General features: G+C 45.0%; 2 protein-coding genes across 15 annotated transcripts; one reads left to right on the plus strand and one right to left on the minus strand.

The window, feature by feature from the left end:
• The first annotated feature begins 9,343 nt into the window (after positions 1-9,343).
• On the plus strand, positions 9,344-13,656 carry LOC311136921 (cytochrome P450 2F2-like). Its single transcript, XM_084171237.1, has 9 exons — positions 9,344-9,559; positions 10,387-10,549; positions 10,740-10,892; positions 11,044-11,204; positions 12,140-12,313; positions 12,453-12,591; positions 12,760-12,947; positions 13,152-13,293; positions 13,381-13,656. Exons 1-9 carry the CDS (start codon positions 9,395-9,397, stop codon positions 13,563-13,565), a joined length of 1,470 nt encoding a protein of 489 aa, XP_084027363.1. The 5' UTR covers positions 9,344-9,394; the 3' UTR covers positions 13,566-13,656.
• Positions 13,657-22,731: 9,075 nt separating this feature from the next.
• Positions 22,732-42,751, minus strand: LOC311137276 (CCR4-NOT transcription complex subunit 1-like). 14 transcript variants are annotated; one of them, XM_084171677.1, is made up of 48 exons: positions 42,648-42,751; positions 40,633-40,927; positions 40,202-40,309; positions 39,823-39,915; positions 39,573-39,641; positions 37,769-37,823; positions 37,414-37,617; positions 37,122-37,290; positions 36,862-36,988; positions 36,646-36,756; positions 36,386-36,556; positions 36,130-36,257; positions 35,655-36,015; positions 35,384-35,515; positions 35,134-35,285; positions 34,755-34,926; positions 34,427-34,634; positions 34,219-34,332; positions 33,621-33,745; positions 33,225-33,511; positions 33,011-33,089; positions 32,610-32,840; positions 32,022-32,162; positions 31,701-31,880; positions 31,475-31,591; positions 31,214-31,324; positions 30,324-30,401; positions 30,046-30,223; positions 29,582-29,712; positions 29,195-29,491; positions 28,943-29,083; positions 28,744-28,848; positions 28,491-28,610; positions 28,167-28,361; positions 27,901-28,043; positions 27,685-27,793; positions 27,333-27,502; positions 26,863-27,094; positions 26,225-26,473; positions 25,838-26,001; positions 25,500-25,617; positions 25,295-25,396; positions 25,028-25,201; positions 24,764-24,913; positions 24,306-24,486; positions 24,097-24,229; positions 23,858-23,992; positions 22,732-23,642 (listed from the first exon to the last, which is right to left on the minus strand). In XM_084171677.1, exons 2-48 carry the CDS (start codon positions 40,732-40,734, stop codon positions 23,564-23,566), a joined length of 7,131 nt encoding a protein of 2,376 aa, XP_084027803.1. In that variant the 5' UTR covers positions 40,735-40,927; positions 42,648-42,751; the 3' UTR covers positions 22,732-23,563. The 14 variants fall into 14 exon arrangements, with proteins under 14 accessions (XP_084027803.1, XP_084027813.1, XP_084027815.1 ...); XM_084171687.1 differs by having other exon boundaries at positions 24,701-24,913; XM_084171689.1 differs by having other exon boundaries at positions 29,582-29,733.
• Positions 42,752-55,572: the final 12,821 nt, after the last annotated feature.

Raw genomic sequence — 55,572 nt, forward strand, 5'->3', positions numbered from 1 at the left:
CTTAAAGTAGCTGATCAGTGTTTCCAGATTTGTTTGAAATATTCTGTATAATTAATTACAATATGAGTAAACTTGTTTTCCTTCCCAAAAAAATTGTAATGAAGTATGTTAAAAAGCAACTTTTGTGTGTTTGAAGGGTGTGGCCCCCGTGTAGCTCAGTTGGTAGAGCATGGCGTTTGCAACACCAGGGTTGTGGGTTAGATTCCCGCGGAGGCCAGTATGAAAATGTATGCACTAACTAACTGTAAATCGCTCTGGATAAGAGCATCTGCTAAATGACTAAAATGTTAAATGTGGCTGTACCGTAACAACAAAATGGTTTGGGCAAATACTGGTCATTATAAATATTCATGACAAGTAAACAGCTAATTGGGCAACTTAGCCAATGAGACATCTCGGCCAAAATATGTGAGGTCACCTCATACGAGGAAATCGCAAGCATTTTTTAAACGGTCTGTTTCAGGGTCAGCTCCAGGCATAAGCCACATAAGCGGTTACTTAGGGCCCCTCTCAACTTACTATTGAGAGTAAGAATAGTAGAATACACCAGGTGCAATTTCGAAATTTGGTTGTGCATCAACAGTTTCTCTCGTTATGTCAGTCAATCAATTAGCTGACAATTAGCGATTTCCCTTTTTAGATTGTGTCACGTTGTCACGCCCTGGCTCTGGGGACTCTTATATGTTGAGCCAGGGTGTGGATTGTCTATGTTGTATTTTCTATGTTTTTTGTTCAAGTTCGTGTAGATCTATGTTGGCCAGGGTGGTTCCCAATCAGAGGCAGCTGATTCTCGTTGTCTCTGATTGGGAACCATACTTAGGCAGCCTGTTTTGGCACAGTTAATTGTGGGATCTTGATCTGTAAAGTTTGTGTTTAACCCTAGGACTTCACGTATCGTTTGTTTTGTTCGTGTGTGTACTCATTAAAATAATGTACACTTATCACGCTGCGCCTTGGTCCGCTTATTATGACGATCGTGACAGAAGATCCCACCTCGACTGGATCAAGCAGCGTGACGAGGAGAGAGGATGGACTTGGGAGGAGATGAGTGCGAGTCTGGCAAGAGGGATGGAGGCCTTGAGCACGGGGGAGAGACAAGCCCAATACATTTTTAGGGGGGGGGCTCACACCGTGGACGGCGAGGCAGCGGGAGGCAGCGATAGAGCGGTTCGGCAGGTTAGCAGAGGAGGCCGCCAGGTTACGGGGGCCACTGGTCACGAGGGAGAAGGGTAGTGTAGAGGCACGGCGAGAGGTACTGGGGTGTGTTACCAGTCCTGTCCGGCCTGTTCCTGATTCCCGCACAAGGCCAGTGGTGTGTGTTCCCAGTACGGTCAGGCCCGTTCCTGCTCCCCGTACTAAGCCAGTGGTGCGCGTCGCCAGCCCGGTCCGGCCTGTTCCTGCTCCCCGCACCAAGCCAGTGGTGCGCGTCGCCAGCCCGGTCCGGCCTGTTCCTGCTCCCCACACCAAGCCAGTGGTGCGCATCGTCAGCCCGGTCCGGCCTGTTCCTGCTCCCCGCACCAAGCCAGTGGTGCGCGTCGCCAGCCCGGTCCGGCCTGTTCCCCACACCAAGCCAGTGGTGCGCGTCGCCAGCCCGGTCCGGCCTGTTCCTGCTCCCCGCACCAAGCCTGTGGTGCGCGTCGCCAGCCCGGCCCGGCCCGTGCCTGCTCCCCGCACCAAGCCAGTGGTGCGCGTCGTCAGCCCGGTCCGGCCTTGTCCTGCTCCCCGCACCAAGCCAATGGTGCGCGTCGCCAGCCCGGTCCGGCCTGTTCCTGCTCCCTGCACCAAGCCAATGGTGCGCGTCGCCAGCCCGGTCCGGCCCGTTCCTGCTCCCCTCACTAAGCCAGTGGTGCGCGTCGTCAGCCCGGTCCGGCCTGTTCCTGCTCCCCGCACCAAGACAGTGGTGCGCGTCGTCAGTCCGGCACAGCCCGTGCTTGTTCCACCGGTGCCTGGTCAGGTACCGGTCAGCTGCTCCACACCGGAGCCTGAGCAATCCGCTCCACCGGTGTCCAGTCCAGCTCCGGCCAGCGGGGCCAGACTAGACCAGGGGCGCTACGGAGGGGTAGCGAGAGAGTGGTGGTCACGCCCGGAGCCGGAGAGTGGTGGTCACGCCCACAGTTAATTGTGGGATCTTGATTCGTAAGGTTTGTGTTTAACCCTAGGACTTCACGTATCGTTTATTGTTTTGTTCATGTGTGTACTCATTAAAAGAATGTACGCTTATCACGCTGCGCCTTGGTCCGTTTCTCACGACGATCATGACACACGTTCGTTGAAGGACGGATCAGACCAAGGCGCAGCGTGAACTAAACACACGAACAAAACAACAAAACAACGTAACGCGAAATCCTCAGGCTAAACACAATACAAGCCTATACACAGAACAAGATCCCACAACTAAGGATTGCAAACAGGCTACTTAAGTATGATCCCCAATCAGAGACAACGAGCGACAGCTGCCTCTGATTGGGAATCACACCCGGCCAAACATAGAACCACAATAACTAGAATGTGAACATAAAAATAATAACATAGATCTCCACACCCTGACTCAACATACAAGAGTCCCATAAGTCAGGGCGTGACAGTACCCCCCCCCAAAGGTGCGGACTCCGACCGCACAAACCTGACATAACAGGGTAGGGTCCGGGTGGGCATTCCGCCTCGGAGGCGGATCCGGCTCTGGGCATGACGACCACATTCTCTCAGCCTCCCCGTTGCGCCCCTGGTCTGGTCTGGACCTCGGCGTGCTGCTTCCCCTCTTCTTCCTCCCACGATGCACCAAGCCCTGTCTGGACCCTGGTGTGGGAGACCCCGAACCTGGAGAGGGGCTGACGTCTGGGCCTGGATCGGCAATCCTCCCGCGATGCACCAAGCCCTGTCTGGGCCCTGGTGTGGGAGACCCCGAACCTGGAGAGGGGCTGACGTCTGGGTCTGGACTGGAGCTGCTGACCGGAGCTGGACTGGACCCCGGTGGAGCGGACTGCTCTGGTTCCGGAGTGGATCCGCTGACCGGAGCTGGACTGGGCACCGGTGGAGCGGACTGCTCTAGCTCCAGAGTAGAGCAGCTGACCGGAGCTGGACTGGACCCAGGTGGAGCGGAATGCTCTGGCTCCGGAGTGGAACTGCTGACCGGAGCTGGATCAGGCACTGGTGGAGCGGACTGCTCTGGCTCCGGAGTGGAGCAGCTGACCGGGCACGGGCCGTGCCGGAATGGACACACGCACCACTGGTCTGGTGCGAGGAGCAGGCACGGGCCGGACCGGACTAGGAACACGCACCACTGGCTTGGTGCGGTGAGCAGGCACGGGCCGTACCGGACTGGGAACACGCACCACTGGCTTGGTGCGAGGAACAGGAACGGGCCGGACCGGACTGGGAACACGCACCACTGGTCTGGTGCGAGGAGCAGGAACGGACCGGGCCGGACTGGCGACACGCACCACTGGCCTGGTGCGAGGAACAGGAACGGGCCGGGCCGGACTGGGGACACACACCACTGGCTTGGTGTGGGGAGCAGGTACGGGGCATACCGGGCTGGCGATATGCACCACTGGCTTGGTGCGGGGAGCAGGCACAGGCCGTACCGGACTGGGAACACGCACCACTGGCTTGGTGCGAGGAACAGGAACGGGCCGGGCCGGACTGGCGACACGCACCACTGGCTTGGTGTGAGGAGCAGGAACGGGCCGGGCCGGACTGGGGACACACACCACTGGCTTGGTGCGAGGAGCAGGTACGGGCCGCACAGGACTGGTGAGGTACACTGGTGACACAGTGCGTAGAACCGGAGCAGGATATACTGGACCTTGGAGGCGCACTGGAGACCAGGAGCGTTGAGCCGGCACAACCCGTCCTGGCTGGCTGCCCACTTTCGCACGACAAGTGCGGGGCGCTGGCAACGAACGCACTGGGCTATGCATGCGCACTGGCGATACAGTGCGTATCTCCGCATACATGGGTTCCTCAATTAACCCACGCTCCTTATGTTGCCTAACCAGCATCTACTTCCTCCTTCTCCCTACGAGCCTCCTGCAGTGCCTCCTCTTGAATGGAGCTCTCCCGCTCTATTCTCGCTATCAGCCCCCGTAATGTGGTGGCCTCCTCTCTTACCCTGCAGAACCGATCCTTCTCTCTCTCTCGGCAATCCTCCTCCAGTGAGGACTCCTCCGGGAGCCCCCACGAGTTAGGGAACAGAAACTCATCGTCGTCGTCATCCTACGACTCCTCAGTATAAAACTGTTCCCACTCTGTTCCCATGATCGTAGGGACTCAACCTGGAAACCCACCGGGTGCAGTGGTCGGGGCTCTTCTCTCTCGCTCCCCGACCACCCCTTTAGCACCCCCCAAAAATTATTGGGGCTGCCTCTCGGGCTTCCTCCTCGGCCGGCGCCTTCTGTGTTTCCGTTGCTCCTCTCTTGCCTGGGCATCTACCTTCGCCCATGGTCCTTTCCCCGCAAATATCTCCTCCCAAGACCAAGTTTGCTCCTGGGCACGCTGCTTGGTCCGTGTTTGGTGGGATCTTCTGTCAGACCAAGGCGCAGAGTGAAATGCATACAGTGAGGGAAAAAAGTATTTGATCCCCTGCTGATTTTGTACGTTTTCCCACTGACAAAGAAATGATCAGTCTATAATTTTAATGGTAGGTTTATTTGAACAGTGAGAGACAGAATAACAACAAAAAATCCTGAAAAACGCATGTAAAAAATGTTATAAATTGATTTCCATTTTAATTAGGGAAATAAGTATTTGACCCCCTCTCAATCAGAAAGATTTCTGGCTCCCAGGTGTCTTTTATACAGGTAACGAGCTGACATTAGGAGCACACTCTTAAAGGGAGTGCTCCTAATCTCAGCTTGTTACCTGTATAAAAGACACCTGTCCACAGAAGCAATCAATCAATCAGATTCCAAATTCTCCACCATGGCCAAGACCAAAGAGCTCTCCAAGGATGTCAGGGACAAGATTGTAGACCTACACAAGGCTGAAATGGGCTACAAGACCATCACCAAGCAGCTTGGTGAGAAGGTGACAACAGTTGGTGCGATTATTCGCAAATGGAAGAAACACAAAATAACTGTCAATCTCCCTCGGCCTGGGGCTCCATGCAAGATCTCACCTCGTGGAGTTGCAATGATCATGAGAACGGTGAGGAATCAGCCCAGAACTACAAGGGAGGATCTTGTCAATGATCTCAAGGCAGCTGGGACCATAGTCACCAAGAAAACAATTGGTAACACATTACGCCGTGAAGGACTGAAATCCTGCAGTGCCCGCAAGGTCCCCCTGCTCAAGAAAGCACATATACAGGCCCGTCTGAAGTTTGCCAATGAACATCTGAATGATTCAGAGGAGAACTGGGTGAAAGTGTTGCGGTCAGATGAGACCAAAATCGAGCTCTTTGGCATCAACTCAACTCGCCGTGTTTGGAAGAGGAGGAATGCTGCCAATGACCCCAAGACCACCATCCCCACCGTCAAACATGAAGGTGGAAACATTATGCTTTGGGGGTGTTTTTCTGCTAAGGGGACAGGACAACTTCACCGCATTAAAGGGACGATGGACGGGGCCATGTACCATCAAATATTGGGTGAGAACCTCCTTCCCTCAGCCAGGGCATTGAAAATGGGCCGTGGATGGGTATTCCAGCATGACAATGACCCAAAACACACGGCCAATGCAACCAAGGAGTTGCTCAAGAAGAAGCACATTAAGGTCCTGGAGTGGCCTAGCCAGTCTCCAGACCTTAATCCCATAGAAAATCTGTGGAGGGAGCTGAAGGTTTGAGTTGCCAAACGTCAGCCTCGAAACCTTAATGACTTGGAGAAGATCTGCAAAGAAGAGTGGGACAAAATCCCTTCTGAGATGTGTGCAAACCTGGTGGCCAACTACAAGAAACGTCTGACCTCTGTGATTGCCAACAAGGGTTTTGCCACCAAGTACTAAGTCATGTTTTGCAGAGGGGTCAAATACTTATTTCCCTCATTAAAATACAAATCAATTTATAACATTTTTGACATGCGTTTTTCAGGATTTTTTTGTTGTTATTCTGTCTCTCACTGTTAAAATAAACCTACCATTAAAATTATAGACTGATCATGTCTTTGTCAGTGGGCAAACGTACAAAATCAGCAGGGGATCAAATACTTTTTTCCCTCACTGTACATGTTTATTATATAAACTAAACACACGAACAAAACAACGTAACGTGAAATCCTCAGGCTAAACACAATACAAGCCTATACACGGAACAAGATCCGACAACTAAGGATTGCAAACAGGCTACTTAAGTATGATCCCCAATCAGAGACAACGAGCGACAGCTGCCTCTGATTGGGAATCACACCCGGCCAAACATAGAACCACAATAACTAGAATGTGAACATAGAAATAATAACATAGATCTCCACACCCTGACTCAACATACAAGAGTCCCATAAGTCAGGGCGTGACAGATTGGTAGTTAGTCTATCCAGCTATCTAAACTTTTAGTAATCATTTGTTTTATATGTGTGTTTGACACACAGATGTGTTTTAATTTGTAATTTGTAGGGAAACATTTTCTTAAGTGAGTGTAGTTGTCCAAAAGTATGTGGACGCATGCTCGTCGAACATCTCATTCCAAAATCATGGGCATTAACATGGAGTTGGTCCCCCCTTTGCTGCTATAACAGCCTCCATTCTTCTGGGAAAGCTTTCCACTAGATTTTGGAACATTGCTGCGGGGACTTGCGTCCATTCTGCCACAAGAGCATTAATGACGATGGGCACTGATGTTGGGCAATTAGGCCTGGCTCACAGTCGGTGTTCCAATTCACCCCAAAGGTGTTCAATGGGGTTGAGGTCAGGGCTCTGTGCAGGCCAGTCAAGTTCTTCCACACCGATCTTGACAAACAATTTCTGTATGGACCTCGCTTTGTGCACGGGGCCATTGTCATGCTGAAACAGGAAAGGGCCTTCCCCAAACTGTTGCCACAAAGTACTGCTTGCCGTGCGGTAGCAGAGAGAACAGTCTATGACTACGGTGGCTGGAGTCTTTGACAATTTTTAGGGCCTTCCTCTGACACCGCCTGGTATAGAGGTCCTGGATGGCAGGATGCTCTCGATAGTGCAGCTGTAGAACCTTTTGAGGATCTGAGGACCCATGCCAAATCTTTCAGTCTCCTTAGGGGGAATAGGTTTTGTCGTGCCCTCTTCACGACTGTCTTGATGTGCTTGGACCATGTTAGTTTGTTGGTGATGTGGACACCAAGGAACTTGAAGCTCTCAAACTGCTCCACTACAGCCCTGTCGATGAGAATGGGGGTGTGCTCGGTCCTCTTCTTTTTCCTGTAGTCCACAATCATCTCCTTTGTCTTGATCACGTTGCGGGAGAGGTTGTTGTCCTGGCACCACATGGCCAGGTCTCTGACCTCCTCCCTATAGGCTGTCTCGTCGTTGTCGGTGATCAGGCCTACCACTGTTGTGTCATCGGCAAACTTAATGATGGTGATGGAGTCGTGCCTGGCCATGCAGTCATGAGTGAACAGGGAGTACAGGAGGAGACTGAGCACAACATTAGCTAGCTACAGCAGGTAGCCCCTTTCACTCGCTGTGCTTTGTTTGACTATATAAACTGCTTTGCACGGTAATGGTAGGAGAATCCAATATTGTCCGGTCCAGATTCTTGACCTATTAATCCAGAACAGGCCTACAAAATATTTAAATGAGCATAAAGTCAGAAGCCGTTGCACACGCGAGGTATGGTGGGATGGTTGGTTTAATTGGTTAGTGAAACTGAAGCCAAGGGGCCGTCTGCAAAAGATTAGCTACTTTGAAAAATCTACACTGTAAAATGTAATTGATGTACTTGACAAGAAAGTCAACTGTTTCTATTAAAACATTTTGCAATATTTAATATTACCTCACCACAGCTGATAAATTAGACCATAGTTCTATGCCTTTATGCGCAAATATTGATATATATTATACAAAGGGTGGGGGTCCGCATTCCAGCCGGTGTCTATTCCACAAATTGAAATGCCTATTTACTCTGTTCCATCTCACTGCGCAATCCAATGTTTCATCAGCCCAGCCAGACAATTTATAAACTTGATCTCCATAGTCAAAAGTATCTAGACATTATCTCCAATTTCTTTTAGACTTGGAGTCGCGATAATATGGTGTGTGGTCCTCCCACTATGACTCTGGAAACCATTGTTAGAAATTGCGTAATTCAAATCTGGTATTGGAATAAGAGAAAACATAATCAAGAGATATTCAATCCAAGCTAAATTTATTATATGCAAAATGTATGTATGATAAGTATGAAGGTTCGTATATACGGGTCCACTGAAATACCACGCAGGGCACTCAGTTAACTAATCCATTGTTCTAAGTTCTTCTTAAAATACTCTGACAGAAATCCTCCACTTCTTCTGTTGGCCAACCAGAGCAAAGGACTGAGTGTGGTCCAGACTCCATTTCAGCCAATCCGTTCCATTTGTTACAAGGCATAGTTGCTATGATAATAACCTGCGGAGTCAGCACCGAGAATACACAAAATCCACTGTAGCCAGGTTCAAGGACAGTTTCACAGACAACGAAGAGAGAGTGTTCTTATCAGCCTGTTATGTGAAACAATCCATATCAGTACAGTGCTCCTCATTAATGCATTCCTTCCAAGCTATTCATCACATACAAATCCAATTAAAAAATAAAACCCATCACCATGTGGTTTATTAGGTTAATAAATTATGATAAACTTCACAGGGTGGTGAAAGTGTAAGGTGATCTTGATGCTCCTTTTCCAATAAATATCGATGGTCTTATTCTGGTGACATGATGATTGATGCTTGACTGCCGTTTGACAAATAAAAAGATTCTCGCTATTATCCATAATAATCTCATCATGTAGACTAGCCTACCTGCACTCTATCTGCAAACTGTTGGCTAGAGCGCAGGTGCCAAGACCAGAGTAGGCACATTTGCTATTCAACATAACGGTTTTTGTGACAACTATCGGTAGAGTTGAAAATGTGATGGAAACAGATTGAACTTTAGATTTGTATTCGGTACATGAAAACTTAAGCGAAAAAGTAAATGTTGTGTGCACCACGTCATCACGCACTGATTTTTATCTGCAACAAATCCATTGGGTGGAAACACCACTGGTGGGAAAATGTGCATATTTTAAAATATTTGCATGAAAATCTGTCGACAATTGGATGGAAACCTAGTTAGTGTCAATGACTGTGTGAGAAATAGAGAAGTCTATACAACAAAACTTGTTTTTGGTGCAAATGTATGTGTATACTTCGGACGCCGACGCGCATGCGTGTACGCGCATGTCTATATAGCTTTGGAGAAGAGTAGAGCAAAGTGCGGTCACTGCAGTAGTTGGAACTGAACAACAAGTATGTTGGGCTCGTTCGTTCTGCTGTGGATATGTATCTGTCTCCTCTTATTCTTCTTCCTGAAGTTTAATAGACCCCAAAACTTTCCTCCTGGTCCACAACCCATTCCAATATTTGGGAATCTGCTGCATCTGAGCTTGGGGAATCCTATGAAAGACCTGGAGAAGGTAAGCCTTGTATAAAACTCTATTATGCTATTTTAGCTCTCATGAAGAATCAATAAGCATTACTTGGATGTTTCAGATGAAATCCATAATTCCTTTTTGCAATATGAATATAACATCTATCAAATAGTTTTATCAAAGCAACCTTTGCACATAGGTCTATAATTGCGTAATAAGTGGGGCTGTGTATGCAGTTTATGTTGCCTGTAATCTCAAGGCCATACATTGCTGATTGGATCAGTTTTACTCAATTCAACAATTCCATTAGGAAAATAGCCTTTAAAGGTGCACTATGCAACTGCAACACTATGCACCTTCAATATACTTAAAGTGTTGGTTCACAATTTTTTAAAACCAAATCTCTATTTGTTATGTAAATGGCATGTTATAGAAGGGTCCAGACACTTTTATTTTTTTGCTATTTCACTTGGTTTTGAGAAACTATCCACACCCAAAATAGACTAACTCATTGCTCATTCTGCAGTATGGGGGCTATGGAAAACATTAACAAAGGCTCCAAAATCACCCAAATACGTCCTTTTAGAAACGACAAAGCTCTCAGTATAGTGAAGCAGCTGAGTCGCACAAATGGAATATAACGTTGTGGATAAAGTTCGGAATTACGCAATTCACAGTTCATGTTTTCCCATAGCTCCCATACTGCAGAACGAGCAATGACGAAGGTCTATTGCAGGTGGGGATAGTTTCTCAAAACCAAATGAAATTACTAAAAAAGTGTCTGGACCCTTCTATAACATGCCATTTACATCAAAAATAAAGATTTGGTTTAAAAATAGTGAGCCAATCCTTTAATATGTTCATTTCCGTAGTTGGCAAAGCGCTATGGGAATGTTTTCAGTCTTTATATTGGTGGAAGGCCAGCTGTGATTCTCAATGGGCTTGAAGCTATGAAGGAGGCCCTGGTTACCAGGGCTGCAGATTTTGCAGGAAGACCCCAAGACCTTATGGTCAACCACGTCACAGAAGGAAAAGGTAATAGTATCCAAATATACAGTACAGGACATTATTGATATCAACAAGAAAACACTTCAATCTATTACTGTGAAGAGCTCTGTTCTGAAACAACCTTTTCTTTATATTCCTGTTTTTTCCACTTAAGAACGTAACTATCATTTGATTGATATGTCAATAAATACTGACCAATTGTAATAAACTATCCCAGGTGTCATTCTTATGGACTATGGCTCCAGCTGGAAAGAGCATCGTCGCTTCGCCCTAATGACCCTGAAAAACTTTGGTCTGGGGAAGCAGTCCATGGAGGAGAGGATTCTGGGGGAGATATCACACATCATTGCACCCTTGGCGAAAAGCGTTGGTACGAAAGTGGAACATAGAAAATTGTGTTTTGTTTTGTAGGAACGTAACATAGCCATTTAACAGATGTCCTTATACAGATGACCCTCTTGCTCAACGTTAAAGAGAACAAAGAAATCTCTTATCAAAGTAATATTGTTATTTTTCCACAGGAAAATCCATGAACCCTCAGGTTCTCTTCCACAATGCTGCATCCAATATCATCTGCCTTGTCCTCTTTGGGTCACGTTATGACTATAACGATGAGTTTCTTAAGACCTTCGTGAAGCTCTACACTGAGAACGCAAAGATCGCCAATGGACCCTGGGCTATGGTATTATACATAATTACAGCTTTTTGGTAACTGTATACTTACATAAAACAGCATAGAACAATGTTAATTACATTGCTTCCTGTAAATCACACCTTTTGGTTTGAAAGCAGATATGGATGGTAGATCATTAGGCAGGTTTCCATTGACCCAGATTTATTCTAAAAAAGCAATGTGGCACAAAAAATCATTGTGGCGTGTAATGGAAATGGCAGATATGAGACATTTTCTAAAGATCCACAACATTTTTACCATTCGACAGGTGGATTTTTATTTTGTCTAACTTTATATATTGCGACAAATTATGATGGAAATGGTGTTTTTATAATAAAACTAAAGCTCCACTTCACATTTAATTCTAAATGCCTACGTCTTGCAAAATATTTTTTTTCAAATATACAAATAATGTTTATTTGCAGGACAAGAATTGTCCTGACTTTCAAGAATGCCTGAATTGCTTCGCCTTGCTTTTCTGGTTAGCTGGCAAGATTCACCATCCAATTATTTCAGATCAACAGGAGTGCAAGTTTCACCATGGCACGGACCATGGCGATACGTTGGCACATGATAATTATTATCCATGCTGGCTTTCGTGGGCTAACTGAGACATGAAATAGAAAGGTGGGAGTTCTTACAGGCTGTTGGCAATTTATTAATGCGCAATTTGCCTAAATGGGTAATGGAAACTTCAACCACTAAATTTTTATTAGACACTGTATATATTTGTTGTTGTTGGTGTGACGTCATTACGTCCAGCTGTTTTCATCAACACAAGATAGTTAAATGGAAACGCACCCTAGCAGGCAATTGTCACATCTATTTTTTGTTATGCGAACTTTCCAAATCTCGACAAAAAAATCATTGGACAAGTTAATGGAAGCATAACGAATGGTTGGTTCAATAGTAGTTCTGACTCATTACTTGGTCTTTCTCCACAGCTTTATGACACAGTGCCCATGCTCCGACACCTTCCCTTGCCATTCCAGAAGGCCTTTCAAAATGCAATTTGTTGCAAACAGATGTCTCTTGGACTAGTCACTCAGCATAAGGAAACCAGGATTCCTGGGGAGCCAAGGGACTTCATTGACTGCTACCTGGATGAACTAGAAAAAGTGTGTTCATTTTGTTTATGGGAGTTTAAGTGTTTAGATGAGAGGGTTAGACCACATCATCTATCATTATGACTAGTTAGTACAGTGCCTTCAAAATCATCACAGTTTTAGTCTGACACTGCTGTACTCTCCCCACTAGAGAGGAGATGATGGATCTTCTTTTTCAGAGGCCCAACTCATAATGTACATCCTGGACTTGCACTTTGCTGGAACAGACACCACCTCCAACACACTGCTCACTGCTTTTCTATACCTCATGACCCACCCAGAGATTCAGGGTCTGTTTGCTTTATTTTCTAATGCTGACATTGAAAAAGTATCTTTCTACTACTACAGTTGTAGCAGTTGTAGATTATTCCTCAAGAAAAAAGGTGTCAGGCAATGTTGATAAGCCCTTTTGAATTCAGCCCTTTTTTGCCAACATCCCTTCCCTTTGGTCTTCTCAGAGAGGTGTCAGCAGGAAATTGACACAGTTCTGGAGGGGAAAGAACACGCATCTTTTGAGGACAGACACAGGATGCCTTACACTCAGGCAGTGACCCACGAGAGTCAGCGCATCGCCAGTACTGTCCCCCTCAGTGTGTTTCATAGCACCACCAGAGACACTGAGGTGATGGGCTACAGTATCCCAAAGGTGAGAAGCAGCAATACATCTAAAATGTCTTGTCTTCTCATTTCAAAATCTCTAACATAATGTTCCTTATTTCTTCTCCACTTTGATATGTCTCATTCTCTCTCTCTCTCTCTCTCTCTCTCTCTCTCTCTCTCTCTCTCTTTCTCTTTCTCTTTCTCTTTCTCTTTCTCTCTCTCCCTCTCTCTCTCTGTTTCTTACTTGCAGGGCACTTTGATCATTCCAAACCTTACCTCTGTGCTGTCTGAAGAGGGTCAGTGGAAGTACCCCCATGATTTCAACCCCTTAAACTTCCTGAACGAGCAGGGCGAGTTTACGAAGCCTGAGGCCTTTATGCCGTTCTCTGCAGGTGAGGGATAGAGCAACTCAAAGTGCATCACTGCTGTTGTTGACATCATAATACATAAAGGGCTCATACAGTTTGTTGTTGTTCCAGGGCCCAGAATGTGTCTTGGAGAAGGACTCGCTCGCATGGAGCTCTTCCTGATCATGGTAACTCTGCTGCGACGCTTCAAGTTTGTCTGGCCTGAGGATGCAGGGGAACCTGACTACACCCCTGTGTTTGGTGTAACCCTGTCCCCCAAACCCTACAGACTGGGTGTAAGACTGAGAGGGAACTAGTTAGGGGGAAGATATTCTAGACAGAGATCAAATAGGATTGGTGTAATATTGTAATATAATATAATATAATATTCAACTATCTATATGTATTTGTGCTTAACACATTTTTGTTTTTAATTTGTCACAATTTGCTTATGTGAATATGTAATATAGGACTCATTACACACACCCTTGATGGGGAAAACTCACTAGTGAACCCTACAGGGATATCTGATGTTATAGGCATTCAGTACCAGTTTTACTGGATAGTACTTTCAAAACGTCTTGTGGGAATCTGTGGCTTGTTGAATTCTAAATAAAAAATGTAATGTGAAATATTGTACTGCAATGTACTTTATCTATACAGCACCTTTCACACAGTTATCTTTGAATGGTTATTTCTAGAAGCATCTATGAACAGTTCCACCAGCCTTACAGATGTAGGATCTTAATTTGATCACCCTGTTGTAGGATGTAAAACTTGTAGTGTACTTGAGGTTTAAAAAGGCTTCTGAAGTTTGTCATTTCTTCTTAAAAATGTCAGACTTGATTTTCCCTTACGAAAAATTTATCAACCCCTAACAAAATGTACATTATTATAATTCACATAATTATTCCTGTTGCTGCAGGATTATTTTACTGCTGTAGCAAACTGGCTCAAATTAAGATCCTTCACCTATATTAGCCTTTATAATTCAACTCTTTATGACAATACATTACATACAGTGAGGGAAAAAAGTATTTGATCCCCTGCTGATTTTGTACATTTGCCCACTGACAAAGAAATTATCAGTCTATAATTTTAATGGTAGGTTTATTTGAACAGTGAGAGACAGAATAACAACAACAAAAAATCCAGAAAAACGCATGTCAAAAATGTTATAAATTGATTTGCATTTTAATGAGGGAAATAAGTATTTGACCCCTTCTCAATCAGAAAGATTTCTGGCTCCCAGGTGTCTTTTATACAGGTAACGAGCTGAGATTAGGAGCACACTCTTAAAGGGAGTGCTACTAATCTCAGCTTGTTACCTGTATAAAAGACACCTGTCCACAGAAGCTATCAATCAGATTCCAAAGAGCTCTCCAAGGATGTCAGGGACAAGATTGTAGACCTACACAAGGCTGGAATGGGCTACAAGACCATCGCCAAGCAGCTTGGTGAGAAGGTGACAACAGTTGGTGCGATTATTCGCAAATTGAAGAAACAATTGTCAAGAACTGTCAATCTCCCTCGGCCTGGGGCTCCATGCAAGATCTCACCTCGTGGAGTTGCAATGATCATGAGAACGGTGAGGAATCAGCCCAGAACTACACAGGAGCATCTTGTCAATGATCTCAAGGCAGCTGGGACCATAGTCACCAAGAAAACAATTGGTAACACACTACGCCGTGAAGGACTGAAATCCTGCAGCGCCCGCAAGGTCCCCCTGCTCAAGAAAGCACATATACAGGCCCGTCTGAAGTTTGCCAATGAACATCTGAATGATTCAGAGGAGAACTGGGTGAAAGTGTTGTGGTCAGATGAGACCAAAATCGAGCTCTTTGGCATCAACTCAACTCGTTGTGTTTGGAGGAGGAGGAATGCTGCCTATGGCCCCAAGAACACCATCCCCACCGTCAAACATGGAGGTGGAAACAAACAAAAAAATGCTTTGGGGACAGGACAACTTCACCGCATCAAAGGGACGATGGACGGCGCCATGTACCGTCAAATCTTGGGTGAGAACATCCTTCCCTCAGCCAGGGCATTGAAAATGGGTCGTGGATGGGTATTCCAGCATGACAATGACCCAAAACACATGGCCAAGGCAACAAAGGAGTGGCTCAAGAAGAAGCACATTAAGGTCCTGGAATGGCCTAGCCAGTCTCCAGACCTTAATCCCATAGAAAATCTGTGGAGGGAGCTGAAGGTTTGAGTTGCCAAACTTCAGGCTCGAAACCTTAATGACTTGGAGAAGATCTGCAAAGAGGAGTGGGACAAAATCCCTCCTGAGATGTGTGCAAACGTACAAAATCAGCAGGGGATCAAATACTTTTTTCCCTCACTGTATATCATAAGGCCTTTCTTTGAGAGCCTAGTTATACCCTAACACAGTGGTCTAAAACTCCTGGTTTACAGGCCACATAAGGACTGAAAGTCACATTAGGATGGCTAGCAAAGTGATCTGTAATTCCTTTTAAAATCCAGCCAGAGTGAGGATATCCAACATTTTGAACTTTTAATCACTTGCAACCTGCATTCAATGACTGTCAGGGTAGGGAAGATTGGTTAATGAGACTACCTAAATAATCTAAACTGGAACAACCATTTTAGTAACAGGTGCAATAAATCCAACTACTAACAGGTTGGATTAGTTTAGAAAATGTATGTTATTTATCTTTGTGTAGCATAAGATTAATCAACTAATCAATGTACATGCAAAAACAGAAATTGAAAAAAACTATTCTGAAAATCAACCTGCAATAGAGCATGCTGGGAAATATGATAATGATGGGCATGGTTTTTAGTGTTTTACTCTACACAGCAGAGGAGGCTGGTGGGAGGAGCTATAGGAGGATGGGATCATTGTAATGGTTGGAATGGAGTCAATGGAACGGAATCAAACACGTTGTTTCCATGTGTTTGATGTGTTTGGTACCATGAGCCCGTCCTCCTAGAGCTCCATCCACCAGCCCTCTTTGTTACACAGAGGAAAAATGACACAATCACACACAACTCTGGTTATTAATACCCATGGGGTTCTTTTACAACACCGAGTGTTACTGAGTGTACATACTGAGAAGCATAGGCCTACAAATGTTGGATCTTAATTTAAGCCAGTTTGCTACAGCAGGAAAATAATCCTGCAGCAACAGGAAATGTGAATTATTATATGGATTATAATTAATAGACATGTTTGTAGGGATTTATACATTTTTCGCAAGGGAAAATCATGTCTGAAATTTCAAAATGGAAATTACAAACTTCAGAAGCCATTTTAAACCTCAAATACACTACAAGTTTTACATTTCCTGTATTGCAGTAAAGTTCTCCTGCAACCGGGTGATCAAATTAAGATCCCACATGTGTACCTCCCACAATGGCAATGACTTAAGTACACAATGGCCAGTGTGAGTGTAAACTTTGTACACCCATGTGTGAACCTCCTGCGCATGTATAAAGAGCAGTGTGCAGCGTGGAACAGGACAGCCGATCATGTTGGGCTCGTTTGTTCTACTGTGGATAGGCATCTGCTTCCTCTTTTTCATCCTGAAGATTAATCGAACCACAAACTTTCCTCCTGGTCCAAAACCCATTCAAATATTTGGGAATCTGCTGCATCTGAGCTTGAGGAATCATTTGAAAGACCTGGAGAAGGTGCAGTTATTATGCCTCAAATAGCATAACAACTCATGAAAGAATCAGCAGTGTCAGTGTAACTATCAGTTACATTATTTGTTTAAAATCTTTGTCATTCCTTCATCAAAGGGTGATGTTATCTTGTATCACTTGTAATCACAGTGTTACTGTGTTGTAAATGTGTCCTCATGTGCTCTTTCCCAACTAGTTGGCAGAGCGATATGGGAAGGTTTTCAGTCTTTATATTGGTGGAAGGCCAGCTGTGATTCTCAATGGGCTTGAAGCTATGAAGGAGGCCCTGGTTACCAAGGCTTTGGACTTTGCAAGAAGACCCCAAAACCTTATGCTCAACCACTACACAAGGAAAAAGAAATAACAACAAAAACTATACTATTGAAAGAATCAACCAGAAACACATTTAATAATTTAGAAATTATTCCTTTTTTATTTACTGTGCAGAGCTCCTGAAACTACCCGCTGATTATAGTTTTATTTTCTTCAAAATCATATAATGTAAGCTGCTCGTCAGATTTTTAAAACCCCTCCCCAGGTTTCATTATTTCGAAATACAGCTCACGCTGGAGAGAGCAACGTCTCTTCGCCCTAATGACCCTGAGAAACTTTGGTCTGGGAAGCAGTCTATGGAGGAAAGGATTCTGGAGGAGACATCATACATCATTGCACCCTTGGAGAAAAGTGTTGGTATGAAAGTATAACATTTAAAATTGACATTAATCTGTCTTTGTGGTAAAGAAACGTATCATACTTGTCATTTAACTGATCATAAATAGATAATAACTACTACTATATCTTTTTATTTTGTACAGGGAAAACCATGGACACTCAGACTATCTTCCATAAATCTTCATTCAATATCCTTTATCTTGTACTATTTGGGTCCCGCTATGAATATGACGACAAGTTTCTTAAGTTCTTCATTCGTATCTTCACTGAGAATGCGAAGATCACTAATGGACCCTGGGCATTGGTATTATACCAATTTAATAGGTTTAACACTTAATGATAGTCAGACCTTGACTTAAAGGGATACTTCACCCAAATTACAAAATTACATAATGGTTTCCTTACCCTGTAATTAGTCTATGGACAAGGTGAGACAGTAATCCATGCATGGTTTTGTTTATCTGGCCACTGTCTCCTAAAGTATTTTTTGTTTGCATTTGTGGTACAAATCCAATCCAAACGGAGCATTTGGAGACAGTGGCCAGGTACACATCTGTGGATCTGTTGGGGCGGTATGCAAATTGGAGTGGGTCTAGGGTTTCTGGGATAATGGTGTTGATGTGAGCCATGACCAGCCTTTCAAAGCACTTCATGGCTACAGACGTGAGTACTACGGGTCGGTAGTCATTTAGGCAGGTTACCTTAGTGTTCTTGGGCACAGGGATGATGGAGGTCTGCTTGAAACTTGTTGGTATTACAGACTCAGTTAGGGAGAGGTTGAAAATGTCAGTGAAGACACTTGCCAGTTGGTCAGCGCATGCTCGGAGTACACGTCCTGGTAATCCGTCTGGCCCTGCAGCCTTGTGAATGTTGACCTGTTTAAAGGTCTTACTCACATCGGCTACGGAGAGCGTGATCACACAGTTGTCCAGAACAGCTGATGATCTCATGCATGTTTCAGTGTTACTTGCCTTGAAGCGAGCATAGAAGTAATTTAGCTCGTCTGGTAGGCTCGTGTCACTGGGCAGCTCGCGGCTGTGCTTCCCTTTGTAGTCTGTAATATTTTGCAAGCCTTGCCACAGCCGACGAGCGTCGGAGCCATTGTAGTACGATTCGATCTTAGTCCTGTATTGATGCTTTGCCTGTTTGATGGTTTGTCGGAGGGCATAGCGGGATTTCTTATAAGCTTCCGGGTTAGAGTCCCGCTCCTTGAAAGCGGCAGCTCTACCCTTTAGCTCAGTGTGGATGTTGCCTGTAATCCATGGCTTCTGGTTGGGGTATGTACGTACAGTCACTGTGAGGACGACGTCATCAATGCACTTATTGATGAAGCCAGTGACTGATGTGGTGTACTCCTCAATGCCATTAGAAGAATCCCGGAACATATTCCAGTCTGTGCTAGCAAAACAGTCATGTAGCTTAGCATCTGCTTCATCTGACCACTTTTTTATTGACTGAGTCACTGGTGTCCACATACTTTTGGTAATGTAGTGTATGAGCCGATCACCACACCATGACTGCCAATTACACATTTCAGAATCTCCTAAAAGAGCCACAAGATGGCTGTAATGATGCTCCAGGAGAGTGAGGATCCATTTGCAGTTTTATTACAATCTTGGTCGTACAAACAGGGTCAATCGCCAGCAGACACAACAGTAGGGATAAGGCAAATCGTAATCCAGGTACAGACATAAGGTCAGGGCAGGCAGCAAGCTTACAAAAATCAGTCCAGTAAAGAATATAGTCCAGGGCAGGCAGCAAAGAATCAAGGAGGGAAAAACAGTCCAGAGTAAATCCACGGGCAGACAGACACAGGCGAAAACGCTCAGAAATGATCACCAGGGCTAACAAGACTTCGCAAAGAGAGAGAGTTTGAGAGCACCTAAATAGTCTACTGATGGGAGTCAGGTGCAACGGTAATCAGAGCCAGGTATGTGGGAAATGTAGTTCAGGGGTTTAATACTCAGGAGAGGGTTCCCTCTGGTGGTGAGCAGGAGGAACAGCGGGAGTCTCGTTTGTGACAATGGCGTTTCAACATTTATTACTACAAAATCTTACATTCTGTTATTAATTTGAAATGTAACTAAAATAATTCATGATGATCAATAAAATACAGTCGATGACCCCTGGATTCTATGGGATGCCACCAATGGTTTTATGAAAAATAATGCAACTGCATTTACATCTGGGTTGATTAAATCACAACTAAAGATGTTGTTAACTGCGTTAGAGCGTTCTCAACAAATAGCTATTACTCTTTCCAAAGTCAATACAGAACTTAATTTATTGGTAAGACAGAGAGCAGAATGTTCCATCCATCGGTTAGACTCAACCATTAATTCCATGGTAACCGTCCCAGTCATTTACTGGCCAACAAGGTACGCAGTAATGATCAATTAGCCGATATATAGCAACTTTTGTATCTGAAACAGGGGAATTACTATCAGAACCCAAATTAATAAAAGATTCTCCCGCTTCTATAAAGAACTGTACACCTCTGATTGTAAATCCACACCAAGCCAGAGTAAATCCTTTGTAAAATAATTTTGAACTCCTCTTCTCTCAACAGAGGAAGCTGCCTCGCTGGGAGCCCACATCTCTCTCAATGAACTCAAAAGAGCATTGGATAGCTATTCGTTAACTACAGCTCAGCCTTCAACATCATAGTGCGCTCAAAGCTCATCACTAAGCTAAGGACCCTGGGACTAAACACCTCCCTCTGCAACTGGATCATGGACTTTCAGACGGGCCGCCCCCAGGTGGTAAGGGTAGGTAACAACACATCTGCCACGCTGATCAACACGGGGCCCCTCAGGGGTGCGTGCTCAGGCCCCTCCTGTACTCCCTGTTCACCCATGACTGTATGGCCAGGCACGACTCCAACACCATCATTAAGGTTGCCGACGACACAACAGTGGTAGGCCTGATCACCGACAACGATGAGACAGCCTATAGGGAGGAGGTCAGAGACATGGCTGTGTGGTGCCAGGATAACAACCTCTCCCTCAACGTGATCAAGACAAAGGAGATGATTGTGGACTACAGGAAAAGGAGGACTGAGCACACCCCCATTCTCATCGACAGGGCTGTAGTGGAGCAGGTTGAGAGCTTCAAGTTCCTTGGTTTCCACATCACCAACAAACTATCACGGTCCAAACACACCAAGACAGTTGTGAAGAGGGCACGACAAAGCCTATTCCCCCTCAGGAGACTCTGTTTATTATCTATGCAGTCACTTTAACTCTACCTACGTGTACATATTACCTTAATTACCTCGACTAACCTGTGCCATGCATATTGACTCAGTACCTGTACCCCCTGTATATAGCCTGTACCCCCTGTACCTGTACCCTACTGTTATTTTACTGCTGCTCTTTAATTATTGTTATTTCTTACTTAACTATTTTTTACTTAACACTTATTTTTCTTAAAACTGCATTGTTGGTTAAGGGCTTGTAAGTAAGCATTTCACTGTAAGGTCTAAACCTGTTGTATTCGGGGCATGTGACAAATACCATTTGATTGATTTAGCATGAATAAAGGCAAATCACCCAGGTGGGAATCTATTCCCCCTGAAGTCTATTTGAAATGTTGAGATCAATTAGGTCCACTATTGCACAAAATGATTAACACAGCCATTCACAAAGGTTCATTTGGGAGAGATGTGAATACAGCACTAACTTTGCTTTTATTGAAAAAGGGTAAGGATGCCAACGAGTGTTCTACCGCCCCCCATCTTTGATAAACATATATTAAACTGTAATCCAAAATGTTGTCGTCCGGTCTCGAGCCTTATTTACCCAAATTGGTCCACACTGACCAAAGCCGGTTTGTTAAAAAATAAGTTATCCTCTGATAACCTACGTGGACTATTACATATCTTAAATGATTAATCGGAAACAGCTCCTTATGCGGTTTTATCGCTTGATGCAGACTATAATGGTCATATCTCTGTTCTGTCTTGGAACATATGGGGCTTGGCTCCAATTTCATTATGGTTAAAATACTATATGCCAATCCCTCAGCCATACTAATAACAGGCTACATCTGCTCCGTTCAGAATCACTAGAAGCAGCTGACAAGGCGATACGATTTCTCCTTTGCTATTTTTATTATCCATGGAACCCCTGGCCCAGGCAATTCGTAAATCGAAGGAAAAAACAAATTTCCCTAAAATCTACTGATCATTTAATCTCATTATACACAGACGATATTTTACTATATCAAGACAATGTATCTCCATCGCTCCCACACGCATTGAAGTGCATAGATAAATTCATCTTAATCTCAAATTATAAAATTAATCTGCCTCTGAAGACCCCGATGGAGGACTCCATCTCTACCTATAGAATCCCAGTTGTTTCCCAATTCAAATATTTGAGTACTGTATATATATTTCCTTGTTTAGATCAAACCATCGCCAGAAACTTTGACAGAAAGCTCAAATCAATTCAATCTGACCTGATGGACTAACATCCCAATTTCTGTAGACATGCTTTCCATATCTCCCCCTTCTGGCGATTGGGATACAATCCAGTGTGGTTTCGAAATGTATATGGCAAGGTAAACTAACCCCGATAAAATGAAACGTCTGGGACAAATTTACAAATTTAACTTCTAAGTGTATGAATGTAAATATTTAATGATTTGCACCTACTATTATAGCTCCTTGAATCTCTCAATTAAGAGACGATTACTGCTGGCAGGTAGCTCTGCATCAAACATGTTGGCTCTTACCGCACTTTCCCAAATCCGCAGTGGATACAAATTACTATTAGAAATTAACGTTAGAATTATCAACAGCAAGAATGAATGGTGGTCGTCAAGGAACAATTGAGGCCTGGCCAAATACACTTGACTAAAGAATATCAGCTAAAGCCCAAAACATTAGGTACACCTTCCTAATATTGAGTTGAAACCACTTTTGCCCTCAGAACAGCCTCAATTCGTCGGGGCATGGACTACAAGGTGTCGAAAGCATTCCACAGGGATGCTGGCCCATGTTGACTCCAATGCTTCTCACAGATGTGTCAAGTTGGCTGGCAAGCAGCTGTTGAGTGAATTGCTTATCCTTTTACGTGTTGTAATGTAGACTATAGTGTAATTTGATAGTAATTTACATTTTGCAAAATAAAATGAAAACATAACAGTAGTCTAAAGTAATTTGTCATCAGCATGAAGACAAAAATGCAGTTCAATTGTTTAATGGTTAACTACAGTATGCATACATACAGGAAATAAGTAGCAAGAACTAAAGGCAACTATAAAGGACTACAAAATACAACACACGGACCAATACATTTACAAAACATTCAAAATCCTTACAAAATGGGCTGTATTGGTCCTTTTGTTGTTCTGCAATTTGGATATTTGTACAAATTTTAAGATTTAATTCGACATCTTAAATTTTCCACAATTTTACAAGTGCCGGGGAGAACCTCTAACCCACTATTTAAAATGGAAAGCCCAATGCCCCCACCACACCCCAATCAGATTAAAGGAGTGAACCCATGAGAGAATCTAGTGCACTGCCTTTCTTTTCCCACTCAACAAATAAAAAAAATTAAAAAAAACAGCCCTCTTTTTTATCCACTAACTTTTAAGCCTCTGAATGCAAATAAATCAGTCATCAAATATGCAAAAACTAAATCTTTAGGAGGGAGACAGCCATGGACCTTTGGTAGTGACTGAATGTGTGTGTGTGTGTACAAGTCTTCTTTACATGTTAGATCATTTGTTGGACACTTTCACACATCTGCTCGTACTCTCTCCCTTTTAATATTTACATCGAAGCATAAAAATGATATTAAACAGCATGTCCAAATAACTCCATATCCAGGCCAAAACAAACTCTTAGATCCATGAGCAGCAGTCAAACTTCAAATCAGCGTTGCCAGTTCGTCCAGTGCTAACAGTAATGTAGGGGGGCATCTGTGGGGTGGGTCCAGGGATGGAGGGTTTGGCCCCATTCTCTCTCCTGCAGGCTGGCTGACTAACTGGCACCAGTGCCCTCCATCACCTGCTGAGCCTGCTTTTGCCCCATGCAGCACTGAGCCACTGACTGGAACAACCTGAGAGAGAGAGAGAGAAGACAGCGGAGGGCGTTTAATCCAAGTCCTTCCATTGCAGCAATTTATCTTAGAATGATGTGTATGATATTTTTGATTAAAGCAGAGCCTGAACACAACATGCTGCTAACTGGTTATCATCCAGCTACTACTCTGCAGGTGAAGTAATCTCAGCTGAGTGAAAAGCCAACTCTGGTAGCGAATGAATGAGCACATACTTTTCGATCTCCGGGGCACAATGCACAAAGTCGTGGCTCCAGAACTTGAAGGCAGGGTTCTTGATGAGCTCGATGAAGGTGATGAGCAGTCCCCAGGGATGAGGCCTGTTCACAATCAGCCTCTCCAGAAGAACCCTGCATAGAGGAGCAAAATCCTGTTAACAAAGACACTTGGACAGATTTTGGTAGTTCTGCAATGTCTTCAAATGTAAGACTTCTTTGTAGAGAACAAGATTGACCTGGTAATCTGCTCCTGGATTGCCTCAGTGTTGGCCTCAGCAAACAGGTAGAGCATGGTGCAGCTGAAGTAATGGGTGTGGCTGTTTGGATAGCGCAGCTGATTGGCGATAGCATTCAGGAAGAGATAGCGCCCTGGGAACAGATAATGATGAGAATACCACTGTATACTTCATTACAATGAAAAGAGAAAACTGTATGCATGTCTTACCCTCAGTGTCCAGGTCCACAGCCAGGTTCTGGAAGATGTCCATGTGGGCTGAGTGAGTGATGGTGCTCATGGAGGGGGTGCTGCCCTTGTTGTGGATGTGTGCGATGGCCTGGGTTCCCACATACAGCACCAGAGCGTTGATCAGCTGGATGTTGTAACGGTTGCCTGGCTCATTTGACACCTAGAATAGGTTTGGAGGGTAAAAAGGAGAACAAAATGTAAAACCACAACAATTGCAATTGAACAAGACAATCGTTTTTTTCCCCAGATTGCATTGCCTAGAACTAAATCTACAGACACGCACTGAAACATACACCCATGTACAATGACACTTCAGATACAACGCATGACAAAAATCGACATTTGAACATTTGCTCAAAGACTCAAAACTTAACCTGTTCTAAAGATGTGTCGTTGTGCTGCAAATACTTCCGGGGACCCCGAGTGGCGCCCCCTACCTGCAGATTGCTGCGGAGTTCAGAGAGGAAGGTGACGGGGGAGCGCGTCTTCAGGTACGAGTCCAGATCCTTCTTGAACTGAGAGGGCATCACTCCGGTGAAGTTCGTGAGGATGCGCGGAGCGATGTTGATCTCGCTGAGCATGTCAACCTAGTAGACAAAAAGTGAGAAATAGTTATTACTCAATCTAAACATTTACATTTGCAGAAAACCACAAAATAATTTTCTGTGTAAATGTATTTAGGGTCTGTCATTCGGCTGTACCTTAAGATTGGGAGTGAATGGGTCTGGAAGCCTCATGTTGCGTGGAAAGGCACTCAGAATCAGGTTGCGGAGCTGGATGCAGTTGGGCGGGATGACGTCGCAGAAGCCATAGTGGTAGTCGCACAGGAACTCTGGGAAGTCATGGAGTAGGACCAGAAGGACGCGCAGGGTGCCCTGAGGACAGAGGAGAAACATTTAAATCAAATCCAAATCATAGTCAGGTTACAAATGGTTTCAAGGGAAAAACATTAAGAGCAGTTTCCAAACCTTGTAGAGGATTTGCATAGGTTTGTTGAGCTCAACATTCCTCAGGAAGGGCGCCAGGTACTTGAACAGATCAATGAGAAGTTGGGCATACATGGGCCAACCCTAAGAGAAGAGAAAACACAGGTTATCAATGGTTGCTCTTCAGTACCAAAAAAACACTGACCTAAACATGGCACTGTCTTGTCACACAGTGACCTATCCTTGCCTTCTGCTGTGGGGTGTGTGCCAGCATCCTGGCGATGAAGATACGGTGAGAGATCAACTCCAGCCAAGCGTAAACAAAGCCAGGGGCTTTGGTAGGCCTCAGGATGTGGAAAGTGTTGCTGTGGACACAAAGAACAAAATAGAAACATGGAGATGGTACACGACTCACTACAGATGTGCGCCACACATTTACAGTTAAGGAAAGTGAGCTTTAAGATGTTCTGACAATCAGTGATAAATATCTCCAGTGAAAACCAATCCTAGAATTCTTTGCTGTATTCCACTAAGAAAAGTTTGATCTCCTATGGCTTTTCTAATAGGCGTGATGGCAGCATTTACCAGAAGGCGGTGAGGGTCTGGAAGTTGATGGTCTCCAGCACGTGCTCGGGGGCATTGAGTTCGAGCAGCAGCATGATGAAGATGCGGTGGTAAGGCAACTGCTGGAACTCAGTCTGTCTCACATCATGGTCCTGGATCAGCACTCCAACCACAATACCTAGAACCTGAGACCAGTCAAGGGACACATTGATGAGCCCAGTAATGTCATTTCACAAGAGCATTTCTTAAATGGAAATCTGTGACGTGTTTTAAAAAGACAAACAACTCATAACTATGAATTGTGTTGTCAGTTTGATGATGTCAAATGTACGGTTGTCTTTCCAAGAGATCTTTACAAAGCAGAGCTTATTCTACAGACTCCATGATGAGTATCCTCCTGTTATTAACCTTGTTGAGCAGGTTGATCTTGGTGACGGTGTTGGTGGCCTCTCCAGAGTGCTTGACCAGCAGGGCGATGAGGCGCACAAAGGCGTCCAGGTTGTGGTAGCACTTGGCCCTGATGATGGCGGCGCTGGCCGCAGGGTTGTGCTGCTGCTCTGCCTGGGCGCGGTAGCTGATCTCCACACACATCTCCGTGCACAGCCGGAAGAAACGAGTGATCAGGTCATCGGTCTTCAGAATGCCCTGCTGGTGCATCTGGGGAGGAGAGTAAGTCAAGTAGTGAGAATTGCCATACACTTCTAGTCTTCCATAATATAGTTAAAATTGTGTTGTATATTTTTTCCTGAAATAAACAGCTACTCTACTAGCTTAGGCAAGTATTAACTTTATACAAAGATTTTTCTTAGTATAAATATTGACGTCTCATAAGTAACACTGCTGCAGGGTGAGCACAGCAGTGGGTTGCAGCTATGTGCACTGCTCTAGCACTAAGGTCCCACTGTGTCAAGGCCGCAACTGGAGCTGTGCTCGGTTTGTGTGTTTTGAAGGCAAACAGCGTTCTAACTGGCTTGGAGGAGACAGACTGTCGTCATAAGGCAAAGACTGTTAAACTATCATAACGACAAGTGTGTGCGGTACTTTACCTGGCCCACAAAGGCAGAGAAGGCCTTGGTGCTGTCCCGGCCGGCGGCTGCAGAGTGGTACAGGTTGACCCATTCCCTCAGCAGGTACTCAGCCTTCTCCCTCAGGCCCGGTGGGTCGTCATACTCTGATGCCTGGGAGATGCCAGAGTGCATCATAAAGTTGGGTCCTCCGTGGGCCCGGTCGATCATGGCCTCGTAGTTGGAACGGACCACGTCCATCAGCTGAGGAAGCCTTGGGGTCAAAGGACAGATATATATCAGTTAGAAAAAACGACAAAACACATGTACACCAACACCACAATAAACTCCACATCTCCAGGGTTGTATTCAATACGCACAAAATAGAAGAAAACTGACAAACAGTAAGGGACTGAACTCGCCTATTAAGAAATGCCCATTTTAGTTTTCAGTTTCAAAAGGTTTTGCTAGTGTGCGCCCTAGCGAATACAAAAAATTAGAAAAGGATTTACCCTTCGGGTGCATTGGCCCTGGAGTGGGCGCTGGTTCGCATCAGAGTCTCGATGGTGTGGAACAAGTCTGCCTCTGTGATGTGGCTGACACTGCGCTCATCCACCAACAGCAGCTTCACCAGCTGCATGGCAAACGCCACCGCCATGTAATGCAGCCCATTCTCCATAGACTAGACAGATAAACATACCGTACATACAGGGTTCTAAGATATACTGACACAGGGACGAAACACACAGCAAGCCCATTGTCTAGTTTTATAGAATCAAGACAAACTACAGTTGTGCATTAGTTGTGCTCTCTAAAATAAACATCTCAACGCTTAATAAAGAAGGTGTGTGTAGTGGTGTTTACCTGTGCCAGGTGCAGGTCGTACTGCTGCATGTTGACCAGGTGGTTTCTGATCAGCAGCTCCACAGCCTCCACGTTGTACTTGTACTCATCACGGCACTCAATCAGGCACCTGGAAAACATATCCCAAACATTAACAAATTGATGAGTTGATTTAGTTTCCCTTCCCCATTAAAGCCAAAAAGATTCCCATGAGTTGGTTTTAAGGGGGATACCAACCTGGTAATCTGCTTGTTGCACCATTGTGGCCCGTATGCCCGGCCGTCCTGGAGGGCTTTGAGCACCAGCAGGTGGCACTCTCTGTACCGCAGAAGCAGGTCAGCATCGGCACCACTGGTGGCATCCAGCAGACCCTCCACAGCCTGGAACAAGGAAGGAGAGAGTAAGAGAGACAGTTAAGAAGAAAGCTTTTCTACTGAGACCTAAGCTACTTTTCTATGTATGCATGTACTCCCATTGTGGCTGTGTGAGGACTAGTCCCTGACCTTCTGCAGCAAGCCCAGAGCGGCGATGCCGTCCCGGGAGTTCCTGGCCAGGGCCACGGCCTCCAGCAGGCTGCGCAGGGCCTGGGTTTGAGGGTTCATGGCCAGCGCTGGAGGGATGGCGTGGAGGTGCTGCTCCAGGTCTGCCATGCACTTGTCATAGATCTGAGCCACGTCGTCTGTGGCCCATGCCTGTTGCTGTAATAAACACAGGACAGAGAAACATTCATATTGTACTCCTTAACCTTAAAATGAGGTTGGGTTATGTCAAGATAGCAGCAAATGCAATAATGGGGAGTTCTCTCTTCCATGGCCGAAGAGCCTTACCTTCATGGGTTGGGCAAGGAATCCTGTAGGCTGAGACAGGTCGTTGCTGGGTAGGAAGCCTGGAACATTCCGGGCAAACTCCTCATACACTGCCAGCTGTTTGGGGTCTACGCCTCCAACCTGTGGCAGAAATATCACTCCGTAAATAGTCCAGATGCACATTTATGAAATATATTTAAAAAATGAATATCTCTTCAACAATACCACTACTAGGAAAGAAACCAATGGAGTGCTATAGGCCAGGTGTGCTCACCTTGAGTCTGATCTGCTCTGGCATGCGCTCGGCCTGGTAGGTCAGCACAACGGGGTCACAGTAGCGACGGCCCTCCTGACGGGCGTGCTTCCTCAGCTCAAACTCCTACAGGAGAGGAAGGGTACAGCAGTCAGCCATTAGATAAAGTACAAGAGCAGCATCCCAGTGCGAATATGAACGTGCCTATAACTAAACTCACCGTCGCCAGCCTCTTGTCCATCTCTGGGCCGGCCTTCTCCACGGCAGTCTTCTGGATGAAGCAGCAGGCCAGCTCACAGTTGTCCTGGGCAACCCTGGCAGCAGCCTCCTCCATCATCTCTCTCTGCTGGGGGGTGGGGGCCTAGAGGGGGACAGGAGCACAGTTAAAAGCAAGAGAAACACTAATAATAATACTTTACATTTTATATAGCGCTTTGTGGATGTGAATGGGAGAGAATGAAGATGACTGTACCCTGAGGGCAGCGGCAAAGCTGTTCTTCAGGTTGGTGGCGATGCTCATGAGCAGGGGCTCCCGGCAGGTGATCATGGCCATGCCGGCGGTCAGGTTACGCATCATATGATGGGCAGCCACACGCATGCGCGACTCCTCCGAGTCCAGAGCAAAGTCCTTCCTGACGATCTGCTCGCAGGTGGTCATGGCGATCTTGATGGAGCGGTCCACTACAGGGTGGACGAGCTCCTGCACAGCCCGCTCAATGGACTGTCTCACACACTGCTTCAGCTGAGGGTGGGCTTGGAGCAAGGGGATCTGCAGGGAGTGAAGAGCGTTCGTATCACCACACCTCAAAAGACTTACCATGTGTATGCCACAAGGTGTTTGAGTGAAGGTGCTACTTACATTGATGTTGATATTGATGTGAGGGGCTAGCCCTGCAAGCGCGTACACATTGATGTCATGATAGCTAAACTGAGGGGTAGGGGGCCCAGTAGCTGAGCAAGTGGTGGTTGGAGCGGGAGTGGTTGGTGCAGCTGCAAATGGAAGAAAGTCTCCTGTTGGTTACAAAACGCTATTGTGGTTAAAATACAGGAAAAAGGAGCTCAAGCGCAGCGGTTAGATGAACAAAACAAAGCAAAAAGAAATGGGTCAAATGTTCTTGGCAAAACACTACAAATGTAGGTTGTCATTCTACATTCAAATGATGGAACTTAAGATGGGCTAAAATCATATTCAACAATTGTGATTAAATATTACCATTTCTATATACATGGGGACATTCAGATGAAACAACCATTTGAAATAAAATGGATAGAAAGATATCCACACACCGACAAGGGGCATCCCAGTTTGAAAGTGCTGGATACCTGCGCTAACAATAGGGAGCATTTCTTCAGGGGGCTTGGCCTCTTTCTTTGGTGCAGAGAGCTGCTCTTCCAGAGTCTTCAACTTGTCTTTGTCCTTCAGCAGGGTGCCAGGCTTCAGGTCGTTGATGTCCAGTGATAAGTTCTTACACAGCACCTCAATCTCAAACTTTAAATTCAGCTGTAGTGGAGAAAGAAGCACAATGACAATCAGTACGTGAAATCTCATTTTTAGACTTAAAACATGTAGATACTGGATAAAAGAGAAAGGGTTCCCGGACCTTCAGATCATGTTCTGTATGCAGCTCTGCCAGAACATTCATGATGGCCATAGTCCAGGGATTCTGAGGTCGGAAGATCTGAGAAAACAATAAATAATCTTCTCTTAAAACAATTAAAGGCATAATAACTCCCACCAGTGCGCACAACATATATATTACCCAGAGAGCCATTGGGTCCCAAACAAACACATTTTTTAAACCAAATAGTATTTTTAGGAGCTAAAATATTGCACACATACTTTGCGCCTCTTTGCTTCTTCTGGAGGTGGGCTATAATACTGCCTATAATGGTCTACATCATCTAGCTCTGGCTGGCTCCCTGTCTGCTGCTGTAGGTATTCTGCCTGGAAGGACTGGCTCCCTGTCTGCTGCTGTAGGTATTCTGCCTGGAAGGACTGGCTCCCTGTCTGCTGCTGTAGGTATTCTGCCTGGAAGGACTGGCTCCCTGTCTGCTGCTGTAGGTATTCTGCCTGGAAGGACTGGCTCCCTGTCTGCTGCTGTAGGTATTCTGCCTGGAAGGACTGGCTCCCTGTCTGCTGCTGTAGGTATTCTGCCTGGAAGGACTGGCTCCCTGTCAGCTCCGGTAGGTACTCTGCCTGATGGGACTGAGTCAGTCTTAGGGCCCATAGTTTCTCTTGACCATGGGACCTGACAAGGAAAAACTAGTACCTAGTTAAACTCCTGGCACAATCATATTGTCTGTTGGATTGGCTGTCTCGCTATTCCTGCAGGTAGGTCCTGCCTGCCGGGGCATGCTCTATCTGTGCTGGGTCTAAGCTCACTGTCATTATCACTTTGATAACATTGCAAAAGTTGTTCCCTAGAACTTAAAATGTGAATTCAGATACCTATTGATATATTTGAAAATGCTTGTGAGAATGTGGCCTTACCACACTACGTAAACTGGATTCTAGGACTTTGGCCACAAACGGGACCACATACAGTAGCTCCTGCTGCCCCTTGACATACGCTTCCAACAAGAGGGATTTCACCTCCAAATCCTAAAGAAATAAAAACAAAACAAAAAAGACAGGTTAACCAACAAAATACCATCTCGGTGCACAATTACAAGCGTTTGGTTATTCGTTGGGAGGAAAACAAATGGAAAGTTCTATACATGCCAACATTTAAAAGTGAGGAAATGTACTCACTGTGTACAGGATGGGCTTATTTTTAGCCAGCGTGATCATGCCAAGCCAGTGGCCCAAATTCTTCAGTAGGGATCGATCAGAGAAGTTTGCAGCTGCCTTATCAGAGGTAAGGAGAACCTGCCACATGGAGAGAGAAAAGATTAGTGTTTAAGTAGCTCTTTTAAAAATCTGATATGAGTTTATAAACTATTGTCGATAAATGTTGATTATGTGAATAATTACACACCTTGATGTTTCTGTAAGTTTCATTCAAGACCATTTTGACAAACTCAGGGTTCTTCAGGGTGTCTAGAAAGTTGGAGTACAGGCTGTGGAAGTTGGGCTCGATGCTGACCCTCTTCATGACCAGATACTGGGAGACCCAGGGCATAAACTCTTCTTTCACAGTCTCCTTTAACTCCTCAACCTTGGGAGTTGGATGAAAATACACAAGCATTAGTAAAATTACAGAAATGTATTTAAATTGACCAAAACCAATATGTTTAATATAGCAGTGGCAACATATCCCCAAGTAGTAAACAAACAAAAACATATCTCTATGACCCACCTTCTGTGTCATGTTGGATTGTGACAAGTTATTGAAGATGAAAGCGATTTTCTCTTGAACATTTTCTGGGGGTTCCACAATCCTCTCGGTTTGGTCTGTTGCTACTAGCAGAGTGTCAATGTTGGTGGTGTTGATGGAGGGCTGAAATGAATAGATTAGAATATACAATCAGAACAAAATGTTTTACAATATTCTAACCTCGACTTTAGAAATCATCATTTTACACTACCTCAAATTCCCATAAAAGTATTACTTACAGTGCATCCTTGCCAAACAATGACAATATTGTAATTATTTATTCAATGACATAGCTTTAGAAACAAACGTTCATTCTCTTAGGCTGGTCACGTTTGAAAAAATTATTTATTTGCTGGTTTTGTTCCGTGTGTGTGTGTACACAAAAATGAGCATATCGTTGTGCAAACAAGAGAACCTTCCTCGTGGAACTGTTTAGTGTTGCCATTGACAATGAAACTATAGCAACGCAGTAAACAAACACTGAAGCACTGGTTTGCTAGCGTAATTTTACATGGCCAGAGAAAAACATTGGCATATTATATATGGTGCAATCGTCTCCCAGGTACTCACCGGCACATCCTTCTTGAAGCTGCCAGGGGTAGGTCGGGTGATGGTAGTGGTTTTGGCGACAGTGGTGGTGGTGGTAGCTGTGGTGACCAGGGTGCTGGGCTGTCCAGGCTGGGGGGCTTTGGGAGGCTGAGACTGGGCCTGAGCTTGAGCCAACGCCAGGCTTCCTGGGGTGGTGATGGATCCCTGCATCTTCACCGGAGGATCCCGTGACTGTTGGCCATACTCGATATACTGCACGCACAGGATATTCGAAAGTGCCAGAGCGAGAGACTTATTTATCGTGAAGTAGGATTCGCACCTCTGGCTAAGGTGGTGCGGAGATCAGTATAAAGACAAGGAAGGTACATGTACAGATGAAGAATGACAGATTGTCTCACAAACAATACAGGAAATCCAATTACCTCTTGTAAATGAAGGGGGAATTGCAGAAAGTGGCCAATTGAGGCCAAGTGCTGACAATATTGGGGATAGTCCTTCAGCCTAGAGGGAAAGATCAAATTATAGCCCTACAGCAGTCACAGATCATTTGAATCACACATACGCAACATTCTATAGCAACATGCAAATATTCTGTGTGGAATTCCATCAAACATCTGAAGAAAGAAATGTCCATACCTATTTTTGAATCTATCTAGAGCAGCGATTCCAAAGTAATACATTTTGGATCCAAATGGTTTCCTTAAGGCTTCGAGGACATATCGGAGGGCCAGTCCGAGGGCCATGTAGGTGACAAGACCCTTCTCAATGATCCCCCCGAACAGGCAGGCGGTGATGTGCAGCTCCTTGTCGGGGTACTGGGGGAAGAAGCGGTACTCCTCGAACAAGTTCCTCAGCATACAGTTAAAGACCTCACGCTCTCGCTTGATGGTGGAGTCCTTGAACCTCTGCAGCATCTCCAGCACCTGCAGAGAGAGGGGCACCATGGATTAAGCAGCTGTCAGTTTGAGGATAAACACCATCACTGGGTCAGTGCCTGAAACAGCCTGCAGACTATTTTATTCAGAGACTCACCTCATCCACAGACATGGTAGGGTGTGGGGGGTGGTTGTAGATGCGCTGGAAGTAACTGTTAGCCTCATCGTCAATCTCCTTACTAAAGTGCTGGTTAGCCTCAGGCCACACCTGAGATAGGTCAGCTGGGAAAAAGGTGATAGACTAAATCAAACAATACTGCCATAGAAAACCCATTGGAACCATTTCAATAGTGATAAATTGCAGCAAATAAAACATTTGACAAGCAATTAAAAACAAGCTTAGAATGTTTTTCACTATCAAACACTACACAAAAAACATTTGTACAAGGATTGTCCTGAACATCCAAGTTCAAATTCATGTCAATTAGGAGCATAAGAATTTGCCAATTTGTGTTTAATGGAAGACTGACCTGTATTTCCTCTGATTCAATGTGTGAAAGACACAGTTTTTCTTCCCAGATTGTACTCAATGCTTTTAGATGAGAAATGTTAAAGCATTTGTAATCGATCCAAGTAAACCCTCATTACTTCAAGAGGCCATTAGGAGATATTAAGAGAACGTTTTCGGAGGAAATACAGTTGAGGCGCCTAGCACACTCAGTCACACCACCACCACTTACAGGCCTTCATCTTACTCTGCTGAAAGGTGGGCGGATTCAGGCCCGGTGTGCTCATCTTCCTCGTCCCAAAAGGATCACTGCTCACCGCTGGCATTCCAAGACCAGAACCAATGCCTGATCCCAGCGGACCTAGACAAAAATAAATACATCCAAGTTTAGTCCTCCATTATAGTGTAATCAAAACACTATGAAAATATCTCTACGGCAGGTTCTCTACTCATACCTGGGTTACCTAGCTGTGAAGAGAGGCTTCCAATCCCCCCAAATGGTGTGCTGGGGTTGGGGTTGGACAGTGGAGGGAAGGCCTTAGCTGGGGACTGGGGGTTGCTGAAGGCAGAGCCCAGAGGGGTAGGGAAGCCCTGCATGCTCTGTGTGTGAGAGGTGGTAGAGCTGCCCAGGTTCAGCGAGCCCATGGCTGTCAGGGGATCCATCTAGAACACAGAATGGAACAAGTGTCAATCAAATTCAGGGGATGATGAAAGTACAATGTTTCTAGCTGATACATATTACCCAATAACAGTGTTAGTGAACATAGATGCAATGCCCTTCACCTGGAGAGGAGACACCGATACCTGCACAGGGGAAATGGCGTCTAGGCTGCTGGTGCTGGGAGCACGTCCCTTTGGCATGACCCCCGGTGGTGGCTGGCGGGCTTTGTTCATGACGTTGCTACAGTTGGCAACCATGGTCAAGATCGTCTCGGAGAGCTCTTGAGACACACTCCTAAAAAAAATACATCCATTATTTAACTATATGACCTTGTTTCATATTCAGAAAGATAATAGAACATGGACTTGAAATGAATTATGGAAACTAGACATTTTGGCACAACCATATAATATGATTGACGTAATGAAAGGGAGCAGACCGGTCACAAATGTGATCATAGATCTTATGATTCAACCTCTGATGGAAACATGGTAAACTCACCCTGCACAGGACTGCAGACAGCCCAGCATGGTAGCCATCGTTTCCGGGGGGAGCTGGGCGCTTTTGGGCTGGTCCTTCTCTGGGGCCAAACCACCCATAATAGAGGGACAGCGTCTCTTCAGGAACGTTACACATGCCTGGATGAAGGGCTCCTAGAACGGCAAACAGGTCAATGACTGTCATACACTATCCAAATAACTTTTGTAGCAATGTGCATGTATAATTGTTGTAAATTAAAGGCTCAACTCACGCCACCCACCCCGTGCTCTCGGATTTTGTCAGTCAGCCATTTGTCAAGTTTGAGGTATTCACGGCGAGAGGCAAGTGCAGCAAGGTCGATAACAAAGGCAAATGGAGTACCATTTAGCAGCATTGAAAGAGACTGAAAAACAAGAGGAACAGTTTGGATACTGCAACAACAAAAAAGTTTGCACAAAATGGCCTTGTAGAAAGCTATATCGCAGTTTATTATATTTCCTGAAAAGAATATTCCCCTGAAAAGATATTCCCCTGACCCCTACCTTCAAGTCCTGGGCCACATCCAGGATGCGGGACAGCTTGGCCTGGTCGTACTGCTCCCCTCTCATGTACCACTCTGCCATCGAGTGCATGATCAGCTGACGAATAGAGGGGGACTGGCCCTGTCCGTGCCACGCGTAGTGCAAGATGATGGCGGAGTTGGGGTGGTTGCCCAAGAAGATGGGCATGAGGGTGGAGATGAGCTCGTGGCGCAGGGTGTGCCAGGAGGTGCTGATCTGCAGCAGCGCCAGCACCAGCATGTCAGGACAGTGCTTGATGGGGAAACTGAAGAGCTGCTTCACCTGCTCGTACTGGCCCACCTCAGAGAGGCGCAGGAGGCTCTCCACCAGGTCCAGGCTCTTCCTGTGTGGCGAAAATCACACAAACAAAGACCATCAGAAATGGCATGACGTACTAATAATTAACGTAAAGGAATATCTAGAACTGTGGTGGTCAGGAGGGCTGTGTTTTACGCACCAGGTGGCTATCTCCCTGTTATCGTCCTCAGGTGGGGCCTTCAGTATGTCGATGGCTACGGTGTGGCAGGGGTAGTCAGCAAAGCAGAACACATCTGGGCTCATGAGGGAGTGCTGAATGAATGACAGCTGGAAGAGAGGGGAGTTAGAAAGGTCAGGAGGGCTGAGGAGGAGGAAGTCCATCCGTAGGGCAAGAGCCCAAAGTGTTGAGTGTGTGTGGTCATTTTTACACAACAATGATCACACCTCTTTCTTACCTGTCCCTCAGCATGCTTCCAGGGCCGGTAGATGAGGTCGACAGGGAACACCTCCATACCCAGGCCCCTCTGGATCCCATACACCACCATCTGAAGTCCCTTACTGTCCCGGATCATAAAGCCAGGGTGATCCAGCTCATAGGTCACCTCTTTGAAGTTCAGATTGGGGTTCTTCAATATAAAAGGAAATGTTATGTACAAAGTACAAGACGTGAATGGCCAACTGAATGTGAATAACAAGTAATTCCACTATAACTTACAACTTCTTTGACCACGTCAATCAGAACTTCTACATTCCAGGTGTGGGCCTGAGAACCATCACTTTTGTCCTTTCCATCGCTCCAAATGCCACTGCCCGGAGCCGAGATGGACTGAGGAAGATGTAAAGAACGCATTAGTATATATAGAAAGCAGTTTCATGATTTTATACAGAGCTTTAAGGAGATTTTGTAAGTTACTATCAGGACAACCCTCACCTGTAGGGGGATTCCATCAGACAAGCCAGAGTGGGTACGAGCCATCATCCCCAGGACCCTGGCCACCTGGCTGGCAGTGACCTCTCGCACCCCATACTGAAGGATTATGTTGCGGCATTCATCAAGACTGAGAAAGAGAGCCGGTACATTAACAGGGGTAACGGTCATTCAGTTCCTTCTGTTGTGGTGGTAATGTATGACATCAAAAAGTACTCAATACATTTAATTTGTAATGGGCATTTCAGTTGCTAAATAATCACCTTGCACAAAAGCCATAGCCAACTTCCTGCATAAACTCTGCAAGAGAACTCTCCATCATTGTCTTGGCTAACTCTCCCGAGTCTGGCAGAATCCTGTCCATCAGAATGTCCCGTTTTTCAGGGTACAGCAGCGGTGCAAGCACCACAGGGCAGCGCGCCTGCGGGAAATCTGAAACACACAGACAACATTTAACTAATGGGGCAACAGTGTTATGGATGAAGGAATCCAAGTTTATATTACCTCTGGATATAATTTACATTTCCCTTAAAGTAGCATGTCTATGCCCCTCACCTCTGCACAGTGTCTTGAGGAAAGCGTAAATCTGCTCTTGTCCAACCCCACTGGCTCCCTTCTGGCCAAACAGAAGATGGGAGAGGAGCAGGTGCAAGACCTCTATGGCAATATCTTGGAAGCCACCTTCCTGGTTTCCTCCAAGGTCCGCGTCCACGTACGAGCGGAGGAGGTCAGGGAGCTTTTGTTTGACGAACTGCGCGGCTAAAAACAGATGGGGAAATATTTCAAATAAATACTTGCTTAGATACCTTAATTACAGAACAACATGATCCCCCCCAACACACAGATTAAACATTGCATGTTTTCAAGTCAGCTGGTTTAGTCAAAATATTAAATATAAAACAGAATTTACCAAAACCACGAAGGTCTGCGTTGCACGAATTGAGTAAAGCAAGGCCAAATATCACCTTGGGAAAAAAGAAGATATTTTAAGTAATGTAAGTATAATCTCAAATTGTTTGGCATATTTCTTTCTTAACTGCAATAAAAACAACATTTATAACATACCTATATAACCTATATAACATATCCATCTGATAACATACATTTCCATATAGACTTACAGTGAGGGAAAAAAGTATGATCCCCTGCTGATTTTGTACGTTTGCCCACTGACAAATAAATTATCAGTCTATACTTTTAATGGTAGGTTTATTTGAACAGTGAGAGACAGAATAACAACAAAATCCAGAAAAACGCATGTCAAAAATGTTATAAATTGATTTGCATTTTAATGAGAGAAATAAGTATTTGACCCCCTCTCAATCAGAAAGATTTCTGGCTCCCAGGTGTCTTTTATACAGGTAACGAGCTGAGATTAGGAGCACACTCTTAAAGGGAGTGCTCCTAATCTCAGTTTGTTACCTGTATAAAAGACACCTGTCCACAGAAGCAATCAATCAATCAGATTCCAAACTCTCCACCATGGCCAAGACCAAAGAGCTCTCCAAGGACGTCAGGGACAAGATTGTAGACCTACACAAGGCTGGAATGGGCCATCGCCAAGCAGCTTGGTGAGAAGGTGACAACAGTTGGTGCGATTATTCGCAAATGGAAGAAACACAAAATAACTGTCAATCTCCCTCGGCCTGGGGCTCCATGCAAGATCTCACCTCGTGGAGTTGCAATGATCATGAGAACGGTGAGGAATCAGCCCAGAACTACACGGGAGGATCTTGTCAATGATCTCAAGGCAGCTAGGACCATAGTCACCAAGAAAACAATTGGTAAAACACTACGCCGTGAAGGACTGAAATCCTGCAGCGCCCGCAAGGTCCCCATGCTCAAGAAAGCACATATACAGGCCCGTCTGAAGTTTGCCAATGAACATCTGAATGATTCAGAGGAGAACTGGGTGAAAGTTGTGGTCAGATGAGACCAAAGTGGAGCTCTTTGGCATCAACTCAACTCTCCGTGTTTGGAGGAGGAATGCTGCCTATGACCCCAAGAACACCATCCCCACCGTCAAACATGGAGGTGGAAACATTATGCTTTGGGGGTGTTTTTCTGCTAAGGGGACAGGACAACTTCACCGCATCAAAGGGACGATGGACGGGGCCATGCACCGTCAAATCTTGGGTGAGAACCTCCTTCCCTTAGCCAGGGCATTGAAAATGGGTCGTGGATGGGTATTCCAGCATGACAATGACCCATAACACACGGCCAAGGCAACAGAGGAGTGGCTCAAGAAGAAGCACATTAAGGTCCTGGAGTGGCCTAGCCATAATCTCATAGAAAATCTGTGGAGGGAGCTGAAGGTTCGAGTTGCCAAACGTCAGGCTCGAAACCTTAATGACTTGGAGAAGATCTGCAAAGAGGAGTGGGACAAAATCCCTCCTGAGATCTGTGCAAACCAGGTGGCCAACTACAAGAAATGTCTGACCTCTGTGATTGCCAACAAGGGTTTTGCCACCAAGTACTAAGTCATGTTTTGCAGAGGGGTCAAATACTTATTTCCCTCATTAAAATGCAAATCAATTTATAACATTTTTGACATGCGTTTTTCTGGAATTTTTTTGTTGTTATTCTGTCTCTCACTGTTCAAATAAACCTACCATTAAAATTAGACTGATCATGTCTTTGTCAGTGGACAAACGTACAAAATCAAATATTTTTTTCCCCCTTACTGTAATTCTCTAGAACATTACTCTACTTACTTCTTGAACTTTGCTTAGCTTGAGAACTTTACTCAACTGAGTAAACAAGTGGGCCGACGGCTTCAAACTCTGAAAATGATAAAGGTTTAGAAAACAAACCGTTTTCCTGATGCAGACAGTAATTTTGGGACATGAAGCGAGGCATAACTTGGACCCACTCCATCACTGCAGAAAATGTACACATTTTCTTTCTGAATTGTAGAAATATTTTACAAAGGTGGGTAAGAAAATAAGCACATATGCCTCCTACCTTCTGGTAGTGCAAAGGATTGTCGATGGTGTAGCAGAGTGTTGAAATAAAATTAGGCTTTGAAATCAGTGAAACACACTCCTGGATCAGAAACTGTATATTGGGCAAGTGGACAAACAAAGGTAAAAGGGAGGGGACATAAAATAGGTTAAGGACAAAATAGGAAAGCAAAGTCACTTTCTAAAACAATAAGGCAAGACAAACTAACAATATCAATGACAATTAGGAAACCTACACAGTGGTGCGTTCAGAGTTCACAAATTCCTAGTGCTGTGATATCTAAGCATTTTCCGGTTCGTAAGAGACCATTAATCCTCATTGCTAAAATCAGTTGAAGTCAAGCCATTGGTGTAATAAGTATTACTAATAAAAATATTACCTGATGGAAATCTTTGCCACTGCTTTTACCATCACCACTGAAATCCACATGGGAGAAGAGACAGCGTAATAAATGCCTGTCCGCCTCAGGGCCGTGACGATTCACAATCTGTTGGGACAGAATAAGCATTCGCCAAAAGAACACAACAGGTTGGCCGGCACAGCCAAAATATTATTGTCAAGATAACTCAGACCTAATGCAATTCTGAACCACAGAATGATATTGGTTTTACAATAATTTCTGAAATGGGATACATTTTTAGATGTCTATCTACATCATAAAATCTACTTAGCTATAGCCCTGCAAAGCTCTACATTGGTGAAAATGTGTACTGCTTTGTAGTGTCCCAACAACAAAACTGGAAACACAACAATAGAAAATGACATTAAAAAAAAACATCATTTGTGAGCATAATACTGCATGCTACTCACATGCTGTATTTCCTGCTGGCTGGCTCTGTAGTTTTTCTTAGATAAATTGTCCACCAGGTAGCTGATTTGAGACAAAGCCAGCGAGAGCGAGTCAAGATTCATTGCTGGTTGGGGCGGAAGCAGGCGGCCGTGCCCGGCGCAAAATCACCATTATTCCCCTTTAGTCACTTCAGTGATAAGATACTTCTGCCCCCCCCCCCCCAGGTGTGAAAAATGTATGTTTTAAAACAAGCTTCTTCTGTCAGTTGATCTTGATACAAGGTAAAGTCCCTCAGTGCAACATCAAGTTCAGCATCTGAAAATCGCCAAGAGAGGAAAGTAGTTAATACAGCTGCAATCTGCAATACGGTTCTACATATAGAAAATGTGTGGTAAAGTAGTCTAAAATAATCGAGCAAATACTACACACAGTTATATGATCAACTGGGTTTGTAAATACCAAAAGTGCACAACGATGTACAACTGCCATGGGTAATAAACCCCATTGGGCCTACTACTCACCTGGAGTAATCCTGATTCATACGCCTGCGCAATACTAAACACAGCTAGCTAGCTACCTTGAAACAGACAGGTAAGTCACCATGACCGAGTTTGCCCAAACAAATGATAAACGTTAGCCAAAACTCTTTCCCAACGTCGCTCTAGTATCAGTGTCACGAGAGTCGGGCCTTGACTTCAGCACACCCACTACTCCCAGTTCAATCAGCATCGTGTGAGCTGATATTAATGCGGATGATTAACTATATTTATGTTCTACACTGGCAGCGCGTGGTTAATCAAGGAATAAACAAGCTACAATCGTTTTGTGAATTTGTTTACGTTATTTGGCTAGCTAATGCTAGTTAAATTAATTACAAACGTTAGATAGGTTTTCAGTGTCCTAGCAATAATAATGCAAATAGTTAGCTACTGTAGCTAACTACGTTTGTGAGACAATACTAACGGCAACTAGCTAGCTAAGTTAACGGTAGCCTGTGTGTGCCATCTAAAAACTATTTAATTTATTTTCCGTAACCGTCCACGTAGCCAACTTATGGGTTAACGTTAGCTAACCTTACTTTGCCAGTTAACAGTTAACTACCGCTAGGTATCTTGGGCAACATAACTTGGCTCACGTTAACGTTAGCTAATAATACCAACGGTAACCATGATTGCTAACTGCAGAATTGACCTGACCACACACTAAGAAGTATAATTTGTTAACGTTAACCACCTGACAGTCACATGCTAACTTACCCATTTAGACAAAGAGCTAGCCAACTAACGGTAGCTAAGCACAGTTTGCAGCGAACACCAACTAGTTAGCTAACTTAGCTAGATGTGACCAACGTCAGCCAGGATACAAACAGTAACGTTAGCTAGCTAACAGTAACGTTAACTCGCAGAAGGCCGTAATGTAAGGCTGTTTTTCTGTAGCTGGCTGGTTAATATGTTACCGTTGCAAATCCAACAATTATATACAGTAAACGCTAACGTTAGCTCGCTGATCAATTTAGTAGCGAGCAATTATGTTATTGTCCTTGGAAATAAATTGTCAACAAAATATCTAGTAGTAGCTACGTTAACTTGATGCCTAGCTAACTAATTAGCTAAATGTAGCTACCATTAACTAACTGGCTAGCTAGATGACCTAGCCATGTATGGCCAGGTAGCGCTAACGTTAACTAGCAAAGCTACTCTAACGTTACTAGTAGTTAACTAGCTAACGTTAACTATATCAGACGTTGTCATGAACATGTCGTTGTCAATGTGCACCATCGGGATAGAAATCATTACCGTTAGTTAACTGTGTTAAATGTTAATGGACATTTTCACTAGCAAACCAACTCTTGCTTTTTGACATGGGACCATCTAACATAGCTAACACATTAGCTAGTTTGTCTTTCCTTAGCGAACGTTAGCTATGACGCCTAACGGCTAGTTGCACATATGCTAGCTTACTAATGTCTTCATTTGAAGAAATATCGCAGATTCTTTACAACAGATTGTTAAAAAAAAAACTTTTTAAAACTTACCATGGTTCCTAAAATGTATGTGTGATGTTCATTCCTATTGGTTTCTGCGCCCAAACTTGATTAATTAAAAGGGTTTCTCTCCTTCCAGTTCGGTTAGATTTTTCAAAATAAAATGGCGACTGTCATCCTCGCGCGCACACAGTGCAGTCTGCACTTCAGTGCTCGAGCCCGGACTCGCGACGCCATTGTAGTTGTTGTTGTTCTTCTTCTTCGGTGGAAGTTAACAGCGGTTGACATCCAATATGTTGCATTACTGCCCCCAACTTAACACAGTAAAACCCATTACACTTTGTGATACAACATGGGAAACCTGAAAAATGTAATACAAATGTTTAATTACCCTACCATCTAACCCTACACTCATTAAAACCCACCAACTTATTCCACTACTTTAACCCTATCTGATTCTACCCCAGGCCACTGACCTGAGAGGAGGGACACACTACCACTCAACACACCCTGTAACTCTTCCGAAGTCAAATCTTGTACCACCAGGTACTTCTCTGCAGCTGCCACCACAACATCTATTTTCTGTGACTTACGCCTCGATCACACCAACAGCGTTATTGCGTTTTGGTACCAAAGAGGTACATTCATTTCCAATGGAACGCAGTGTTTGCCTTGCAGCATTGCGTTGCAGAGGCAGTTGCAGTGCGTTCTGTGTGGTACATACCTTGGATTTCTCGAATGTATGCATCAAACTGTATGCGTAGACAGCTTGACAGAAATGGTAGCAGAAGGTGAATGTTGAACTTTTGTTGCACATATATCCAGATGATGCTGCGTACCATTTTGCACAATGACGCTGTCGGTGTGATCGAGGAGTGACATTCCATCTCTATGGCACAGTTGGTAACCATTGCTATGAACGCTAAGAAGCCAACCTTACTGAAACATATATCACTCATTGGCCTATCCCTGTGTTCTGGCACAGATCTACTATTCACAGGGTTCCTCTCAGAATCCCTCACCCTTGATCCACCCTCCTCCACTATCTTCACTTCCTCAGCATACGGCATCTTCTGCACTTCTCTGACCCTGGCCACCTCAACCTGCCTCTCTCGCAGTTGACACACACAACTTTTCCCACCGAAACTAAACATTTGTATGTCCCATGTCCTCCTGCACACTTCCCACATCTTGGAATCTACCTCCTACATACTGCTGTGACATGCCCATAAATGTGACACCTATAACACCGCAGTGTATTCGGCACAAAAGCTCTAACGGCAAAACTCATATATCCTAACATTACTTTGACAGGTAAAGACTCTGAATCAAAGCTCAAAAGAACAGACTGTGTCACCTCTGTTTCACCACGCTCCCAACCGGATCTGCGTCGCACCGAACGGCGGGCGGAACGAACACTAGGAATCTTCTACTTAAATTGCTCCACCTCCACACTTAACACTACCCCAGAAATCACTTCTTTCAATGGTGCCCTGTACCTTAGCGCAAAGTAAGATACTTTCCCCAAGTTGCGTTGCAACGAGCGCCTGCTCCCTCTGATCTGAAGAAACACAAACAAACATCACAAGTCCACTTCGGGTTACCTTCACCGACTCAACAGCACCCACCATGTTTTCCACCCAACCTGAAACCACCCCATCATGGATCAGCCAAAAGGCCTGGTTCCACCCTCATCAAAAATCTCCCTCCCACTGGACCAAACTTATCTTTATCATAACCATGTCCATCGGGATCCAACACCAATCTTCCTCAACATACCCCCTCCCTTGTTATTGTTAGCTTCAACAGATTCAAACCCATCCTCTGCCTCCCTCAGTCTTTTCAACCTTCTCTCTCTTTCCCTCCAATCCTCATCCCTAAACCAATTACCCGATTCCTTCTGAAAATATTAAACTTTTCCAAGCCTAAATCTATTTTTAGCCTCCTTGTGAGATATGCTAAGCCCTGCACTCCTTCCACTTCAAACTCGAGCCATCCCACCATAGTTGAGCATGGCATGCTTCCACATGTACACCAGCAGAGAAGAAGAAGAAGAAGAGAGGCCCAACTTGGTAGAAAATCTTTCTCCCTCCAGCAGGTGGCTTTTTTTTCTCGCACACCAAGTGAGGAGTTTTTCATGGAGGTCAATGAGTGTTATGGCTTATTTACTACATTACATTTCAGTCATTTAGCAGACGCTCTTATCCAGAGCGACTTACAGTTAGTGAGTGGATACCGGACCCCCGTGGGAATCGAACCCACAAACCCTGGCGTTGCAAACGCCATGCTCTACCAACTGAGCTACACGGGTCCTACCGTGCTACACGTGGCTTCATTGATCTAATAGAAGTTTCTTAATGCTTAAGTTGTTATGAGTGTACTGATCTAAGTAGGACACGTGACCTCCCGGCAACTTTATATTGGAGTTGTCTCGAGATGGCTATGCATATTCATGACATGAGGCTAGGAGCATAGCGTCTCTCTCCATTGAATACAAGCGGTTGACGTCAACAACCCACATCGAATATTCAAAAAAGGATTACAACAATGAGATGAATCCACCAATCCAAATAAAGGATAGACGGGAGCTAGATAGCCCGCGGTGCCGCTTTGTGGACAACGACTCCTATTGTTAGGGAGAGAGACATGCATCTTGTCAGTATATCCATCATCTTTGGCACCAGAGAGGAAGAGGCGAAGCGAGAGGGATAACTGGACCTAATATCTGTCTTCTCCAGCAAGTGGCAGTGTTTCGTTTTTTTCACTCACCAAGCGATGAGTTTTGTATGGAGGTCAATGAGTGTCGAATTTGGTTAACAGAAAATGGAATGGCTAATTTGCTACTTGTGGCGTCATTGATGGAATAGAAGTTTATTCATGCTTAGGTTGTTATGAGTGTACTGATGTAAATAGGACACGTGAAATCCCGGCAATTTGAGAAAAAACACTTTATATCGAAGTTGTGCAAAATAGGGGAGGGTTGTCAAACGTATTGTTTTGCTTTGGGTAGGGTTCTGTGTTTTTTTATTTGGAACAGGGGAGGTAGTGCGTTTTCCCCCTGGTTTAGATTTGTTCTTTGCAGTGTGAAGCCGAAGCAGCAGATCGGACAGTGAGGAGACAGACAGGATGTTTTTATTTACAATATTAACAGGTGCAGGACGAATTGGCCAATAAACTTTGTACAGAAAAAAACAAACAGGATGTTGACAAAGACTTGAATAAATCAAAGGTATTCTCAGTATAAACTATTCCAGCAACAACTCTTTGCCTACAACAAAGTCGCTCTGGATAAGAGCGTCTGCTAAATGACAAAAAAAAAAAAACTCAGGTATGGCTGTACTCTAGCCAACCTGTTACCTGCCCAGCCTGCTCTTACCCCATGCAAAGTCCAACTGAGCACCTAAGTACTCTTTCCTTCTGCTAGGAATGTTCCATCATCATAGCCCCAAAACACATTTCTACCATAAATGCATAATTTTCCATGGAAAGTATTTCCGACCTCTTGACCTTTTCCACATTTTGTTATGTTACAGCTTTATTTTAAAATGTATTAAATTGTTTAATACATTTTACCCCATAATGACAAATCAAAAACAGGTTTAGAAATGTTTGCAAATTTAGTACAAATAAAGATTGCAGTCAGAGGGCAGTATAACTGCAGTTAGGGTGCAGTATAACTACAGTTAGGGTGCAGTATAACTGCAGTTAGGGTGCAGTATAACTGCAGTTAGGGTGCAGTATAACTACAGTTAGGGTGCAGTATAACTGCAGTTAGGGTGCAGTATAACTACAGTATACTGCTGTGATGGGTGATTTGAAGGAGTCAGGCGCAGGAGGGTAAATCACAGAATACAGTTTATTCTGGAATACAGAGTTACGCAGAATAGCGTCAAACAGTCCAGTGCGCCATACAGGCGCACTGGAACAAAACAGGCACACAGGGAAAATATATCCCGGCAATACAAAATACACGGAGCTCAACCGAGCTACACTCTCCTCACATTAAACAATCACCCACAAGGACAAGGGGGCAGAGGGAACACTTATACACGTACTAATGAGGGGATATGAACCAGGTGTGTGTAATAGACAAGACAAAACAAATGGAATGATGAGATGTGATGCGGCAGTGGCTAGAAGGCCTGTGACGACGAACGCAGAAGCCTGCCCGAACAAGGAGAGGAGGCAGCTTCGGAGGAACTCGTGACAGTACCCCCACCTTGACGCGCAGCTCCAGCAGCGCGCCGACACCGGCCTCAGGGACGGCCAGGAGGACGCAGAGCAGGGCTAGCCGGATGGAGACAGTGGAAATCCCGCAACAGGGAGGGATTGAGGATATCCCTCACCGGGACCCAGCACCGTTCCTCCAGACCGTAGCCCTCCAACTCCACGAGGTACAGAAAGCCCCCCACCCGACGCCTCGAATCCAGGAGGGAACGGACGGAGTACGCCGGGGCACCCTCGATGTCCAGAGGAGGCGGAGGGACCTCCCGCACCTCAGAATCCTGGAGCGGACCAGCCACCACCGGCCTGAGGAGAGACACATGGAACGAGGGGTTAATACGATAATCATGTGGGAGTAATAACCTATAGGTAACCTTGTTTATCCTCCTCAGGACTTTGAACGGCCCCACAAACCGCAGGCTCAGCTTCCGGCAGGGCAGGCGGAGGTGCAGATTCCGGGTCGAGAGCCAAACCTGATCTCCCGGTACGAAGACTGGGGCTTCACTGCGGTGGAGGTCAGCATTGGCCTTCTGACGACGCACAGCGCGTTGGAGGTGGACGTGAGCAGCGTTCCACGTCTCCTCTGTGCGCCGAAACCAGTCATCCACCGCAGGAGCCTCGGTCTGGCTCTGGTGCCACGGTGCCAGAACCGGTTGGTAACCTAAAACACATTGGAATGGCGTTAGGTTAGTGGAGGAGTGACGGAGAGAGTTCTGGGAATATTCGGCCCATGGCAAGAACACCGACCACTCCCACGGCCGGTCCTGGCAGTAGGACCGCAGGAACACCTACCCACATCCTGATTTACCCGTTCCACCTGCCCATTAGACTCGGGGTGAAAACCAGAGGTCAGGCTGACCGAGACCCCCAAACGTTACATGAACGCATTCCAGACCTTGGATGTGAACTGGGGACCCCGGTCAGACACTATGTCCTCTGGTAACCCGTAGTCCCGGAAGACGTGTAAACAGGGCCTCCGCAGTCTGCAGGGCCGTGGGGAGACCGGGCAGAGGAAGGAGGCAGCAGGCCTTGGAAAAGCAGTCCACAACGACCAGGATGGTGGTGTTACCTTGAAAGAGGGGAAGATCAGTAAGGAAATCAATACTTAGGTGAGACCATGGCCGTTGTGGAACTGGTAAAGGCTGTAACTTACCCGCTGGGAGGTGCCTAGGTGCCTTACTCTGGGCGCACACCGAGCAGGAGGAGACATACACCCTCACGTCCTTAGCCAAGGTAGGCCACCAGTACTTTCCGGTCAGGCAGCGCACTGTACGACCGATACCTGGGTGACCAAAGGAGGGGGACGTGGGTGCCCAGTAGATCAGACGGTCACGGACAAGAGCAGGCACGTACTGCAGCCCAGCTGGACACTGAGGTGGAGATGGCTCTGTGTGTAATGCCTGCTCTATATCCGCGTCCATCGCCCATACTACCGGCGCCACAATGCAGGAGGCCGGGAGTATGGGGGTGTTGTCTCTGGGCCACTCCTCTGTGTCATACAGCCGTGACAGTGCGTCTGCCTTCATGTTCTTCGTACCCGGGATGTAAGATAGAGTGAAATCAAACCGGGTGAAGAATAGGGCCCACCTGGCCTGGCGAGGGTTCAGCCTCCTCGCTGCCCGGATGTACTCCAGGTTACGGTGGTCCGTCCAGACGAGGAAAGGGTGTTTCGCCCCTTCGAGCCAGTGCCTCCACACGGTCAGGGCTTGGACAACAGCCAACAGCTCCTGATCACCAACGTCGTAGTTCTGCTCCGCCGGGCTGAGCTTCTTGGAGAAGAAGGCACAGGGTTGGAGCTTGGGTGGCGTGCCCGAGCGTTGAGATAGGACAGCGCCTATCCCTACCTCGGACGCATCCACCTCCACTACGAACGGTAGTGGTGGATCGGGGTGGGCCAGTCCTGGGGCTGAGGTGAACAGACCCCTCAGGTTACTGAAAGCCCTGTTACGTTTGTGAACTGTTGCATACTGACCACCATTCTTTATCTCACGCTTTTTAGATCCCCAAGCATGCACATTGTAGATGGAAACAAATACCTAGGATGTACAATGGAAATTCTTAGTTTGAGTTACAGTACACTATATATACAAAAGTATGTGGACACCCCTTCAAATTAGTGGATTCGGCTATATCAGCCACATCCGTTGCTGACAGGTGTATAAAATCGAGCACACAGCCATGCAATCTCCATAGACAAACACTGGCAGTAGAATGGCCTTACCGAAGAGCTCAGTTATTTTCAATGTGGCCCCGTCATAGGATGCCACCATTCCAACAAGTCAGTTTGTCAGATTTCTGCCCTGCTAGAGCTGCCCCGGTCAACTGTAAGTGCTGTTATTGTGAAGTGGAAACATCTAGGAGCAACAACGGTTCAACCGCGAAGCGGTAGGCTACAGAAGCTCACAGATTGGGACCGCCGAGTGCTGAAGCGTGTAGCGCGTAAAAATCATCTGTCGTCGGTTGCAACACTTACTGCCGAGTTCCAAACTGCCTCTGGAAACATCAGCACAAGAACTGTTCGTCGGGAGCTTCATGAAATGGTTTTCGTGGCCGAGCAGCCACATACAAGCCTAAGATCACCATGCACAATGCCAAACATCGGCTGGAGTGGTGTAAAGCTCGCTGCCATTGTACTCGCATTCTCTGGAGTGATGAATCACGCTTCACCATCTGGCAGTCCGACAGATTAATCTGGGTTTGGCGGCCGCCAGGAGAACGCTACCTGCCACAATGCATAATGCCAACTGTACGGTTTGGTGGAGTAGGAATAATGGTCTGGGGAATCTAGATGATTCTGTGCTTCCAACTTTGTGGCAACAGTTTGGGGAAGTCCCTTTCCTGTTTCAGCATGACAATGCCCCTGTGCCCAAAGCGAGGTCCATATAGAAATGGTTTGTCAAAATTGGTGTGGAAGAACTTGACTGGCCTGTACAGAGCCCTGACCTCAACCCCATCTAACACCTTTGGGATGAATTCGAACGCCGACTGCGAGCCAGGCCTAATCGCCCAACATCAGTGCCGGACCTCACGAATGCTCGTGGCTGAATGGACGCAAGTCCACGCAGCAATGTTCCGACATCTAATGGAAAGCCTTCCCAGAAGAGCGGAGGCTGTTATAGCAGCAAAGGGGGGACCAACTCCATATTAATGCCCATGATTTAGGAATGAAATGCTCGACGAGCAGGTGTCCATATACTTTTGGTCAGTAGTGTATTTTTCCTGCTTTACAGTAGCCATGGATGACTTTAGACATTCATTCAAGTGATCCAAGAGTAGCCATCACATCAACAGCATTTGTCAAGGCAATATCTTACCCAGTCTTACTGATGCATGTTAAAGTTGGACTGAGAATAAATAATGAAGACATCGCTTAAAAATATTTTATTATTTACAGGCCACATTGGGATACAGAAATAAACGTTCAAAGTTTCATTGCAATGGGTTACAGTGTCAAAATACTTAAGCTTATTTAGTTTTTAATGATCACATAACCTATAGCCATTGAAACAAGCAATCTGCAGAATAGAAAGACATGACATGACCAACAATACTTCCCACAAATGTAAAACGGATCTAAAATGCAGTCAAATAAATACTGTACAATTAATAGTAGCCTACTGGATAATAGGACCCTGCCAGCTGGCCAGTAATGCCATGCATGATCAAACATGTTGGATGCTGAAAAGTGAAACGGTTGAGTAATTGGAAAGCAACTCATGAGCTTTGCTTCCAAGAAGCTTTGTCTTTTTGTTATTGTGGTTTACAGGGACTGGGAGTAGGAGAAGTCAAGCTTCTCTGAATGAATCTCTCCACAGCATATATTAGGCAACCACAATGGCTAAATAGCTAGACAGGAACATAGCTCAATTAACATGAGGGTGTAGAGTAAGTCAGTCCAAGTTGGAAACTCAGTTCTGTAACAAATACTTTAAATGGGGGGCACTTAAAGCTATTTGACATGCTTAAACCTGGAAGTTAGTGCAATATGTCTTGCTAGGTAGCATACGAGAATGGTGAGGATTTAGTAGATGGCTTAATTTCACTTGGGGTCTCCTCTGTTGGCATGCTCTGTGCCAAATGCAGGAAATTGTTTTATATTCAAAAGAGTTTGCTTCCTTTGGGTCAACCTTTCTCTGTAGCACAATGTCAACAAAATAAATATTTGAAGTTCTTAGTCTAGAAACAGTCATCACCAAACAGCCCTGAGCAGTCGTAACTTAGTACCTTAGTCCAACATTCACTCATTGAAGTGACGAAGATTGACAACATGAAAAAACACGATTTTGGAATGAAAGTTGGAGACAGGCTGCATCATTTCATTTCCATAAAAGGACGTTTTCTTAGTGACACTTGTAATACCAACTACACATTTAAAAATAAAAGTGAATAGATCAATTATCAGAAAATGTGTCCACAATGATGGGTCATTTCATGTTGCTTATTAAAACAATAAGAAATGTTTCTTAAGTCAAGAGCATGGGTCCCTGAGAAAGACACCAACCGGAGCAATCTCTCAATACAAATGTAAGAGGTCTTTCAAGCTAGTCATGGTGATCACATTTTTGGCATTCTCACAAAAAAACAGACCACCAATTCAAAATCCAACCGGAAGTCTTTCAAGCCAATATGAGGGTATATATAGTGACAGGGAAGACAAGCATACCATTTAACAATAACTGGATCAGTAGCCATAATTACATCTCACATACACTTTGCAAAATTCTGTCAAACTATATATATATATATATATATATATATATATATATATATACACACACACACATACAGTGGGGAAAAAGTATTTAGTCAGCCACCAATTGTGCAAGTTCTCCCACTTAAAAAGATGAGAGAGGCCTGTAATTTTCATCATAGGTACATGTCAACAAAAAAAAAATGTCAACTATGACAGACAAATTGAGATTTTTTCCAGAAAATCACATTGTAGGATTTTTAATGAATTTATTTGCAAATTATGGTGGAAAATAAGTATTTGGTCACCTACAAACAAGCAAGATTTCTGGCTCTCACAGACCTGTAACTTCTTCTTTAAGAGGCTCCTCTGTCCTCCACTCGTTACCTGTATTAATGGCATCTGTTTGAACTTGTTATCAGTATAAAAGACACCTGTCCACAACCTCAAACAGTCACACTCCAAACTCCACTATGGCCAAGACCAAAGAGCTGTCAAAGGACACCAGAAACAAAATTGTAGACCTGCACAAGGCTGGGAAGACTGAATCTGCAATAGGTAAGCAGCTTGGTTTGAAGAAATCAACTGTGGGAGCAATTATTAGGAAATGGAAGACATACAAGACCACTGATAATCTCCCTCGATCTGGGGCGCAAGACCTCACCCCGTGGGGTCAAAATGATCACAAGAACGGTGAGCAAAAATCCCAGAACCACACGGGGGGACCTAGTGAATGACCTGCAGAGAGCTGGGACCAAACTAACAAAGCCTACCATCAGTAACACACTACGCCGCCAGGAACTCAAATCCTGCAGTGCCAGACGTGTCCCCCTGCTTAAGCCAGTACATGTCCAGACCCGTCTGAAGTTTGCTAGAGTGCATTTGGATGATCCAGAAGAGGATTGGGAGAATGTCATATGGTCAGATGAAACCAAAATATAACTTTTTGGTAAAAACTCAACTCGTCGTGTTTGGAGGACAAAGAATGCTGAGTTGCATCCAAAGAACACCATGCCTACTGTGAAGCATGGGGGTGGAAACATCATGCTTTGGGGCTGTTTTTCTGCAAAGGGACCAGGATGACTGATCCGTGTAAAGGAAAAAATGAATGGGGCCATGTATCGTGAGATTTTGAGTGAAAACCTCCTTCCATCAGCAAGGGCATTGAAGATGAAACGTGGCTGAGTCTTTCAGCATGACAATGATCCCAAACACACCGCCCGGGCAACGAAGGAGTGGCTTCGTAAGAAGCATTTCAAGGTCCTGGAGTGGCCTAGCCAGTCTCCAGATCTCAACCCCATAGAAAATCTTTGGAGGGAGTTGAAAGTCCGTGTTGCCCAGCGACAGCCCCAAAACATCACTGCTCTAGAGGAGATCTGCATGGAGGAATGGGCCAAAATACCAGCAACAGTGTGTGAAAACCTTGTGAAGACTTACAGAAAACGTTTGACCTGTGTCATTGCCAACAAAGGGTATATAACAAAGTATTGAAAAACTTTTGTTATTGACCAAATACTTATTTTCCACCATAATTTGCAAATAAATTCATTAAAAATCCTACAATGTGATTTTCTGGATTTTTTTTTCCTCATTTTGTCTGTCATAGTTGACGTGTACCTATGATGAAAATTACAGGCCTCTCTCATCTTTTTAAGTGGGAGAACTTGCACAATTGGTGGCTGACTAAATACTTTTTTCCCCCACTGTACACACACACACACACACACACACACACACACACACACACACTACCGTTAAAAAGTTTGGGGTCACTTAGAAATGTCATTGTTTTCGAAAGAAAAGCAATTTTTTTTGTCCATTACAATAACATCAAATTGATCAGAAATATAATGTAGACATTGTTAATGTTGTAAATGGCTTTTGTAGCTGGAAACGGCTGATTTTTAATGGAATATCTACATAGGCGTACAGAGGCCCATTATCAGCAACCATCAGTCCTGTGTTCCAATTGGCACGTTGTGTTTGCTAATCCAAGTTTATAATTTTAAAAGGCTAATTGATCATTAGAAAACCTTTTGCAATTATGTTAGCACATCTGAAAACTGTTGTGCTGATTAAAGAAGCAATAAAACTGGCTGTCTTGAGCCTAGTTGGGTATCTGGAGCATCAGCAATTGTGGGTTAGTTTACAGGCTCAAAATGGTCAGAAACAAATAACTTTCTTCTGAAACTCGTCAGTCTATTCTTGTTCTGAGAAATGAAGGCTATTCCATGCGAGAAATTGCCAAGAAAAAGCCATATCTCAGATTGCCCATCTTAATCTTTTCTTTTTATTGGCCAGTCTGAGATACAGTGGGGAGAACAAGTATTTGATAACCTGCAAAATCGGCAGTGTTTCCTACTTACAAAGCATGTAGAGGTCTGTAATTTTTATCATAGGTACACTTCAACTGTGAGAGACGGAATCTAAAACAAAAATCCAGAAAATCACATTGTATGATTTTTAAGTAATTACATTTGCATTTTATTGCATGACATAAGTATTTGATCACCTACCAACCAGTAAGAATTCCGGCTCTCACAGACCTGTTAGTTTTTCTTTAAGAAGCCCTCCTGTTCTCCACTCGTTACCTGTATAAAAGACACCTGTCCACACACTCAATCAAACAGACTCCAAGCTCTCCACAATGGCCAAGACCAGAGAGCTGTGTAAGGACATCAGGGATAAAATTGTAGACCTGCACAAGGCTGGGATGGGCTACAGGACAATAGGCAAGCAGCTTGGTGAGAAGGCAACAACTGTTGGCGCAATTATTAGAAAATGGAAGAAGTTCAAGATGACGGTCAATCACCCTCGGTCTGGGGCTCCATGCAAGATCTCACCTCGTGGGGCATCAATGATCATGAGGAAGGTGAGGGATCAGCCCAGAACTACACGGCAGGACCTGGTCAATGACCTGAAGAGAGCTGGGACCACAGTCTCAAAGAAAACCATTAGTAACACACTACGCCGTCATGGATTAAAATCCTGCAGCGCACGCAAGGTCCCCCTGCTCAAGCCAGCGCATGTCCAGGCCCGTCTGAAGTTTGCCAATGACCATATGGATGATCCAGAGGAGGAATGGGAGAAGGTCATGTGGTCTGATGAGACAAAAATATAGCTTTTTGGTCTAAACTCCACTCGCCGTGTTTGGAGGAAGAAGAAGGTTGAGTACAACCCCAAGAACACCATCCCAACCGTGAAGCATGGAGGTGGAAACATCATTCTTTGGGGATGCTTTTCTGCAAAGGGGACAGGACGACTGCACCGTATTGAGGGGAGGATGGATGGGGCCATGTATCGCGAGATCTTGGTCAACAACCTCCTTCCCTCAGTAAGAGCATTGAAGATGGGTCGTGGCTGGATCTTCCAGCATGACAACGACCCAAAACACACAGCCAGGGCAACTAAGGAGTGGCTCCGTAAGAAGCATCTCAAGGTCCTGGAGTGGCCTAGCCAGTCTCCAGACCTGAACCCAATAGAAAATCTTTGGAGGGAGCTGAAAGTCCGTATTGCCCAGCGACAGCCCCGAAACCTGAAGGATCTGGAGAAGGTCTGTATGGAGGAGTGGGCCAAAATCCCTGCTGCAGTGTGTGCAAACCTGGTCAAGACCTACAGGAAACGTATGATCTCTGTAATTGCAAACAAAGGTTTCTGTACCAAATATTAAGTTCTGCTTTTCTGATGTATCAAATACTTATGTCATGCAATAAAATGCAAATTAATTACTTAAAAATCATACAATGTGATTTTTCTGGATTTTTGTTTTAGATTCCGTCTCTCACAGTTGAAGTGTACCTATGATAAAAATCACAGACCTCTACATGCTTTGTAAGTAGGAAAACCTGCAAAATCGGCAGTGTATCAAATACTTGTTCTCCCCACTGTATGGCTTTTTCTTTGCAACTCTGCCTAGAAGGTCAGCATCCCGGAGTCGCCTCTTCACTGTTGACGTTGAGACTGGTGTTTTGCGGGTACTATTTAATGAAGCTGCCAGTTGAGGACCTGTGAGGCGCCTGTTTCTCAAACTAGACACTAATGTATTTGTCCTCTTGCTCAATT

This window comes from Coregonus lavaretus (genome assembly GCF_964263955.1).
Source record: "Coregonus lavaretus genome assembly, chromosome: 11".
NCBI lineage: Eukaryota > Metazoa > Chordata > Actinopteri > Salmoniformes > Salmonidae > Coregonus > Coregonus lavaretus.

Bases quoted from the DNA above. Each gene is read 5' to 3' on its own strand.
- LOC311137276 (XM_084171676.1), bottom strand. From the start codon at position 40,734: ATGAATCTTGACTCGCTCTCGCTGGCTTTGTCTCAAATCAGCTACCTG. The intron at 29,734-30,045 runs GTATCCAGCACT...TGTAACCAACAG, and splicing joins GCTCCCTATTGTTAGCGCAG to GAGACTTTCTTCCATTTGCA. The intron at 28,611-28,743 runs GTGAGCACACCT...TTTCTGCCACAG, and splicing joins CAGAGCAGATCAGACTCAAG to GTTGGAGGCGTAGACCCCAA.
- LOC311136921 (XM_084171237.1), top strand. From the start codon at position 9,395: ATGTTGGGCTCGTTCGTTCTGCTGTGGATATGTATCTGTCTCCTCTTA. The intron at 10,893-11,043 runs GTACGAAAGTGG...ATTTTTCCACAG, and splicing joins ACCCTTGGCGAAAAGCGTTG to GAAAATCCATGAACCCTCAG. The intron at 13,294-13,380 runs GTGAGGGATAGA...TTGTTGTTCCAG, and splicing joins CTTTATGCCGTTCTCTGCAG to GGCCCAGAATGTGTCTTGGA.